The following is a 72,089-nucleotide window of genomic DNA, read 5'->3' as shown; positions in this document are numbered from 1 at the left end:
CTACCTCATTGATGAGGTGGTGAAGTTGACTGGAATGACTAGAGGTTCTGTACCTTTCAAATATCTAGGGGTTAATGTTTCTCCTAAGAGATTGTCTGTACAGGATTGTACCTGTCTGGTGGATAGGATTGTGGATAGAATTAGAGGGCTTGGGGCAAGGAAGCTGTCGTATGCTGGTAGGGTGGTGCTTATACAATCTGTCCTCAGTAGTCTACACAGCTATTGGTCTCGTATTTTCATCATCCCAAAGACTGTTACTAATAAAATTGAGGCCATCTGTCGGGCATTTCTATGGCATGGCACTGACAATAAGGAGAGTCCTTCTCTTGTTTCTTGGCAGGCTATTTGTAGACCTAGGAAGTAGGGGGGATTAGGTCTGAAACATCAGTATGCTTGGAATGTTGCGTTGATGGGGAAATATGTATGGTGGATTGCTAGTAAAGCTGATATCCTATGGGTTAGGTGGGTGCATGCTGTCTATATAAAGCAAAAGAGTTGGGTGGATTTTGAACCTAGCATCAATTCTAGTTGGTCTTGGCGCAAGATTTGCCAGGTAAAGAACATACTAAAAAGTCTTATATTTGACAGTAGGGGGGAGCCTTTAAACAATCCCTATTCTTGTATTAAAGGGTATTTCCTGCTGGTCCCTGATGTGGAGCAAGTCAGCTGGTTCCCTTGGATGTTGACCAGGTGTATTGTTCCCAGGCATGGTTTCTGTGTTTGGCTGGTAGCTCACAAACGTCTGTTGACTCAGGATCGTCTGGTTAGAATGCAAATCACTCATCAGAACAGGTGCTTTTTCTGTGGAGCTAAGGAAGAAGATCATGACCATTTGTTCTTTCAGTGTGTTTATAGTCTTCAATGTTTGGGTCTGGTGTCTGCTTGGTGTAAAACCCAGATTCCAGAGAATGAGTGGATATCTTGGTGGGTCAAGTGGCGACAGCGTTCTGCAAGCAGGAAGCAGATTCTTGCTCTGATCATTTCTTGCCTGGTGTACCGTCTTTGGCAAATGAGAAACAAGTGTAGACTGGAAGGCGTATTGCACAGGCCTGAGTTTTTGGTGCAGGGTGTTAAACAGGAAGTCAGAGTTAGGCTGGGGCATTATAAGTTTAAATGTACCAATGTTAGTGTATTAAGGTGGATGACTGAAATTAGTACTTGTTAAGGCTAGCTTTATGTTTGGCTGCCTTGCAATGTGTCTTGTATTGGGTCACTTTTATATTCTAATGAGAATACTTACATTTTCCCAAAAAAAAAAAGGCTCAAATTGACGTTGCAGCTTCAATTTCAATGGAGATTACAGGACATTACGAAGAATCGGTGATAATATTCTTTGTTGAAACGGGTAATCTCCTTTTTTTCGCTATTATCCCGATTTTGTGAATATGTGAGGTTATTTTGTGAATATAAGAGTGAATTTTGTAAACCGAGAAGTTATTTCGTGAATGTATGCTATAATATCCTGAATTTGATCAAAATTTATCAATTTCGTCCTACTTATTATAGTGTTCCTGCTGATGTTGCAGGTCTAACTCCTGATACTCCAGCGACTCCTAATAAGAGTGCTATTGCAACAGGTATTCTGTTTTGTCCCTATTTTATGAATTTGAGACGTTATTTTGGTCTGGTTTTGTGAATCTGAGAAGTTTATTTGCGAATCTAGGAGCTAATTTTGTGCATCTGAGAGGTTATTTTGAAAAATATAGACTAATATCCCGAAACTTGGTTTGTGACAGAGGAACTTAGATGCTAATATTGTGAAACTTGATTTGTGAATCTCCTATGTTGCTCTTTTAGGCAAAACTTACTAATTGAACCGAAGAAACATCAATCTTTTATGAATTTGAGATGTTATTTTTTTGAGATTGTTTTGCTATTCTCCTTATTTTGTGAATCAGATAGCTTATTTTGTGAATATAAGAGCTGATTATGTGAATTTAATAGGTTATTTAGTGAATATAGACTATAAGATTATGAAGTTTGGTTTGTGGCAGAGATTGTTTAACATTGTCTATTTTGTGAATCAGAGTGCTTATTTTGTAAATATAAGAGCTAATTATTTGAATCTAGTAGGTTATTTATTGAAATATAGACTATAAGATCCTGAAACTTGGTTTGTGGCAGAGATTATGAACCTTATATGCTAATATTGTGGAACTTTATTTGTTAATCTCCTATCTTGCACTTTTGGCTTATTTTGTGAATCTACAATTTTCAGTTGTTGATTCCAATGTTAATTGCGGTGAAGCATCTACCTCTACTGTTTTAACAAGCCCTACAGTACCAACTATTTCCACACCTACTACTCTTATAACTTACACACCGAGTGGCAGCCAACGATGGATAAATAGGATTGATGAAAAGTTTACACCAGCGATTGGGAAAACATTTATTGACTTAGACTCAGCGATGCTGTTTTATGAAACCTACGCTGTTGCTTGTGGGTTTAAATCAAGGAAATCTTCAAGCAAAAGGTTTCGTGATGATATTATCAGAACAAAGTGCATGGTTTGCAATCGGGAAGGCTGTAATAAGAAGAAAAGACGACCTACCCTAACTCGGTGTTGCGAGAAAAGGCGGATGAATCCGTTGCATCGAAATAACGAGAAATAGGTGGTACAAAGAGCAAACCGAAAAAACCATTTGCTAAACGTAGGGTGAAAAAAGGTGGAGGAGAGGCAGAGAGTTCCAACAAAGGGTCAACCACAAGAATAACAAAGATTAGAAGGTGGGGCTGTCCAAAGAATGATAAAGTTCAAGTTCCATGAGAACAAGTACATGGTTGACGTGTTTATTGAGGGTCACAATCACCCGCTTGATGTTGTGAAAAATAAGGAATTTGAGAAACTTTCTTTGAAAATATCAATGAATTTCATATGCAAATGATTGTCAAGCAATTCAAAAGCAAATGTTGGTCCTAGCTTAACACACCAACTATGCACTCAACAATTGGGTGGTTTTCAAAATGTCGGGGCAACAATCAAGCAATTCAAAAATTTTCAGAGGGAAATGAAGTGTCTAATGAACAGTCATGATGGGGAAATGTTCAAATCACGCTTAGACACCCTAGCTGAAACAAAAGGGCTCCACTTTGTTTATGAAAAAGATTCCAAGAACGCATTGACAAGGATTTTCTGGACGGATTGTGACATGCAAAGAGCGTATGCTCTGTTTGGGGATGGAGTTTCATACGACCCAACTTATGGTACAAACAAGTACAACATGACGTTCACGCCTTTCACGGGCATTGACCATCATAAAAGGTCAATCACATTTGCATGTGCGCTTATAGAACATGAAAACGAGGAGTCATTCATGTGGGTATTTGACCGATTTCGGCGGCTATGGGTGGGAAGGAGCCTAACTACATCATCACCGACGAAGACCCGGGAATAATTAAAGCAGTTCCAGGTATGTTTCTGAAACTAACTACAAAATTTATATAGTCTGAATCCGAGGATAAGACATGAGATTCACAAAATAACCCCAGCATTTACAAAATAAGCTATAGGATTCACAAAATAAGCTATATGATTTATAGTCCGAATCGGAGGATAAGACTTGAGATTTACATAATAGTGCATCGTATGACTTTGTTATGTGAAACTGCGTGAATTTAGTTATTATAAAATGATGGTGACGGTCGATAATTTGATTTTGTTCATTGCAGCTAAGTTCAAAACAAATGAAACATCGGTTTTGCATGTGGCACATCATGAAGAAATTACCGACAAGGTTGGGAGTAAAATTTGTAGAGATACCGACTTTTTAACCCGTCTGAACGGTGTTGTATGGGACGATGACCTGGAGCCCGGGGAATTTGAAGAGAAGTGGCTTAAAGTCATGAACGATTTCTCCTTGGAAGACAATACGTGGTTGAATGGGAAGCTCACGATAGACACACATGGATACCCGCTTATTTCGTAAATGTGCCAATGGGCGGTTTTACTACGAACTACACAAAGGTCGAGAGAGTGCTAATAGTTTCTTTATCGGTTTGAAAACAAATACGGGACATTAACCGAGTTCTTGGTGCGCTATGAAAGCGCCACTGACCACCAAAAGCACTGTGAAGCTCCGTGAAGAGGAGAATGCGAATTCAATCCCGAAACACTATATGGGTCAAAATGGGAGACACAAGCGGTGAGAAGCTATACCCATGCGATGTTCTATGAGTTCCAAAACCAGGTGAAGCTTTCAATAAATACCTGCAGTTTGGTTGGATACACTCCGCCGAGATCCCGTGACAAACTTTGAAGTGTCGTTAGTTGAGGATGCAAAGAAAGGACTAAAATTTGCGGTTGAGTGCGGTAGAAGCACGAATGATGTAAGGTGCACATGTAAACTGTTTGAAAGGAGAGGTATTTTATGCAGTCACATCATTTGGGTTTGTTCGGGAAAGTTTAAGGACATACCTGATAAATATATTTTGCAAAGGTGGAGCAAGAATGCACTCAAAAGTGACGTTTATGATTGGAATGGGAATCTGTTAGAGAAATACAACAATACCAAGACAAAACAGATTGGAATGTACGTGGTGTGGTCCGAGATTCGATTAATCTGTTGGTATGCTCAAAAGGAAAGAAGAGTCGGATGTGAGAGAGTTTGCCAAGTTAATCAAGGAATTCAGGACAAAACTAGAGGGAAACACTCAACCGTTGACAAAACAACAACAGATTGAGCTTCTACTTTGGGCCGCAAGGTTCGGAAGAAACCAACATCTTACCGCCTAATGTGTCTAGGAACAAAGGCTGTGGTAAACGGTTGGTGAGCAAGAAAAATAAGGCAATCAAGAAGGCGGAAAAAGCAAATAGGTTGTGTGTTAACTGTAAGCGCAAGGGTAACCACGACAAAAGGAATTGTCCATATGATTTTGCAGACCTTCCTCCAGTGAATCAGGTTTGTATTCATCTACGCAACTACATCTGATATTAATTTGTGAATCCCAGGTCTTAATTATCTGGTTATCTTATTTTGAGAATCCCAGAGGTTGCTTTGTGAATCCCAGGTCTTAATTTGTGAATCCTGGGTCTTATTATGTGAATCACATATCTTTATTTGTGAATCACAGAAATGAGACTGATTGTATGTAAGAACCTAATATAATTCCTCACTTTGTAACATAAATGACAACAGTTGGCTTATATAAGATGAATGTGATTCACGCCGTGTCACCCAATTTTGCATGATCCTCACTTTTATTATTGTACATCTAATGTTTGTAAACATCTTTCTAATTCCAGCTTTGTCTTTTACGTAGGGAGAGCTAGCGGACGAAGAAGTAGAAGAGGAAGGGGATGAGGATGAAGAATGAAGGAAAGAGTCTTCTTAAGCCTTGAGAAATAGATATGATGATTGAAGAAGACACTGACAATTTTGAAAGGAGCAGTCTTTTAGTTTGGCAACATATTATTGGTTTCCAAAAATATGGACATCTTATTTATTTATCTTATTTTTGTGAATCTGAGAGGTTCTTTTGTGAATGTAATAGGTTGTTTTATGAATCTTAAATCTTAATATGTACAAAAGACCTGGAAATCTTATTTGTTGGTATTAATTTGTGAATCCTGGGTCTAATTTTCGCGATTATTAGGAAGATTCGTAATCTTATTAGAAAGGAACGGTCGACTGGCTAAACGGTCTTATTTTGTGAATGACACAATTTAAATATTATATACAATGGATAAGTGTGAATTATAGACGTTATTTCATGAATCTTACCGTGTGAATGACAATATATAAATCCGAGGTCTAATATTGTGAATCGACTTGTTTTGTGAATCCATCTTTTGTGAATATCGTCTTTTTTGAATCTCAGACATTCTTTTGTAAATCTCAGGTCTCATTTTGTCGACTTGTTTTGTGAATCCATCTTTTTGTGAATATCGTCTTTTTTTTGAATCTCAGACATTCTTTTGTGAATCTCAGGTCTCATTTTGCGAATCAGACGCTTTATAAATCATCCACGTCAAATTTCACAAATTCAAGCGACTAATCAATTCCATTGATTAAAATCAACTATTACAAAAGGAGATCTACTGAATAAGCAGATTAGCACCCAACTAAATGACTAATAACATATTCACTAGAAGACTTGATAGATCCTGCATATACCATCTAATACTATACTAACATAATACTTGATTGTATCCACCACAAGTTAAATTCCACGCATAAGGGAATTTAACTCACAGCAAAAGAATAAATGCTGCCCCGTTTCTACTACACGCTCACAAAGACAATCATGAAGAATAAATTCCCAACCAGAGAAGCATACACTGAAGAACGATCTCCCTGCTTCACATCATATCACCACCATAGACAAGCACATCTTGCTACTTATACTCCTATATCAAAAAACACGTGAAATATTTCAAAATATATACACGGACAAGCATGGCTCGCTACTATTCAAAATATCGCGGATACTATGAATGAATGGGGATTTGATATGCAAAAGTTATTAAAGAACCGGGCCTGTACCGTTCTAGTATTTGCATCCCATGAAAGTAGTTGCATCATTACAGACTTTCGAAATTCTGGCATTCTCTGCAATTGTAAGAAATTATAGTTGAAATTAATGAACAACACAGTTTCAAATACAGATTTCATGTACGTATACTGTTCAACTTGTTTCTTACCTGATAATTGTCTGGATTCTGCCAATCACCGAGCTCACAGTCCAACATACTCAAATACCTCAACACGTGAGCTCCACAATCAAAACTGAATGTAGTATAGTGTTCAACTGTTTAGTAACCAATATTTAATTTCCGTAAAGCGGACACATTAGGGAATAACTTACTTATTTGATTGTTGAGGAACTTTGAGAGTTATAACCCTGTGAGAGTGCAGAAACCGCATGGGATAATATGACGGGGAACTACTTGCCAAAATAGGAGATAATTTGGCCACCTGAAAATGTTTCGAGTTAATACTGATTGTACACTAAAAATGTTTTATATACTCTGATTCACAAACTGTCAAGGGTTAGATTAGGCAAATAATTAATACCGTGTCTATGGTTGTATTATGTACATCATAAGACTGTACTTTCGCGCTTGAGTTGAGGATGTAATTCGTTTTACTCTCCATATCGCATATACAAGCCCACCAATGTTTGTCTTTGATCAGCGGTATAAAAACCTGATATAATAAAGATTAGTCTCCAATTTACAGCCCTACATGTCCACCACAAAAAAAAAAAAAAAAAAAAAACAAAAAATATTGTTGAAGGACCAGACCTTTCGGATTGTGGCACCATTCCCCGGTTTGTATGTCCCACTGATGTATTGATTCCAAATACAAGGGTTTTTCTTCTTTGTACAGTTCTACATACCACAAAAGGTGATTTTACAAACCATATCAATTTGGGATAATCAAGATACTTGAATATTAAAACAAGTTCAAAGCTAACCACGATGACAGTCGATGGCAAGTACAGAAGATCTGGTCAATGAAGTGTCGTCTTAATCCCAAACATATCAATCACCTAAAAAAATAATATTAGGAATGAAACAAAAGATTACAGATAATACAATGAAATGAACGCTGATAGTAGTCTACTTACTTGATCCATAACCCACTGACGCGGTCTAAGCGTAGATAAACCCGCTCGTGTGACTTCCATCCACTCAAGACACACCATAGCCTCGCTCGTAGTAAGGCACATTAAGAAACATTACTAGAATTATCCAAATAAAAATAAAAATTAAAGTAAAGGGGCAAGGGAAAAGCACAAAAAAATAAAAGTAAAGGGGAAAAATACTTACTGTGTGACTGCATCTCTTCCTTTGCGGTGCCAAATAAACTTCACAAGGTCGTCTTCAGAATAAGGTAGACGCCGGTAGCCCCTGACAAATATTAATAAGATGACTTAAGATCGTGATTCACAAATCAAGATCTTTGATTCACATAATAAGACCCACGATTCAGAAATTAAGAACAACAGATAAAACCAATAATAACATCTAAGATTCACAAAACATGATTAATAAGGGAATGGGTCATACATAGGCACACAATTCCACTCTTCTGCACTTCGTTCGACAGTAGCTTTCAACATGTTGTCACCGGAGGTCATAATTCGAAGGCATAACTTCAATGCATAGCGTTTGGTTGACTTACCTACAAATGCAAAACAAAAAGTCCTTATAATTATTCCAAAGTTCACGAAGGCGGCCCCTGTGTTTCAGGAAATTAACTCCGTGTCCGACAAATCTAACTCTCGGGTTCACAAGGTTAAGTAAAGGTATCTTACGAAGTTATAATTAAAGGACAATCGGTTTTGTTCCCTTTGTAATGCTCCAACAGGTGAAACAAATAGACGCCGGTATCCATTTCACCAGACTTCAAAATTGAAGGAGGGACAAACAACTCAGGCATCATGTCGCCCCACTGCTGCGAATCTTGGTGAAACCCAATTGATGAGCTGTCTTTCTCGCACAGACACAACCTAAATTAGCACTTAATTATGTGGATGTGTTACATGCTTGTCAAACACTTTGATCGTGAATTCACGGAAAAAAAAAGTAAATTCACACTTTGCATAACCAGAAATGGAGGAAAATACGCACCATAGGTTGCACATAATCAGAATAGTTAACATCTACTCCATTCATAGGGTGTATATTTGTCAATTTATTCCATCGAAGGTCGAAACAAAAGAAGAACGATGGGCATGATGTAGACATGATTGGAGTGCAAATCTGAAAACAAGACAAGATGAAATGAAAAGAAGAACATAAAGATGAAAATAGGTTTCACAAAACATAATAACACCAAACCAAAACTTACTAATTGAATCAAGAAACATCAATATTTTCCAGACAACCCGGGGGAACTAACACCGTCATTGGAGTATGGAACAAATAAACGAACAGGAGAATCCGGTGATTTCTACTTCTCATTCTTGTTTAGGATCTCACACCAAATATTTACTGACTTGAGAACATACTCGATCACCTTCAGGTATAGTCCTCAACATGCTCCTTGTCAATCTCTCAGTGTTACTTTGAAAAAGAATATCACTGCACGCAACAATCAAAACAATCAGATTCGCAAAACAAGCCGTCAGATTCGCAAAACAGTCTATTGGATTCACAATATAAGCCCTACGATTTATAAATTGTCCGATTCACAAAATGAGACCTGAGATTTACAAAACAAGGTCATAGTCAAATACCTTTGTTCTCTTTGTTGAGCAAAGCCCGAAATCCAACAAGTATTTTCTCCTCCCTATTAAAAGGAGTAATAACACGATGTTTCTTTGGAGATACGGAGATCGATAGGCAAAGAACTGGAATTATCTCTCTTCTAGGACGCACAATAGCGGGAGTATTGACATCAACATTATTGACATCAACATTATTGACATCAACATGATCGTAAAGCGATGGTACCGATAATGTAGGAAATCTGGTTCCCTCATCCTCTTCCCTCGACATCGATCTATTCTTTCCTCACCTTGTATGCTTTCCTCACCTGGTCCCTCTTCTTCTCGCTACGGCATGGACCGGTGGTTTCATCACGACAAACGGTTTCCATGACGACGACGAATGTACGGGTGAGTGACCAATGGTTTTTCAGGCAATTGCTCGATTCTTCCACACACGATTTCGGAGATGGTGGACGGACGATGGAATCATTGGAGTATCAGGTAAATCAATAACAATTGGGGTTTCGGCTAGTTCGACAACTGGTGTTGGTGTTGGTGGGGACCGAGGATCAATAGATCTGTCTTCTTCGAAGACAAAAAATGATCGTCGTCGCTAGTAGCCTCCACCGTGGGCAATCGATGGGGTTGGCAATCTTGGTTTACGACGTTTCCGAATGGGTTTGCTTGTCTTTGTGGGATCCGGTGGACGAATCGGTACAAAAGTGTCATCCATAATTTCCAATGCCGCACGTAAATCAGCGTCGGACCATCCACCCATCCTGTCCACATCGTCATTAACAACGTGATCATTCTCCACAACATTCGCTGCAATGGATAACGTGTTTCCAACGATATTATTGACCACGGTGTCCAAATTCAGTTCACCGTCCTCATCCTTCTTAGCATCCTCATTATTACCCATCTCTATATTTTCCTCCTTATTCCCATCATCGGCATTTTCTTCATCCCCAACATTCTCATCAAACTCATCCTGTTGGGATGAAATATACCCGTCTGCAATACCATTAACGGCTGCCACCATAGTAGAAACCGCTGCTGAGGAAGGTAGCTTGAATAGCAAGAGATCTGTAGCTAGCGAAAGCTGCAGCCGCTACCTTTGCGGCTTCAGCAAGTTTGTGAACAATCTCACACTTACTGTCACTAAGGCCATCAGTTTCCTTGTCACCACAATGTGGAATATCAGACCCTATATCTGGTTTGCCTTCTTCGTGGTATTGGATGGTTGATTTGGACTGAACATGCTCAATCTTTGTGACCGGTGGCTGAGGTGCGGGTGCGAGTGTGTGGTAGCTCATGACAAGGGGAGGCTCCACAGAACCTTGACCGAAACCTTTATTTGCCTTCAACTCCTGTTTAATTCTTTTTGCAATTTTTTCTTTCGTCCAATTACAACAAGTTGGAAACTTTCTTACGACCAATCTTGATTTGTAGACGAAACGGTCCAAGTAAATGAACACGAGCACCATAATGGGTCCACCAAAAAAATTATCTCCTTTCAAGCGTTTGACATCTCTCCACTCCTCCTTTTGCCAAGACTCAACTTGGTCAGCCAACTTCTGTTTGATGAAATTGCACCAATTGAATTCGGAATCGATGAAGTATCACCTAAACTTTTTAAAATCCTCAAACTTGCGCGATTCCCTTGCACACCACCCAACAGAGACGAGAATATGTAAACGATGAAATTTCGTTTAAAGTCATCTCCACCATCTTTTTGCATGGATAATTTGTTCAAGACGTGGTGATCATCGATATATTTGTGTGGATATTGCTTTCGGAAGTTTTCCAACGTAGCTAAATAAGCAGGACACTTATCCACATGTGACGCTTCCTCAACAGGTCTTGAACCCATTGGAATGCTCATGCAAAGATGGATGTCCTCCTCTAATACAGGGAGTTTTTTGTCAAATAACCATCCCTTTCTTTGGGTTGTAATTTGACACTAGCCAATAAGCAAGGTCCCCGGGAACTTTGTCTGTTTCAATCATTAACAGACCGCCAAAGCCCATGTCTTTTATAGCTTGAATCTGCTGATCGCTCGGTGGATTTTTCGTATCTTCGAGAAAGTTGTACAACCCTTTTGGCGACATTCGAGTCCTCACCGTAGGCGGTCCCTCCGTACGCACCCTCTTTTTTCTTTGGCGTGAAGCGCTTGCTTGCACAACCACTTTGTGATGGTCGCTTCATCTTGTAGCCTGTTTCACAATAATCATCTTTAGCGTCACAAAATAAGCTGAAAGGATACACAACAAATAAGAACTAAGATTTATATAGTCTATTTTAGGGGGATATGACCTGAGATTCACAAAATAACTCTCCAGTTTCACGAAATAACCTCAAGGATTCTTTTCAATAAAGCATAAGATTTATATAGTCTGAATGTGTGGAGCAGACCTGAGATTCACAAAATAACACCCCAGTTTCACAAATTAACCTCTATGATTCACAAAATAAGGCATAAAATTTATATAGTCTGAATCCAGGGATAAGACCTGAGATGCACAAAATAAACCCCCAGTTTCACAAAATAAGCTATAGGATTCAAAAATAAGCTAACAGTAGGGGCCGGGTGTCCTAAAACGGGACGGGAAAGGGTTTAGGGTTGGATTAGGCGAATCCGCTACCGCGGATCCGCTACCGCGGATCCGCCTAATCCAACCCTAAACCATTTCCCTTGTACATAGTCATTCGACCAACGACAAGACCAAAAGACACCCTAGGAGGGGACGGGTGAACCCTTTTTTGGGGACGGGGTTAACAGTAGGGGCCGGTTGTCCTAAAACGGGACGGAAAAGGGTTTAGGGTTGGATTAGGCGGATCCGCGAATCCGCCTAATCCAACCCTAAACCCTTTCCCTTGTACATAGTCATTCGACCAACGACAAGACCAAAAGACACCCTAGGAGGGGACGGGTGAACCCTTTTTGGGGGACGGGGTTAACGATAGGGGGCCGGGTGTCCTAAACGGGACGGGAAAGGGTTTAGGGTTGGATTAGGCGGATCGCTACCGCGGATCCGCCTAATCCAACCCTAAACCCTTTCCCTTGTACATAGTCATTTGACCAACGACAAGACCAAAAGACACCCTAGGAGGGGACGGGTGAACCCTTTTTGGGGGACGGGGTTAACAGTAGGGGCCGGGTGTCCTAAAACGGGACGGGAAAGGGTTTAGGGTTGGGTTAGGCGGATCCGCTACCGCGGATCCGCCTAATCCAACCCTAAACCCTTTCCCTTGTACATAGTCATTCGACCAACGCCAAGACCAAAAGACACCCTAGGAGGGGACGGGTGAACCCTTTGTGGGGGACGGGGTTAACAGTAGGGGGCCGGGTGTCCTAAACGGGACGGGAAAGGGTTTAGGGTTGGATTAGGCGGATCCGCTACCGCGGATCCGCCTAATCCAACCCTAAACCCTTTCCCTTGTACATAGTCATTCGACCAACGCCAAGACCAAAAGACACCCTAGGAGGGGACGGGTGAACCCTTTTTGGGGACGGGGTTAACGAGAGGGGGCCGGAAATGTCAACGGGGCATGAAGTTATTTTTGAAGTTATTATTGAAATTGTCATTCGAAGTTATTATGAAACAATAGGGAACGCAAGGATTCACAAAAAACAAAGAACACAAAGCAAACTTCATTAATAAAACATAGTAGTCATACATTATATTTATAAACTATCGACAATAGAACACGGCAAACAAGATAGCAACGTTCAATGCCGAAAATTACAAAGATAGTATTTTAGGAAAAGGGATACAAATGTAGGCTATAGGTCCATAATAGAAGGTAAATCAATAGAACATGCATCTATACAATTGCGTAATAAGTTGACAGCAATAGCAATTGCAAAGTGGCTCGTTCAAGAGACATCATGGAGGTAAAGAACGTAAGTTCTCATAAATTGTAGCGCGATCAATAGCATTCAGAAGGTTCATGGAACTTGGATGGTTATATTGGTGAAAATGAAGGATGAATTTAGCTGACATATTATCATCAAAGCAAACATTTGCACGTTTGGAATATTAGGTTAGCACCCCTATGAATAATTACAATACCCTCCACATGGTTGATTTCAAGAGAAAGCCAATATGCGGCGGTTACAGGGAGCATTGGGATGAATAAGAAATAATCGAGACCAATTCCGACACACAATAGCCATATTTGCCTTGTCTTCAAAGGCATCAAGTTTAGAAAATATATTATGCATAACTCCTTGAATATTGAAAACAGAATGTTGTGAGTGATAGCGAGGGGAAGATAATTTAACTTCGCCAAATCGGCTTCCTTAAAAGACAAACTGATTGCGTTTTTTTTTTGGACATAAGTGCACGAAATGACGATTCGTCTTCTTCAAAAGCATTCACGACACACCCTTTGCACCAAGACTCCATAATTCACTAAAAATAATAATAGAAACGCATAGTAGGTGAGTAACTAAATGAATAAGTTTCACAATGGCAGATCTAGGTTTCACAACAACTACTCCAAGATTCACAAAATCAAGTATAGGATTCACGTAATTATGAATCAACATTACAAAGATCGAGAGACAGTAACAGAATCTCATCAAGTGCATGCCAGCTAAATTATTATGAAAGTTGTATTCGAAGTTATTATGAAAGATAGATGCTCGAGGATTGACAAAATAAAAGGAAAATAAACTTGATTAATAGAACATAGTATTCATACATTATGTTGATACAACATCCGAAATAGAAAACTACTGATTACATATTTATACAAGGGTGCCTTAGCAAGTATACAAAAGTAAGATTAAATACTAACGGTGATAGACCTAAGTACACCGACCGACAACTAAACATAATAGGTTCATTTGAAATATAATTTAGTAGCTACATTCCCTATCACGCAAGGGTACAACTTTAAGTCCTACAACTGTGTTCATAAGGTATTCTTGTCCTCATATTCACTGCACTGCTTGTACAATTCCTTGTGTTGTATTATAAGGGCATTGTAGGCAAGCTTTCTTTAGATGTACAAGAAAGCAAATATATCAAAGATGAAGATGAGGACGATGAAGATAATCGATCCCTCCAAAACAAGTCTTTCTCATGGCATATATGTTCTGCCATATCCCACCATTTGGTGTTGCTCATTTAGCCAGGAAACCGTCACAACTAGAAGGCCGGGCTAAATGAGCAACACAAATGTTGGGATATGGCAGAAAATATAGGTCGTGAGAAAGGCTTGTTTGTAGGGATCGATCTTCATCGTTATCATCTTCATCTATGATACATATTCTTTCTACTAGGACATGGAAAGAAAGGTAACCTAAAATTCCGTTTTAATACAACCCAAGGAATTGTATAGATGAGGCAGAGTTTGAGCATAGTAATACCTTAAGAACACATTTGTAAGACTTAAAAGTGTACCCTTGCGTGATAGGGAATGTAGCTACTAAATTATATTTCAAATTACCAGTACTAGTCCCTACAGTTAGCAAGCTGTCCGGCAAGAGAGCATATCCATTTAATGAGCTCAAACTCTGCCTCTTCAAAGATATCGACTACCCGACCCGTACACCAAGTGTCCATAGTTGGCAATGTATACGCAGACAGGAGCAATTGACCTAGGCATATAAATAACTAAAACAGTTCAGACAAAAATAAATGAAAATAACTAAAACATAATAAGTAATACATTTCATACACATACACAAAATGTCATGTTTCGTATAAGTACATTCCAGATAAGTAGGATTAAAAGCCATATCAAAACAAGGTAAAGCATTCAGATGAAGTTTTACAAATGACCAACTATGGACAAAGTGGTCTATAGGTTTCGCAAGATAAGGTCTATGCTTCAGACAAGCATTCACATAAACTCATCATAAAAAGACTACAATCATGAGGCAGGTTTAACTTCCTGCATTATAATGAGAATGATTCGCAAAATATTCCACCAGATTCATAAAATATTCCACCAGATTCACAAAAACGACTACAAAATTCACAAAATTAACTCAGGTTTAACAACAACACATCAGTCCAATATTCACAATATCACCTCCAAGTTTCATGATACAAAAACACATAACTATATCGACATTGCAGAATCAACAGAGCACCACAACAGCAACAACAAAAAAGCACAATATTAACAAAAACGAAACATATTAAGCAATGAACAATGAGAAAAACCTAATAAACAAAAATTGACGAAGTAAGTATTGAAGAGAGCGAACAGGACATACAAATAGTAGATCGAAAATGCTCTGAAATTGATTTTGTTGCGTTAAGACGATCGGATAATTCTTCGAGGATGATTAAAACTCGCATTATAATTGAAAATGATTTAGTAATACATTATCGAAAAAAATAGTAGATTGAAAAGCGTCTGAAAATAGTAGATCTACAATAATTGATCGAAAATGAAGAAAAATAGTGATACGAATGAGAATATCACATACATAGATCCGAAAAAGGACGACCGAACAGAGATGATGATGATGATGACGATCGCGATCAAAATATCAGATGATGAACTGCGTGTGATTGGCGATGATGAACGAAGTTAATCGAAAAACGGTAGTTGAGTGTTGAGAGTGGAGTAAATGCGTGAAAGAAGAGAGACGAGGAGAGAGAGAGTAGAGAGAGAGAGTAAAATGTCGTAAATGAAGTTGTTGGCTGGCATTTGCTTTGAGTGTATGATTAAATAGGGACACGTGGCAAAGATCTCAAAAGTGCGTCTATAGTTATTAGATCCGACGGTTTAGAAGGTGTCCGGCCGCCTCACCCTAAGAAGGGTGCCTCACATGATTCAATCTCTCTCTCTCTCTCTCTCTCTCTCTATATATATATATATATATATATATATATATATATATATATATATATATATATATATATATAGGAATGAGATCATGTGAGGATACACTATCTTTTTGAGGATTGAGGATTGCGTTACAATATCAGAGGTTCTTCAATACAATATCACAGGTTATTCGATAAAATATCACACAAAAAAACACCTTGTGCAAAAAAAATTTTATTTTTTCAAAAAAAAAAAAAATTTATTTGACAAAGGTCCGATTTTTCGTGATATTTTATTGAAGAACTTGTGATATTGTATTCACAAATCCTCAATCCTCAAATATTTAGGAGTTCTCACCGGATCTTGACTATATATATATATATATATATATATATATATATATATATATATATATATATATATATATATGCATGCTCTATGGTCCATACTCCATATGGAACTTGCTTGTATCATTGTACTTCCTCCATTCAACTCCACTCTACCACCTTTCCATTTTCATCCATTCAACTCCACTCTACCACTTACTAAAAAAAGAAAGTAAAATGACCATATTATCCTTATAACAACATTTTATTTACAAATAATGCCACTAAATGGCCCACTTACTTTTACCCACAAAACACACCCTAAACTAATCCTAGCCCAATTAACACTACCTAATCCATCTTAAATGATTAACCCTTCCCTCCAAATTTTAATGACCCAACCCAATAATCTTCTAAATATACCCAAAAATCCATTCAAATTTTTGTGAAGGCAAATGGACTGGATCACATTCCGTCTTCTTCAACAACCCAAACCCAATATCATCCTCTGAAATTCCGTCCATATCATCCTCAAACCCTAAAGACCCATCACATTCTCTCAAACCTTCTACACGATTCTAAAAACCTAATCTCTCCCTTCTCTCTCTACATCCGCCTCCTTCAATTCATTTCTCTGAAACCCTAGATCTGCCATCCGTCTCCTTCACATCTTTACTTCATCACTTCACCTTTGTCTTCTCATCTTTATATCTTTACTTCATCACTTCACCTTTGTCTTCTCATCTTTATATCTTTAAATCCGTCCTATCATGAAACCTCCTCATCCAAACTGTGGTAATGAGTGTATCCCTTGTGTTTTTTATCGTTATCGTGTTGGTTTACAAGACGATGAACGCGATGATCACTATGATGAAGGCGATGATGACTTTAATGATGAATCTGCTCCTGAATCGCCTCCTCCAACCCATATCGTACCTGATTCCCTAGATCCTGATGATTTGGGGACTGAAGTTGAAGAGACGGAGTTCGGTGATGGTGGCGTTTGCATTCCAAAGTCGCCTAAAACGCCTGAGAACGTCGCTCCTTCAAAGGAGCCTGAAACGCCCGAGAAAACCACTTTAATCGAAGTGGGTGGTGGATCTGGGGAGCCTGAAAGTCCATGCACAAAGTACGCAAACCGGTATTTGAAGCGGATGGCGGACAAGCGTCCTAAAACGCCTGAGAAAATAACCGAGTATGTTGAAAAAGCGGTGGTTGATTATCCGTCACCAATGACTGTGAAATTCAATGCGTTTGTTGATAGACAGTTGTCTAAGCGATAATTATCTTCGAGGTGTTGGTATATTTTCTATCTCCTAAACTTTTTTTTGTATTTTTTTTTATTTATTCGTATATTATTTCAACTATTTATTGAACTGCTGGGTTAACTGCTGTTAGGATTTTTTGTTAGGATTTTTTGTATGATTTGTTGTTAAAATTTGTTCTATGGCTCATGCATTTTTTCTGAATTCAAATCTTCTGAATAAACGGATAAATTGAACTATTAAAATTGAAAAATTGTAATTGATGTATTGTCTGTTTGGTTTGTTTGTATAAACTGAAAATAAAACTGTTATAATGTTGGTATGCATCAATAGAAAGTTTGTCTGACTGTCTGTTATGAACTGAAAAATTTGTGAGGATTCAAGGCTTAATGTCTGTCTGAAATCTTGTTTTGTCTGTCTTAAATTATGTAATTTTTGTTTTTCTGAACTGAAATTTTTACTGTTATAATTTCTACTGTTATAAGTTTGTCTGACTGTCTGTTATGAACTGAAAAATTGAACCAATTTTTGTTTGTTTGACTTAATGTGTTGAATTTTTGTTTTAATTTCTGAGGATTCAAGGCTTAATGTCTGTCTGAAATCTTGTTTTAATTTCTGAGGATTCAAGGCTTAATGTGTTGAATTTTTTCTGTTTGGATGCAAGGTTTACTGTCATTAACCTCGATGATGGTCCTTCCTGGACTGAGGGGTATCATCACTGTTATAGTTGCTCTATGATGATTATACCTTAATGGTTTGAGAGCTATACATGGTTTTTGGTGGAGTCTAGTTAAGTGGCCTATAATGTTTAGTTGTTCAGCCACCACATTATAAATGAATGAATGGGTGTGTGTGTGTCTAACCATCTAAGTAGGAGTACTTTGAGAGCTCAATGATTACTCTACCTTCATAGTTTGAGGGCTGATATAGTACTCCTGTTGAATGGAGAAGACATGGTCTACCTTCATTGTTTCTGTGTAGGAGGCTTTACAATTTCAAACTACTCAATGATGAGGCCACATTGGCCTGAGAGTTGTTTAAACCAGACAAGCTCTATGATGATTATACCTTAATGGTTTGAGAGCTATACATGGTTTTTGGTAGAGTTGAATGGAGGAAGTATATGTACGTTTTATTGCCCATAACTTACAAGTTTTTTTGCCACCACATGTTATATTAATGAAAGGGTGTGTGTGCTCAATCATGGTAACTGCAGTATGACTATACCTTATTGGTTTGAGAGATTAATTTGGATGTCAATATTGTTTTTTGCTTGTTGAGCATGGTCTACCTTCATTTTGTAAAGTGTAGGAGGCAAGAATACTTGGGACAACTCAATGATGAGGGCAAACGTAGCCTGAGAGTTAGTCTATGCATTTTGTAACTGTCTGAACTGTTAAAATTGGACTAAAACTGTTAAAATTTGTCTGTCTGAACTGTTAAATTTGGACTGAAACTGTTAAAATTTGTCTGTCTGAACTGTTAAATTTGGATTGAAACTGTTAAAATTTGTCTGTCTAAACTATTAAAATTGGACTGAAACTGTTAAAATTTGTCTGTCTGGACTGTAAAATTTGGACTGAAACGGTTAAAAATGGTCTGACAATGAATATTTATGAAACTGATGTTCATTTGAAACTGAAATTGCCTTAATTCTTAACTTCAACTTCAAATATATCTGAATGCATAAAACTTAAAATAATCTGAACTGAAACTGATGTTCATTTGAAACTGAAATTGCATATTCAACTTTACATTCATCATTAGGCTACAATTTAATGTTCATTTGAAACTGTTGTTCCAATTGAACATTAAACTGAACATTACATAACCTTTATTTAAAAAGGCATTACATTCCATTTAACTGATCTACTATAGCTTCAACATTATATCCTAGTTCAGTCATTATGTATTCTAAACCTTCAGTTTTACCTAAACCCTGCATATGTTCAATGCATTGCCTTACTAAAACTTCATTGACTATTAGATTCCTTGGCAACATGCCAATAACAGCTAGATGACCCTTCCCCATATGAGGGAGTGAAAAATTGTTATGACCCTTACACTTCATCATCTCTATCATAACTGCTTGTAATGATAAGAAAATGTTGTTGAGTTTGCTTGGACTGTAATCGATAAATGCTTGCATTACTTCATTCACTAGGTCGTCCACTGTCTTTGCTGCCTTCTTTTTTTGTAATGATTGTAGTGCCTTGAAATACCCAAGGTCATTAACGTTTAGGTCTGGTGAGTTAGGGGGCTGAAATACTAACTCAATATTAAATCCATCTGAATTTTCTGCTGCCATAAAATCAGGATCATCATTCTTGATGTGTGGTCTAGCATTGTCTTGTTGTATGTAAATATGCTTGCTAAGACCTTCTGGCCAAACACTCTTAATTGCTGGAATTACTTGATGAATTAGACAATCCTTGATTACTTGTTTTGTGATGGACTCAATAGGCTTAGTCTCTAATGTACCCCTTGGCCTATTTTCGCTTGACCTCTTGGAACTTGATTAGTAAATGGAAACATGCCTATTTTACCATCAAATATGCATTCACCATCTTCACCATAAATAGGTCTCATTGATTGCACACATGAACATCACTTTTGTGATGTACCTCTTTGATTGACAGCATCTATGAGGCAGCTCCTCCCCCTCAACTACGTACACTGTTTCATTGTCTTCCGTAATATAGAACCACTTCTCATCCATGTGTATTACGTTGCTCATTTCATTAAAAATTATTTCAGTCACTGGAACATTATTGAGATCTAAGAACTCTTCAAGAACTTGTTTAACAACCAATGACTTTAATGAATAAAGTAGCCTTTGATCCTTGTGTAACTCACTGAGTTTAGGATGTAATGGGCTTGAATGACGTTTAATTAAACCTTCTTTCACCCATGAATGGACCGTTCCAACTGAAACTCCACAATTTTCAGAAACTCTGATCATTGTGTCCCTTAGTGATTTATCAAGTGATTTTATATGTTCAATGTTTGGTAAAATCCTTTTTCTATTTTTGTTGCCTATCCTACCACTCTTGACATCTAATTTTTCACCTACTAACCTTGGTTTTTTTGCAAGTCTCCATATGTTTGATATGGTCCTTACACTTACATTGAATCTGTTTGCTGCCTCTTTGATTGCACCACGATCAAGCTGCCCGTCATTTGATTTTTGAAGCAAGTAGATGTCGACTTCAGTTCTCGTTTCTTCAGACATGCACTTGAACCCCATTGATGCTCTGAAGATAATTTAGGAAACTTGTGTAATTTAATGGTAGTGATGGACTGTAATTAATTTTAGAAAGTTTTTTTTTGTTGTGTTGCTAATGAATGAGGGAATATGTAATTTAATGTGAGGATGATTGTAATTTATGCACAAAAATAATCTAGTTGGTGGGTTCCAACAGCTTGACTGGACAGATTTTGGTGGGAAATAAAGTGTTTGGTTGGGTTTTTGAAGTTTTGTAATTTTGGTGGGAAAATTAATGTTTGTTTAACACACTAATACTTGACAAATTCTGATTCCATAAAGTAAATGGCACAAGTCCATTTGTACTTCTATTCATTTTTTAATAAACCGTTAAAACTTGTGCTTTTTGCCAATAGGTAGAGTGGAGTTGAATGGAGGAAGTATATGTGTGTGTATAATTACCACGTTTATAATGGTTGCTATGCCTATTGTTTTGGTAAAAATTTACCGACTATTGATTTAATTTAGTGAGTGATAGTGATTAATCTATGGCCAACGACGGAATGAATGCAACGAATTTAACGTAGAATAAACAACAAAATAAGAGCGTGACACGAGAAATTTTTGGTGACGCGGAAAACCCGATGTGGGAACAACCGCGGGGGGAGTCGGAATCCCACCAATTTGGCACTATAATCGAGATAGAATTTGTGAGTAAGGAAATACAAGAATTATTTTTCTAGCGGAATATTGCAAAGTATAGACGGAGTGTTGAGTAGTAAAGTGTTGAGAGTGCTTGAGTGTTGGATGCCTTTTTGTGTTGCTCATCTCTTGCTTTTATAGCCGCTGAATCTAGGTAGAGAGTCTAAGAACTTATCTCCTATTTCTGCTCCTGGATTTTGGGTCAACTCCCATAAGAATAGGAATTGGTTATTAACCAAGCCCAATAATTCCTTTTGCACGTGTGTTTTGCAACTTCCAAGTTGTATTTGTTTTATTTTTGATCTAATGGTCCCCACCTTTTCCAACTCACCAATCCTTTGAATGCCTTGATTTCTTTGACTTATCCCGTGCCCATTATTTCCACAATAAGTGCACATGCTTCTTTCTTGGATGGCTAGGATTTCGCCACATCAGCGACTCCCAACTCCTTATTTCCACCTCTAGGATTTTGCCACGTCGTCTCTTAAAAAATGTGTATTTTTATCCCTAACAATTGCCCCCAATTTTCCTTCTCAGCCTCAAGATGGGAAGTTAGACTTTCAGGCTCTGGATGCTATGTCGTCCGGCATGTTGCTCTGCTTCTGCTTTATTTGCAGTACTGTTGCCGCTGCTGCTTGACTTCTCACCCTCTTCCAGGATCTGCTAAGCCTAAGGCCACTTTGGAAATGATTCTGACGCAAAGGAGGAAAAGGGGCCACTGGGCTCCTCTTAAGCCTGCTGAGAAGAGAAAGGCAGATTCTGGTTCCGCATCTCGATCTAGTGCCAGAAATAGGGTTGCTACTGCTTCGGCCATAGTCTACTTCTATTGAGATTACTTTACTTGAAACCATGCCCCCAATCTGTGGGTCTGCTCCACCATTTGGGTGTGTTTTCGCTTCGGAAATGTACATTTCGGATATACTCGGCATCTTGTTCTTTTTTTCTTTGAGTTTCCTGGAGCTTTTGGTAAGTTGATTCTCGAGAGATTTAAGTTTCTATGATGTTGAGGGTTGCACTATTGATCTTTGAGATTCGCCTCTCACAAGGCTTTGATATGAAGCTTCTCTAGCCTTCAAGTGCGAGTCTTTGGAATCGGAAGCGAAGAGAGAAAGCGCTGAGAATTTCGTGGGTCCGAACTGGATGTGCTATCTGGTCTAGAGGGGGAAGGTGCACCTGTTGACGCGCCAGATGCCGAGGAAGAAGTGACTTCTGCTGCTCCTGATATTCGAACTACTGCCTCTGAGTTTGTTCCTGTTTCTGGGTCTAACTCTGCATCTGGATCCCACATTGCTGGTGAATAATGGATCCAGCTCATGGATGCTAGGTCCAGCCTCCTCCTTACTCTACTGTTCTGCGTCTGGTCGGTATATGTGCTTCTGGTGCTGAGAACCTCTGTCAAAACTTGTTTACGCAGTTTATATGCAACTGGTACCTGAGAAATGTTAGTAATGCAACCTAGGTGTATGCGGTGACTTTCTAATGCATGATCTAGCGATCTAACCAATGTAGACACGTTATGAACTTATATGTCGGGAATGCAATGTTTATCAATGTGTCGTGAGAATGATCACGTTTGAGCGTGTGTTGCGAGTGTCGCAGGTGTTCTATCGTTTGCTTTGTATCTTTCCGTTTCTGGCGTACTTTTGATTTGTGCATGCACGTTTTATGCTGTATGTTTGGCCATCGCTGTTTGATTGCTGGCTAAGGGGTCTAGTACGCCCACTCGTCCAGAGGAGCCAGGCTTGCGTGGGTTCTAATGCATCGCGGGAGGCTGGTTGTCCCGGTTGTACGTGCTTAGCCACGGACACACGCCTTCTGTAATGAATATAGACTCTGTCAGATTAGTTTGCATTTTATTCACTTGGCCATTTGAAAGAAATAAAAAGGGATTCTATACTTAAAACATTCAAAGTGGTCTTGTAACTTAAAATTTATTAGAATTAAAATACAAATAAGGTTGTTTCAGAACCAGAAATGTTGAATTCAGAAATAACATTTAGAACCAGAAAAATATTCAGAGTCAGAAAATATTCAGAGCCAGAAAAATATTTAGAGCCAGAAAATATTTAAAGCAATATCTAGAACCCGGAGTCATTTGTATCCGGTAGGTGAGTACCCGATTCTTGACCATCTTTGGTGCCTTAAGTGAAATACTTTTTCAAGTGGGTGATATTCCAGGATCTAGGAACCATTTGCCCTTCCATAGTCATGAGTCGGTAGGCTCCATTTCCAACTGTGCTTTCTACTTGGTATGGCCCCTCCCAGTTGTAGGCGAATTTTCCTGCTTGCTGGTTCTTGGTATTCTGGAAGACTTTCTTCAGGACCAGATCTCCTACATGCAGGGTTCTTTTACATTCTTGTTATAGCTTCTAGCCACAGTCTGCCGGTAGGAAGCCATCCTGATCTGGGCGCTGGTTCTGAGTTCGTCTATCGTGTCCAAACTGCTTGTCATTTCCACCTGATTCCGATCTTCTGTTATACACCCATATCTGTGGGTTGGGACCCTAACTTCGGATAGAATGACTGCTTCTACTCCAAACACCAGGTTGAAGGGAGTTTGTCCCGTTGCAACCTTGGGTGTGGTTCTGTCAGCCCAGAGAACCAGGGGTAGCTCTTCTGCCCATTTGCCCCCAATCTCCTCTAGCTTCTTTTTCAAGTTTTCGACGATAATCTTATTGCTGGACTCAGCTTGTTCGTTGGACTGGGGGTTCCTAGGAGTAGATTTCTGCAACGAGATATTCCACCTGGGTTTCTGTAACCTAGGAGGATGATTCTGCTTCTATCCATTTGGAGAAGTAGTCCGTCATGGCGAGCATATAGACTTTGTTTCCTAGTGCTCTGGGTAATGGTCCCATGATGTCCATTCCCCACTTCATGAAGGGCCATGGTGAGATAACCTGATGTAGAGGCTCTGCTGGCTGGTAGCTAACGTGGGCGTGCCTCTGACAAGCGTCACATCTTTTTGCGAATTCCATGGCATCTTTGCGCATTGTGGGCCAGAAGTATCCCTGCCTCAGTGCCTTGTTGGACAGGCTCCTGCCCCCTGCATGGTTTCCACATTCTCCACTGTGAAGAGCATGCAAAACAGCCTGAGACTCTTCCCGATCCAGGCATCTAAGGTAGGGTCCAGCGAGGGATTTCCTGAATAGAACACCATCAATTAGTATGAATCTGGATGCTCTCATTCTGAAGCTCCTTACCTCCTTTTTATCTACTGGCAGGATATCATTCTGCAGCCAGTCTAGGTATGGTTTCCTCCAGTCTGGAGTATTTTCTTCACTGCTGGTGCTGCACACCATTTCTGCTTCCTGTTGGGATTTTAGTGTTGCTGGCTCCAGCAAGTGGACAATTGGTACTGTGGAGATGGCTTCTGTATTGAACGTTGCCCCCAGGCTGGCTAGAGCGTTTGCTTCTGCATTCTGATTTCTCAGAATTTCCTTGATGTTGAATGTAGTAAACCTGAGGATCAACTCTTTTGCTACGTCCAGATACGCCATCATCCTGGAGTCCCTGGCTTCATAGGAGTCATTTACATGGTTAACTATTAGTTTAGAATCACTACAAACCTTGAGATGTCAGATCCAGAGTCAGCCTCAGACGCAGGACCATTTAGCCATCTTTCCTGACAATTTTGGTTTCCTCATTATAGTCTTAAGAGGGTAATTAGTTATTACGGAAATGATATGAGTCTCAAAATAAGGACGTAATTTATAGGATGCCATAACGAGTGAAAGGACGAGTTTTTCAAGCGATGTGTACCTGGTCTCTGCAGGAAGCAGAGACTTACTGACGCAGTATAATGGATGCTGTGACCCCTCCTGCTCTCGTACTAGTACTGCACTTACTGCTGCTTCTGTGACTGACAGATATAGGAATAACGGTTCTCCTGGCTCTAGCTTTGTTAGGAGTGACGGGGTGCTGAGATAATGTTTCAATTTCTTGAATTCTTTTCTCATGTTCCTTTGTCCACTCAAATATTTGAATCTTCTCTTGGGGGTAGGTCTGTGTCGTCCTTCCCTTCTGTGCTTCCAAACACCTTATTCTCGCTTCTACTGTAGGGTCCTGGTCTTTCGTTCCTCTTTTCTACCGGGGCTTTTCTGGATACTGGTTCTGAATCGTAAATGCCTCTTATGGGTGCAGAGTCTTCCTCCAGCCTCATGACAACAATCGCCTTTGATTGTACCTCCTCAAAGGTAGTGCATGGATGCACGGTCAGGTCCTTGTATAGCTCTGAATCCTGTTGCAGTCCTCGGCGGAAGGCTTGTATAGTGGTTGTTATATCGCACCTCAGAATTGCCACTTTCTCTTTGTTGAACCTGTTCAAGTAATCACGGGTAGACTCCTCAAACCCTTGCACTATCCGGTAGAGGTCAGTGTCCCTTCTCGGCTTTCGCTTGCGCGAATCGCTGGTTGAATGCATTAACTAGGTCGGCGAAGTTAGCTATACTCTTGTTGGGGGCGGTGCCGACGAACCATCTGCAGGGCTGCTCCAGACAAAGTTGACCCAAATCCTTTGCATATACAAGCTTCCTTCACAGATCCAGTTGCGGTTATCACCATCATTTTTTGCTTGTAGTGGTTGATATGATCGAGTGGATCTGTAGTTCCGTCGTAGAGCGTCATGGCTGGCGGTACACATCCTTTAGGAACACCGACGAGAGCTATGTCGTCCACGAAAGGTGAGTCTGCATAGCTTTCTCGTGCTGCTTTCTCTAGTGGACGTGCTACACCCGGTATCCTGTACATCAGTTCCCTCAGCTCCTGGTACTGCTGCTCCAGTGAACTACCTGCTCCTGCAAGAGGGTTAGAAACAGGCGGGAATGAACCAGCAGGTGTACCTCCTAGCCAAGGCACTCTAGAAAATTGGCCAGACGCTGGGTGACTAGTCACTGGTGTTGCGCTGATTATGGATCCAGGGTGCCATCCTGGTGTCTGCTGTAGGCTTCCGATCCAGGCTCCACTGGTGAACTGGTTGCAGGATAGGGCTGCTGTATTGACGACAGGTCCTGATTGCCATCCTGATGTCTGGTGTGCGGGGGTACCTGCAAAAGGTGGATAGTTAGATCCTGACGGGGTGTTAAACAAAGCATTACCTGATGTCTGTGTTGGAATATGTGTCCTCCGACAATAATGCGATCACAACTGTTGATCATGATGATCACATGTTTAAGTCTCATTTTAAAAGAATACAATTGGTCCACACATATCGGTAATGATTGGCTGACTAGAGTTTGACATTACTGTCGTGCGACGGTGGTGATCAGTTGATCCCCTAGGTCATACCTAAAGGATATTACTCTTAATTGACCATTTAATTGATCGTATAACGCTACGAATTAATTAAATTACTTGAAAATTGACGGACGATTTTGGAAGTAAAATTTACGTATCTCATTATAATCTGATTAAATAAGATACGGTCTAAGTGATCGAATTGTTTTATTACTTGGATGAAATTATTGTTTAAGGAAACAATTGAAATTGAATGAAATATTATAAATACAAGATGTTGTGATTTATAAATTGGTAAATTATTTTGGTACAAGTAATTGTGAATTACTAAGTCAATTTTGTATATGACGTATTTTTATTAATACGTTGATTTTTAATATGTTAAAAATACATAACATTTCTACATGACATGTAACATGTGACAAATTGACAAATTGACAAAGATAAAATTGAATCCATTTTATCCTCAAATGGACCGAAATAATGGGTGTAATTAACAATTCATATTATGTTAATTAAGTTAATGGAAAGCATAATGATGTTAGCCTAATACTAGCCATGCATACCTACACAATCTTGTAAAGAACACATTGTGCATGCATTGGCCACTTTTCCCCCACCCTACCCGGTTTTGGACAAAAGAGGAGCCAAGGGTTTTCTCTTATTTTCTCCAATATACACTACATGCAATATCTAGTGTAATTACAATTCATTCTAACATCACAATAATATTTTTAGAGAGATAAAAATATTCTCTTCCTCCTTCTTCCTCCTCTTGACCGAAATATTGAGAGGACCAAAAACATTTGGGTCAATTTTATTTAAAAAGATTAATGTTATTCTAGTATTGATAATATTAATTTTATTAAGGGTATATCTTGGGTATCATTCCTTGGGAGGGATTCTACATTTGAGTCCTTGTTCATCCATTGAGGAAAGCACAAGAACAAAAGAGAAGGAGATCTCTTTTGTGCCCTATTGATCCGAAAATCACAATGTAAGATGATGATTTCTTCTTTAAATTGTTTATTGTTTGCATGCATAAGATCACCAATTAATTTATGATTAAATTAACTTAAAACATATAAGAATATGTTAAGTATATAGATCTACTTTTCCTTCAATCGGTATCAAGAGCCTTGGTTGTTTGCATGCAAATCGGTTAAAAGTTTTTCCGAGTTATACGATTAACATACAAAACTTGTTTAATTTGTGTTATTATGATATATCACGAAAATCATTATGCATGTTAAAGTTTCTGGTCCTAAAATGTTTTTAGGATATTTTGGTTAATTTATGGATTTTTATTGTTCATATTACATAATAATGGCATTAAAAATATGATTTTATGAATAAAATGTCATTTTCGGACTAAAATTAGCTAAACTTCGAATTTTCCAGTGATTTTTGGATATGTTGTCACATATATTATTTTGAGATGACCTGTAAAGTTTCATAATTTTTGGACTTCTTATGCTCGAAAAATGGATTTTTCATTATTAAAATCGGATTTAGATGAAAAATAGGTTAATATGAGATAAATTTCGAATCTGGTCATAGAAATTTAGTATGTTGTCACATGAAATTTTACAAGATGTGTGTAAAATAATAGGCTATATTGAAGTCTTTATGCATGATTTATGATTTTTTGAAGAAAAATAGCATAAATAGTGACTTAATTAGTGAAATATTAATAAAACATACTCCATGACTAAGGAAAAACGTCACATATTGCATTTTATTATCTTTTTCAGATCTAAAATTGAAAAGTTGATGAATATAATTTTTCTCATGTTTTTATGATTATTTTGTTAACACCGATAAACCGCAACATTATTTTTCCGGATAAATTTCGAAATTTTTAACCTAAGTTTTTGAATATTATGAGTGTCATGGTATTTTTCCAGAATGTTCATGAGTTTAAATTTCAAATTTTGAATTTATTTGAAATTTTGTGATTTATTTGAAGTTTATAGCTTTTTATTGTAATTTTAGGTCCATTAATGAACAATTTTTTAGATATATGAGTTAATTATGGTCAAGTAATTAGTGAAGACTAATTTTGAGTCCTAAGAGGTTAGGGTAATTAACTTATGCATAAATATGAATTTATGTAATTTTTGTGACTATAAAATGTTGAATCACGCAAATCCGTAAAAACCAAGTTATATACGATATTGGCTACTTAAAGGCGATTTAGCATAAAATTTGGCATGTTCATACATATTATAATGCTGCATTTTATTTATGATTGTCATAATTTTATTTTATGTAATTTTTGAATTATGTATTTTTACTTAGTATGGCCTTAGTTTTTAATTGGTATTACCCGAAATGTATGGGAATATCGATTCGGTTGTAATTTATTTTGATCTCGTATCACCGTTTTGTAATTTAATAGATTTATTTCATTTTAGTTACAAATGTATTGATGGGGCATATTCTGCACCCGCTGACCGAGTCAACATATTGACCAAGGTCAAAGCCAAAAGACAACAAGTCAAAGGAAAAGCGACCTAACCGACGAAGCCGGTCGGCCTGTCACTTGGGTCTCGGCTCGGCAGCTAGCCGGCCGAGAAGCATATCCGCGTACTCACATCCAGTCCCCTCGGCATGGAGTCAACCAGGCCTGCCGGCCTGTCATGGGTCCCTCGGCCGAGGGCAAGACAGTCTTTCCACCTGCTATGCCACTTGGCCACTTGGCCACTACGTGACAAAAGGTGAAAGTCTATAAATACTCCACATCTCTCATTGAGAAACTAACTGAAAATCTGGTATAAACTCTCTTATCTCTCTACAATATACTTTGCCAAGTTAACATACAAATTATCTCTCTAAGTTTACTGACTTGAGCGTCGGAGTGAGTACGCTCGGCCCCAAACCGAGCCCTCAGTTTGTTCATCTTTACAGGAAAGAGTGAAAGGAAGAGACCAACAACGACATCATTCTACAAGCTTAAGTGGTCACAATCCTGCTCCGGAATTACACCCGGAACAATTGGCGCCGTCTGTGGGAAATAGATACTAAAAGCTAGTCACCTACATTAAAAAAAAAAAAAAAACCATTCAGCAAGCTAAGAAGATGTCAAAGCAACAAGAAACTTTGAGTGATGGAACTGCATTCTTCCAGGATGACACGTTCCGTAATTCTGAGATCGGGCAGTCCCCCACCGGCCAAGTCACCGTCATGGGGCATGTGGTCGATGCGACCAAATTGAAGCTATTCCTGGACCTGATGGGTAGTACGCCGATTACCCATGTCACGACGACGGTGACGGCAGCGCATCCACAGGTGACCAGGGCCCATAAAGTGACTCCGAACAACTTGACCGGAGCGATACAAGGAGCTGGGCATGCTAGGGACGCCCGGCGAGCCGTGGTGCCGATGGCGGACCGAGTCCTTCCCCACTCGCGGGAGGACAGGCGTCGCGCAAGGCAACAACGAGGCCAGCCCCGAAGGAATGAAAGAAGTCCGACTCACCAAAGTCGGACAATGACAAGAAGCCCTTCCCGCCAGAGGGAGAGAAGCCGGACTAAGGTTGCGAGGAGCCAATCGCCGCGTGTCATTCGACACGTGGTCAGACAACCCCTCAGTACCTATGTCCTCGAGATCCCTGTGCCGACTAAGCTCAAGCTGCCGCCCTTATCATACAAAGGGGATAGCGACCCGACCGACCATGCCGAGGCTTTCGAGTCGTACATGTCGGTATGGGAGCAGCCTGATGAGGTGTGGTGCCGAGTCTTCCCAACGACCCTGCATGGGATGGCTCAGAGTTGGTACAAGGGGCTACCTAATGGCTCGGTATCTTGTTATGCCGACCGAGAGACAATTTCATAGCCCAAGATATGCTTGCAACAAGAGAAGGGCCGTGGAAACATCAGATCTCCTAACTATCCGACAGGGGGAGGACGAGTCCCTCCGAAGCTACGTGAAAAGATTCGACGTTAAGGTTCAGCAGATCCGTGAGCTGAACACCGAACTGGCGGCGTTCGCGCTGATGAAAGGCCTCCCGAAAGGCGAGTTCAAAAATGAGCTGATCAAGTGCGAAGACCTCAACCAAGACTCCGCCAGAAAGATGGCCGACCGAGCCGTAAAGGTGGAAGACTATCACAAAACCTGGGTAGGCCACAGTGAAGCTGGGCACCCAGAGAGGAAGAGCCGCCGGGACAACATAGATGAAGGTCGCCGTGACGCGAATAGGTCACGGCCTGAGAGATCTAATAGGAAACTTGACACTCGGCGGGCGCCGGGGAGTTCGGGACCATACTACCAGAAGCGGTACAGTAGTCTCACCCCCCTGGTCGCCTCTCCAGCCGAGGTCTTTACCCTAAGCAAGAATGATGGACAGAAGTGGGCAAGGCCCCCCAAGGCGAGGGGGGACGGTGACACAAGACAGTTTTGCGAGTACCACGGCTACACCGGCCATAAAACTGACAACTGTCGACATCTAAGGAACGCCATTGAAGAGCTAATCCGAAAGGGGGGCCTCAACAAGTATGTAGCTGGAGGCCCAGGAACAAGCGCCGACGGGGCGAATAGAAAATCAGTTTTCCAACGGATGGGAGTAAAACAGGTTGTCATCGGGGGAAACGAGAACGGTGGGTCAGCTAATGGGCCCAAACGGCACCTAAATGAGTTATACCAAGCCATCAACTTTGTGCCTAAAGCAGCGATCCCCGCTTCCACCATCCCCGATATAACCATTGGAAAGAAGGACTACGAGGGAGTCGTCGCCCCGGACAGCGACCCGCTTGTAGTCCACCTGGATATAGCCAACCACTTGGTCAAAAGGTGCCTGATTGACACAGGCGCCTACACGAACATCATGTTCAGGGAGTGCTTTCTTAATCTCGGTCTAAGATTGGAGACCGAGCCCTCGCATTAACCCGCTATACGACTTCTCGGGGCGGCACTGGTACCCCCGGGGTCAATCGGGATGCCGGTGATGTTCGGCCAAGCGGATGCGGCTAAAAATGTTTTATCTGAGTTCGTGGTTATCGATGGTTCCTCTGCCTACAATGTTCTCATAGGCCGGGTCACTTTGAGCGAGGCCGATGTAGTGATGTCCATCCGGGCCCTGACATTGATGTACGTCTCGGACCGGGGAGAAGCACAAAAGCTCGTCTCAAAGGACGAGAGAGATGAAATAGTCAATATCCAAATGTCTGCCAGGGGGTACAACATGCAATCCCTTAAAGTGGCGAAGAAATCGGAGAAAGGGAAGAGCCCATCCTTGCAGTAGGAGGGCAATCCGATGAATACTAATGTCGGCATGGTCGAAGGAGCCGAGACCGAGGAAGTGGAAATTGACCCAGAGCGCACCGTAACTGTCGGTGTCGACCTGGAGCCAAAATTCAGAGCTGATCTTCTAGACCTACTGAGGAAGAACAAAGATGTCTTCGCATACTCAGCTGCCGAGATGCCAGGCGTGAGCCGGGAGGTGATCGTTCACAAGCTGAACGTACTCTCCACCGCTCGGCCGGTCAAGCAGAAGATGAGAAACTCCTCGGCCGAGAAGGATGAGGCCATCAAAGCTGAAATAGACAAATTATTAGCAACGGGCTTTATCATGCCTTGTACTTACCCTGAGTGGCTAGCAAATGTTGTAATGGTGAGGAAATCGTCAGGGGCGTGGAGGATGTGTGTTGATTTTACCAATCTTAATAAAGCGTGCCCTAAATATTGCTATCCCTTGCCTCGAATAGATAGTTTAATTAACGCCACGGCAAGCTACACTATGCTAAGCCTGCTGGACGCCTTCTCAGGGTATCATCAGGTATTTATGGCCGAGGAAGATATGCCTAAGTGCGCATTCATCACCAGTCATGGCACATTCATGTATAAAATGATGCCGTTCGGTTTGAAGAACGCTGGCGCAACTTACACTAGGTTGGTGGACAAAGTGTTCCAAAATCAAAAAGGGCGAAACATCGAGGCTTACGTCGACGATGCTATTGTAAAAAGCAAGTCTGACAGCGAGCACTTAGCCGATTTAGGCGAAACATTTTGTTCACTAAGGAAATATAAAATGAAGCTTAACCCGAAGAAATGTAACTTCGGTGTCCGGGCCGGCAAGTTCCTCGGCGTGCTTGTCAGCGCCAGGGGAATTGATGCCAATCCGGAGAAGGTCAAAGCAATACTAGACCTACTGGAGCCGAGAAATCGAAAAGAGGTTATGACGCTGACCGGAAGGATGGCGGCTCTCGCCCGCTTCATCTCTCGGTCGGCCGACAAGAGCACTCCGTTCTTTAAAGTGCTGAAGGGGAATAAAGACTTTAGCTCGGGGGAGGAACAGAGCACGGCTTTCAGGCAACTGAAAGCCCACCTTCTGACACTGCCGACCCTGTCTAGGCCGACGCTGGGGGAGACGCTATATCTATACTTAGCAGTTGCCTCGGCCACGGTCAGTGCCGTAATCGCCAGGGAAGAAAATAAGCAGCAATACCCAATTTACTTTATCAGCCATACACTGTTGGCCGCCGAAAGAAATTACCCACTAATCGAAAAGGTAGCCCTCGCCGTCGTCGTTGCCGCGAGGAAGCTGAAACCCTACTTCGACGCACATCCCGTGACGGTCTTAACCGACCAGCCATTGGAGAAAGCATTAGAAAAATTCGAAAAATACGGCAGACTTATCAAATGGGCAGTAGAGCTCTCCGGCTTTGGCATTCAGTACAAGCCGAGGCCTTCGATAAAGGGGCAAGCGCTTGCAGACTTCCTGGCCGAGTGCACGTATCAAGAAGAATCACATCCCAGCGTGTGGGAAGTGTATACCGACGGGTCCTCCACGGCGAACAGCTCAGGAGCCGGCATCCTTATCATCAGCCCTAACGGAGACGAGTTTGAGTACGCCTTGAAGTTTACCTTCTCGGCCTCAAATAACGAATCCGAATATGAGGCGGTGATAACTGGAGTCGAGTTAGCTAGAGCTGCCGGGGCGGAGCATATTGTGGTGAAAACAGACTCGCTCTTAGTGACTAATCAAATCCGAGGAGAGTATGAGACTCGAGACGATGGGATGGTAAGGTACCTGGAGAGGGTAAAAGCTGACACCTCAAAATTGAAATCTTTCCAAATACAGTGCATCCCTGTGTCTGAGAACAACCGAGCCGACGCTCTCTCAAAACTTGCCGTTCAAGCATAAAAATGTCGGTCGAACCGTGCTTTGGTGGATATCGAAATGCTAAAAGCATCACCGAGACCGTCGGCATGTTGGGCGACATCGAAGCCGAGACGACGTGGATGACTCCGATAATGAAATACAAGCCGACAAAAGAGTTCTTTGGAGGACCGCAATCTGTCTCGAGAAGATAAGAAGGATCGCTGCAAGGTACTTAGTGTTCGAAGGAGAATTGTACTGAAGGTCCGTAATAAGACCACTCTGAAATGTATCGGCCCGGCCGACACAGAGCTTATCTTGACAGAGATTCACGAAGGCATCTGCGGACATCACATGGGGGCGAGAACGCTAGCCCACAAAGCTCTCAGAGCCGGCTACTTCGGCCTACTATCTTTGAAAGATTCCAGGGCAAAAACCAAGAAGTGCAAGAATTGTCAGATGCATGCTCCGGTAATACATGCACCTTCTCGAGACCTGCAACCAGTACTTAGTCCCCTACCATTTGCACAGTGGGGGATGGATTTATTAGGACCATTTCCGACGGCCTCCGAAGGAAGGAAGTACCTGATTGTCGCCGTTGATTACTTCACCAAATGGGTCGAGGCGTCGCGGTACGCCAAGACCACGGCGGCCGTAAGAAAGGTGATTTGGGAGAACATCATAACTCGTTTTGGGTTACCCCAAGTCATTGTATTTGACCACGGCCGAGAGTTTTGGAGCGACATGGTGATGAATTTGTTGGAAGAGCTCGGTATCAAATTTGCATACTCCTCCGTCCGCCACCCTCGAGCAACGGGCGGCGGAGGCGGCTAATAAAACAATACCGAACGGGTTGAAAAAGAAGGTTGAAGATCTAAAGGGAAGATGGGTGATGAACTACCGGCGTCTTGTGGTCCCTTCGAACCACGGAGAAAGAAGCAACATGGTACAGTCCATTCCACCTAGTCTATGGGTCCGAGGTCGTCCGCAATTGAAGCGGCGGTGCGAGCATTCGAACGCAAACCTTTAACCGATCGAAAATGAAGAAGGCCTGAGAGTCTCCCTAGACCTGGTCGAAGAAAGTCGAGATACGACACGGCTCAACTTAGCAGTATATCAAAACCGAATGAGAAGAGCCTACAACCGTAGGGTCCACAAAAGGGATTTGAGAGTAGGAGATCTAGTCCTGAGAAAGTCGGCCGCAACCAACAAAGGAAACATCCATGGTAAGATGACGGCCAATCGGGAGAGACCCTACTGGGGTGGTTGAAGAAATGAGGCCGGGGACATACCGGCTGACAGACATGGAGGGTGTGCCTCTAATGAGCCATTGGAACACAGACAACCTTAGGAAGTATTTCGTATAGCGGCGGAGGTGTCCGAGACCGTTGTGGGCACCCCAACGCGTGATTATATCTTATGAAGAGTGATCCAAGTTTTCCATCGAAATGCTTGTCCCCTCCGTAGTCGTACCAAAGTAGACGCCACGGCCAAAGCCGGGCAGTCACTACAAATGATGTTGATACTCGCGAAAGCGACCAACATGCTTAAGAACGTATAAGTACAGTTGAGAACGCAAATCTGACTGCCTCGGCCAATCCGGGAGTGGCAGAGGAAGCGATCAATATGTCTATAGATACGAATGCGTCGTGCGTAACCTCGATTGCCTCGGCCAAAGCCGGGAGTGACGGGGAAAAACGACCGATATGCTAACATGTTTACAACAGCAGTTGGGAAGCGCAAATCTGACCGCCTCGGCGAGGCCGAGAGTGGAGGAGGAAGCGACCGACATGCCAACATGTTGCTAAGCAAATTGGGAAACGTGAATCTTGCTACCTCGGCCTGTTCAGGTGTAGCAGAGGGCACGACCAATATGCTAAAAACGTTGAAGTACAGTTGAGATACGCAATCTAGCTGCCTCGGCCAAGCCGAAGGTAAAACGAAAAAGCGCTCAATATGTTTAAAAACGTAAGAAGACAACTGAATGGAGGATGAGATCAAAGCCTCGGCCAAGCCGAAGGCAAATAAACAAACTTCATTAAAAATGTTTACAAGTGAGACAAAATAAAGTCGACGGCCGTCCCCATAGGGATAGCCTAAGCTCAACCTACCAAAGTTTAACAAAAAAAAGAAGGAACAACAAAAATTACAACATTCAGACATGAAGCGCCAAAAGGATGGCAGGGAGGAAAGGCTCAAAAGTTGGCCCCCGAACAGCTGAAGCTGTCCGAAAGACCAGGTGAATCGGTGACGACCGCCTTTGTCTCCCTATGCTTATTCTTTGCTCGCCACCGCAGCAGCGAGAGCAAGCATCACCAACGGTGGGCGGCCCAGAGGACGACTTGGCAGCTTCACTTGCCTTTGCCCTCTCAGCCTCCTCTCTAGCCTCCTTCACCTTAGCATCATGGGCCGTCTTGGCCGCAGCTTTCTGAGCAGCCTTCGCCACCTTCGCCTCGGCCGCGGCCTTGGCCTCCGCAGCAGCCGCCTTCTCATCCAGAAGCCTGTCAAAATCTTGCCACGGAAAGGTGCCTTCAGGAAGGAGCTCCTTAATCGCATCCCTTGTAGCATCTTCAGCTTGGTCCCGGTACCGGGCACACATTTCAGGGATGATGATGGTTTTCAGCATCTCAATATCCTTCTCCCTCTGAGCAAGGATAGCCTTTGTGCCCTTATGTTCCTTCGCCTCGGCCGAATGCAGGGTCTTCCATCTTTCCCTCTGTTCAACCATGGCCTTATAACCGCCCTCAAATTTGTTTCTCTCCTCCCGCAGCTTAGCGGCATCAGCCAACGCAGACTCAACCTTAGCTCTCTCGGCCAGGACCACCTTCTCAGCGTCCTCCTTAAGCTTTCGCTCAGCTAGGAAGTCCTTCATGCTGGCCAGGAAGTCCTTCTTCGTCTTCTCGGCCTCCTCCCTAGAAGCGGCAAGCTCAAGCCTAAGCCGTTCGAGCGCAGGGGCAGATTGAGCCACGAGCTTTTCTTGCTCGATAAGATGAGTGCCGGCAACTTCAGCCCACTTCACCAGCCTTTTGGCCAACCTTATGCCGTCCGCCCTGAGCTGAACGAAGGAAGCCTTCTCGGACGAGGAGTCAGCGGCGAAATTTTTGTCGCCCATCTGCACAGGCTGCTTCTCCAATTGCCGTTCGGTGAGAACAACAGCTGGCGATGGCTGATCTATAAAAAACCCAGACAAAGCGTCCATGTCAACATTCATCGACATATCAGAAAGCCTGTCATCAGGAATACATAAGGAACCTGCTAAATTCGAGCCATGAGTTAGATCCGTACCAGTCCTGGCCTTCTTGGATTGAGGGCGGGACGACCCCTCCTCTTTCCCCGCCTCGGTAGCAGCAGCAGCAGCAGGCGTTGTTTCTTTCCTCTTATTTGAAGGAGGAGGACCCTCCAGAACGGTGACGTCCTCGTCAACATTGACGACCACCTTATCCTTTTGGACTACGGGGATTGGAGATCGAGTTGGAGTTGACGTCGTAGCCGCCGAAGACATTGCTTTTGGTTTTCGGCGTGACACGTTACCACCAATCTCTGCCTGAGTCGCCCCCATATCCATTGCTTTCAACGCCTGCTCCATGAGTTCGTGCGGGGCCTGCCTGCGATCACGCGACGCGGCCTTAGGGTGCAGTTCAACAACTCTCCTGTCCTGGTCAAGTCCCAACTTGCGTAGGATGGAGACAGAGAGATCCCGGCCAAATCGATCTGCAAGAAAAAAAACAAGAGTTAAGCAAAAGAAGTAAACCGAGGCTCAAATACAGAAGCATAAAAAGCAAAGGTGGGCCTCATACCGACCCCACTCACCCTGGCTGAGGGCCGGTATGAGGCCGACGTGACAAAGCGGCTCGTCTTGAAGGACGATCTGCGTCGGAGGCATCCATCCCTTCGGCGTGCCATCCCTCTCAGCCTCGAACATGCTCATTGCCCGCACTTCGTCGTCCTTAAGATAGACCTTCTTGGCGTCCATCTTAATCTTATTACGGGAGACATATCTTTCATGCTCCCCCGACTCTCACAAACAGCGCAAATTGACGCGGTGGCTGGAAGGACCGGGGCAGGGGATAGTCCTCCGGAACCTCGACGTATACCCACCGCCCCTTCCAGTCTTTGCAGGATGTCAGCTTGGAGACGGTCACATAACCCGGCTCGGTCTGCACGCTGTACCACCCCGTGCCGCCTTAGGTAGACAGCCGAAGATGGTGGTGCCGGCGGAAAAGGTTCACCGTTGGGGCCTCCCCCTTAAAAAGACAAAACCATACGAAGCCAATAATCGTCCTAATGGCCAACGGATGCAGTTGCGCCACGGCGACATTCATGGCTTTGATTATGGCCGCGACGTGTTCATTAAGAGGAAAACGGAGCCCATACTCCAGATGTCTAATATACACGCCGATACAACCTTCGGGAGGGCAACAGACTGCCTGATCACCCACAGGGACAATAATTCTATACCCCCTGCCGAAGTTGTAGTGATCTTCAAAAAGTTCAGGCCCGGAGACAGAAGCGAACTTGTTCGTCCAAACGCGATCAGGTTTAATCGAGCAGGCTTCGCCGTGCCACAAGTAATTCGGCCTCTCCGAATCAGATTGGGTCTTTTCATCATCATCATCATCATCAAAATCCTCGAGATATTTCTCGTCGATTTCAGGAGAAGGCGATTTGCGACCCCCGAACCCTACCGGGGTGACAACCAGTGGCTCCTGTTCATCGGGACGCGACGGTTCGCCCCCCGGGGCTGAGGTACTAGGCGGAGCATCAGCAGCAGACATGGTGGCAACAAATACTTAACAAATAAAAGTTGGGGAAGAATTTGTTTGTTTACCTTGAAAGAAAGTGTTACGCCGAGTAACGCTTCGAAAATTAGAGAGAGAAAATGCTTCGAAAACTAGAGAGAGGAAATTTTTTTAAGAAAAAGAAGTTTGCAGGTCAAAATGAGGGGCATACTGCTCTATTTATAGAGCAAAGCCCATTCAGTGGACCAATCAGAGCAAAGCCCATGAAGCGTCCACCAATCAACACCAGGCCACGTGTCAAGCATGCAGCCACGGAATGTCAATCGACATACAGTGACCCATCTTCTTCGACACGCTTCTTGGTATGTACTTGCCAACGGCCAGCTGATCAACCAAGCTTGGCCGCACCGGCCGGGGGCAATCAAAAGCACACGGCACTCCCAACCTTGGTCTCAGCCAGCGCCATTTTCTTTTCCACATTCGATGTCCATTACACAACCATGTGGAGGGGGGATATGGTACGGCCTGAACAGGACCAAGCCGAGGAAGAAGTTCGACATGAGCAGAATACGCTCAACACGCATCGAAGGTCCATACCACGACATAGACTACGCTGGGGGCAAATTGATGGGGCATATTCTGCACCCGCTGACCGAGTCAACATATTGACCAAGGTCAAAGCCAAAAGACAACAAGTCAAAGGAAAAGCGACCTAACCAACGAAGCCCGGCGTCTGTCACTGGGTCTCGGCTCGGCAGCTAGCGGACGAGAAGCATATCCGCGTACTCACATCCAGTCCCCTCGGCATGGAGTCAACCAGGCTGCCGCCTGTCATGGGTCCCTCGGCCGAGGGCAAAGAGATCTTTCCACCGCTATGCCACTTGGCCACTTGGCCACTACGTGACAAAAGGTGAAAGTCTATAAATACTCCACATCTCTCATTGAGAAACTAACTGAAAATATGGTATAAACTCCCTTATCTCTCTACAATATACTTTGCCAAGTTAACATACAACTTATCTCTCTAAGTTTACTGACTTGAGCGTCGGAGTGAGTACGCTCGGCCCCAAACCGAGCCCTCAGTTTGTTCATCTTTACAGGAAAGAGTGAAAGGAAGAGACCAACAACGACATCATTCTACAAGCTTAAGTGGTCACAATCCTGCTCCGGAATTACACCCGGAACATGTATAATAGGAAATTATGTAATTTATTATGTAATTTTATTTATTTCGGAGTTCCCAAAGACGGATTTCTTCAAGATGGCGATACATAAAGACGGTGTTACCTCGAGATGCGTGCCACAACCGAAGTTCAAGGGACCAATGGAGTTGGTTTCCGAATATGTAATAGTTAATTAGATTTTCTATTTTAGGAAGGCCATACTAGGATTTATTTTTATGCTTTGCATTTTACTTATATGTCACATGCATCGCTAAATCGCCATAACTAAAACATGCATCATCTTTCATCGAGTTTATCGACCGTGTCAATTACAATTATCGTAGTTCACCGCTTTAGTTCACTTAAAACGTGATAGATAATAAATTGACATGACCTCTCGCTAAAACAATTAATTGAGACATAGCCTTACCAAAGAGTAGAAACCATGAAAACCTATTTCGTGAGGGAGTGCACTCGGCCACACCGGGGTACAAACCTTGTTACGTAGGGGAAGTGGGTGATAAATGTCTATCCACCGAATTCATGTTGATGAGGGATTTATCGGCCACACCGTGCCCAAGTCAATGTGGGTTTGGATCATGGACACATTTATTCGAAATTTGGATTGAACTCAACAAAAGTTTTTCGATAAGGGTTTTATCGGCCACACCGTCCCCTTGTTGAATGTGTTTTGGGCTAAAGATAAATGTTAATGTAATATTATCGACCAAGAGTTCTAAAAGTAGAATCGATTAAAGCGTTAATCCACCGAGTTATATTGATAAGGGTTTTATCGGCCACACCGTGCCCAAGTTAATATGAATTTGGGTCTTGGAATCATTTATAATAGTTGGGTAGAGGTCACTATATAAATGTTCATATCTTGTTAATTATTTACAAGTATGATTTAAAAAGACAAATGTTAATATTTCCTTTTCCTCCATACTTGTAGTTCATTACAATGAATCCATCAAATGCGACCGCACCGATAACTATTGAGTCTTACCACAATGTTTTTGACGACGTTTGCTCCAACAATGGTTTCGACACTACTAGAGAACTTCATTTTGGGATAGGTTCAGATGGAAACCTTAACTTCATCACTTCTTCTAAACCACCTACTACTTCTAGATCTTGTGTGAGCCCGTCTCAGGAAGACTACCTCATACAATCTATAGGGTCTTTGTCTCTGGAAGATAAAGATGTCAAAACTAGTGGGAGCTCAAGCAATCAAGTTCTTGCTTCAAAGGGCAAAAAGTTCAAGAAGAAGGGAAAGAAAATCAAAAACTTCAAGCAAGTTAATGATGAGTGCCATTATTTGTAACACCCCCATATTCAGAGGAGCCTTAACTAGGCCTTCCTTAGCATATAAGGGCGTTACCATCTCGGTTGCCCGAGGATAGTAATAATCAAATGTCGATAAGAGAACTATTATGTTATATTAAAAGTGATTTAAACAACAAATGATATAAAAGGTACAACTCAAAGACTACTCGCTACTGCTATCAAATCTCGTGAAGACTCATCCCTGTCCAGACTCCAGCTATCAACAACATCAGCACCCTGCTAAGACCGACTGCTCACCATAAGGAATCACGGCAGACACATAACAAACAAACAACCACACAAGGTCAGTACTGAGATGAGATACGACAACAGCAACTACAATTACCAACACAATACAATGCTATCAATCTCAAACACAACCACAATAACCCAACCAACTATGTCACTGACTGTCCACTGGACCAGCCCTGCCAGTGGGGGACCGCAGCCGTTCCCACCAAATCCCCGCTCCTCATAATGAGCGATAACCCTGTCCATTAATGTGCACATCCCCTTCCGTGGCGGGTTCCACGAAGGGCGAAACGAGGGCGTGAAGCCACTCCCGCAAGTGACCCCACTCAGCCGAGGACACGCCTCGAGAACCAGAGACAAACAACCACAATCACAATCACAGCCGTCACAATACAACTACGATACTAAACAACCACAATCAGCCACAACGACCGACATACTAAACAATCTACAGAAACTGAGTAGGCGAACCTACCTTTAAGCAACTGCAACCAATCCATGTCGACAAACAACATATCCAGCGACCAAGCAAAGCCTATAACCACAATACAATTATCTATTACTAACAAGAAAACCCTAACAGTAAAGAACAAGGACACGGATGATGATTATGACATACCTATAGGGAGAAAACTCAGCAAAAGACCGCTACCCGACTCAAGTGACGCTCTCCTAAGGTACAAGGATCTTAAAAAGGCTTCCATGAAGGTTTTGAGGTGAAGGAAAGGGAAAGAGGCGACTGAAGGATAGGAGGAAAGTGGCGGAAGTGATATGCGGATTTAACAAAACGCGATATAAAACCCTCGCTGAAAACTCGGTACTCGATCGAGTACCCAACATACTCGATCGAGTAACCTAGCTACTCGATCGAGTAGCCTCTACTCTGTCGAGTACCACTCTTAACACGCAACCCAAGATGATTTTGGCACTCACTTCTAAGGCTATTCCCGCTCCCAAGGTCAGTCAACGCTGGTCAAAGGGTCTCAAAAAGGGCGGGTATTACAGTCTTCCCCCCTTAAAAGAACTTCGTCCCCGAAGTTCAACTCACCTATCTCACGCACACGACACGGAAAAACACGACATTACCAAACTTCCTACTCAAACCATTGCTCCCTGGAAATACCATCCCCCCCATGTCATCATCATCACCGTCTACGCTCTTTACCTATCGACTCTTACAACTATCATACAAACATTATCACCGTTGATTGTCACTCTACATGTATGCATCAATTCTTACAAATTATTATATATCAAACATCGACCTTGCCATACGAGCCCACACAAACGACCATCGCTCATTATGTGATAACAACTACCAACCCGAAACGTATCTCGTATCAACTTCATGCTGCACAACTAACACCACGTGTTACTCACTAATTCGTTCTATTACGACACATCGCACCACAACTAGCTCTTTATGATGGTCCTTTAAAACATACTATCACATTCATTTTAACGAACTAAAGTAACCACCTAGACTTCATATAAGCAATGTGACCAACGTAGTAACAAAGATTAGTAATTAAACAACAAAGCCTTGTAAACGAGTAACAACATAACTTCAAAACCGACCTTTTTATTTTGCGACATTACTCTTCCCCTCTAAAAAGGAACTTCGTCCTCGAAGTTCACCACCCAAATTTCAACGCATATTACTTATTATTTGATTCATGACATGAGTTAAAAACATATTATTTATTGTGGACATTACTCGCTAAGCATAAACTCGTTAAATTATAAATCATACATAACTCACCGGGATAACTAGTCGCCATCGACAAAGCACGTTAACATTGTACGCACAACGTATGAAGAAATGTAACTTCAATGAGTGAATGGTAATATGGCATATGTAAGTTTAAAACAATCAAGAAATCGTCGCCACTTCACTCATTGTTACAAACACGCATATAAAACCGAAACTTGACTTCCAACATATGAAATTAATGGTTCAAAGGTGTTACTACGCACTAATAACCACATTAAACATCAAACTTTGCAATTATAAAACAATTGAACATTTTTAATCTTCGAAAACCTCCTGTAACAGTGCTACTCGATCGAGTATGTAGAGGTACTCGATCGAGTACCACGCTACTCGATCGAGTGTCCTGGCTACTCGATCGAGTAGCCCACAGGTCAGAATGCTTTACTTCATACATGCCTGCAGCTACTCGATAGAGTACGGGGTACTCTGTCGAGTACCTACAGGCCAAAGTGCCTATGAAGCTCGTCATAAACCGACATACATGTACATAAACGTCATATAAATCGAGTCGGGATGACTCCTCGACTCCCAACATCCTGCAATAAGGTGAAAGTATCAAATCCGGCCTTATGGCCAACAATACAAGTTCATAAATCAAGTCTCAACGAAAGCAAATACTAACGTCTGACACACTACCAACATCAACTACTATAAACAAGGATAAAAACAAGGAGTATCATCCCTCCTGCTGCTGCTGCTGCTGCTCAACCATCACCTCATCACCTCCACCACCGCCAGAAGTACCTGCTCCCGATGACCCAATCCCCGCATCTATTCCTGCTCCTGGGCCCACGTACCATGGGGTCAAGCCACCGTAGGCAAAGGACTGAGGTGTCCCCCACGTCGACTAATCCACCCCGTAGGAATGGAAAACCCCTGTGTAGTCCCCAACTCCACTCCACCACACCGGATGCGGTCCCTCGGTCCCTATCCCCTGAGCGTATGCCATCTCGTGCATGTTCCGGAGTGTCAAGGTAGATGACACTCTCTCCGCCAAGTAGCTGGATCGCATCTCCGGGGTGTCGAGGTAAGGGTAGCACGGAAAAGGATGCTGCTGCTGCTGTGGTGCCACCGGCCGTGGCCTAGTCTCCGAGGTCCTCTCCCTCACTCGACGGGGTCCTCTCCCCAACCTAGGTCTCTCCTCGCCACAATCGACGCATTCTCGCCCTTCTTCGGCTCTGGCATCACCTCGAGAATCGTGTCGTCGATGAGGTAGGTCTGTAGATGGCGGGGTCTATCATCATCCTCCTCCTCCTCCTCCTCATCATCATCGGAGTCCACTGTCACTACCGCCGGCTCTAAGGGCTCCGTGGGTGGGAGGTGCTCAGGAGCTGGAATCTTCATCCAACTCACGCCCCACACCCTCCAAGCTAAGCTACCGTCAGCCAAAGTCCTCAACCATTTCCGGTCGAGATAGTAGTCACGATCCATGGTGGGCACCGGGGTAACTAGAGGCATGTACTCCGAAGAAGCCTCGAATGAGGTTAGCTTTTCAGCTAACCGAGTGGCGATGGCGCCACAACTCAAGTATCGGGAAGAGGTAGTGGCCATCAAGGTAAGGGCAGCACAAACCATCGAAGGAGCATTAAAGACCACTTTCCTGGTCCGCTCCGGGTTCAAGTAAGACATCAGAAGTAACACCTCATGGTTGTTCGACCATCGATATCCCGGTCGATCACAAAGGAGGTTCGAGAGAGAACGGAGAAAGATCCTCAATGTGACATCTTTGAACGTCATTAATCAAAGCATGTTACTCGAGGTAGGAGCGGTTTCCCGGTCGACAAGGCATTAGGCGGCATACACCGCACTTAGCAGGGATATCGGTGATGGAGTCCTTGGGAGGCTTGGCCAACCCAAGGTGAGAAGCAAATTGGTCCATAGAAAGCAAGAAACTAGTGTTCATCAACCGAAACTCAACGGTCTGGCCAGCGGGGTCATAGATAAAAGAGCTCATAAACTCCAAGGTAAGAAAAGGATAAGAGTGTTTCCTCAGCCTATACAAACCCATAAGGCCCAAGGTCTCAAAAATGTGACGGACATCCGTCTCTATCTCCAAATCCTCCAACAAAGTAGTGTCTATACACCTTGTAGGTCTCATTTTGTGTTTTTGTAAAGCTACAAAACGCTCTCTCGCTGAAATCAACAAAAACAACGAAGGGTACTGAACTGCGGGTACCACAGTCCACTCCCTTCCCCATCTCGAGTGGATTACCCCTCCCCGTTTACTTTGACGGGTTCCTATGTTCGATCTCGGCATCTGTTTCGGCATATGTTCAAACAAACTTGTATAAACATGCAAACATTTACTTCACGTAATTCGGACTTTACACATTCAGCTAGGCATACAAATTTCACCCACAAATTTGACATGTGAAGCACATAATTCATGCTATTAACCTTGAATATTAAGCTATGTACACACTGTAATACTCCGTATTTTATATCGCTAATTGAGTCGAGTTAATTATTTAGTCATATTGATATCGTAAGATCGAGTTATTCGTAAACTTGTTGAGACGGGTTTAACTGAACGAAGTCATGTTAGCTAGTCCATTTACCAACCACGCTGACCCATGACACTTACCCATTTACCCAGGCACGATTACCCATGACCCATTTACCGTCTAACCTAATTCCTTAACCTAATTTTACCCTAGCTCTACAAAACGCTCCTCTCTCACCCGCCTCCCTCACTTCGACGGCACACATTTTCACAATCACACAAATCGAGAGGGTGAGATTGAACGTGGGTGGTGACGGCGCAGCAGGGAAGAGCATAGGGTGGTTGTCGACGCTTTGAGGCGGCCTTAGTGGTGGTTTACGTGGCAAATTAGGTAAGCAGTCACCCTTTCTTTTCTGTTTCTTGTCGTTTGTCGGGTTGTAGTTGTTGTCACCGTGTGTCATAGGGAGGTGATAATGGTGGTGGGTGTCAGGGTAATTGTATTGGGTGGTTTGAGTCGCCCCTATTGGTGGTGGTTAGGGAGGTTTTAGGCGGTGGAAATGGCGGTGAGAGGCGTCATCGACAGGGACAACCAAACGGGTTTAAACAGGGGTTTTCAGGCGGGTTTAGACGATTAGAATTGGGGTGGTGCCACCGTGGACTCGGGGGAGGTCGAAACGGTGGCGTCACGGCGTCTGCGTGCGTTGTTTGTCGGCGAGCGGAGTGGTGGTGGTAGCATAGGATGATGTTGACGACGGTGGTGGTTATGGGGTTGCAAAGGGAGGCTGTTGGTGGCGGCAACCCCTGATAGGCGGCGTGTCAGGGCTGTTAGCAGCCCTGGTTTGACTCGCCGGCGGCAGTCGACCAGGTTGGGGTCAGTTGTCGGCGGTTGGGTCGAACTGGGGAACGGGCCTGGTGGTTGTCGTGGTGGTTCAGGCGGCGCGTGAGGGGTTTGGGCGAGTGTGAAGTCACGGGTTGTGGGAGTCGGGTTGTTAGGGTTCAATGTTTGTTTCGGTTTCTTTTCTTAATCGTATAATTCGTTTAATCTTTTATTTATCGTATTAGTTATTTAATTTAATTCCCGAGTCTTTTAAATAATTAGAGACGGGTTTTGAGTCGGGTTGGTTAAAATGGAAAACTGCTATATCGGGGAAGTTTCCATTTAAGGAAACTTTCCATGTTAGGAAGTTTCTATTTTTAGTAACCTTCTTTTTTGGGAACGGGAATGGTTAAGTAATCATTTATCATTTATTTATCTTTCAGAGGGCGAATTTGTTGTGGAATATTACTGAGCACCCGACTATTTGACTGCAGTACTGAGGTAGGGGAATACACTGATTGAGTTCTTACGATTATAAAGAGTTGGCATGTTCGGTGATTATATGACATATATGATTATCTTATTTATCTTGTTGAGCATTATTGTTTCATACGTTTCATACATTGCATTTGCATCGGAGTTGGAGTTGGAGGAGATGAGATTATTGCGATTAAGGCCCAGGCGGGTTCTGCAGGACTTGCCCTGGTGTCCTCAGCTACGAGCTGGTATATCGACGACGGTCGATTGATATAGTCTGCCGGGGATCGGTATGGCTGGGCGTTCCGGGGATGTGTGTGATGGAGTTGAGAATGGAGGATTATAGCATTGCATTCTTTATTTATATCGTATTACCTACTCAACCTCGCGGTTGACCCTGTGTATTCATGTACGCCTGTGATGATCCATTTACTGGGGAGCAGATTGACAGGTTGTTGAGACATTTGGAGCTGGCAGGGGAGAGAGCATGGATCACCTGACTTAGAGCTAGCCCACTTTTATTTCCGTTTAGCTATCAGACTTTATTTCCAGTTTTGAGACATGTTCCATTTCAGTTGTAAACATTTATAAACTTTTAATTTAAAGTACTGTTTATCTTTCCCTTTTTTATCTACTGCCTCGGGTTTCCGAGATGGTAACACTCTTCTTTATCTGAGGAGTTCTAGTCCAGGCCCTTAAATAAATGGGGGTGTTACAAAGTGGTATCAGAGCGAACGATCCTCCGGCCTAAACCAATGAATCCAATGAACATAGGAAGAGTCTAAATAAAAGGAACCCCCGGGATAGAACTGTTAGGAGCACACTAAAGGTAAGGGATGAGTTAGGGGCCCCCTCACACCGAACCTTTGGCCCTCTCAGTTTGACCCGGGAACCCTGAGTGTATATGAGAGAAAGGGTAGAAAAGTTGCATGATGTTGAGCATGAATTCATATATCGTTGCCTAAGTGTTAACTGATTGATGTACTAATTGTTGCATAAAAGAGTTGATGGGAGGTTGTGGCATAATGCTTTGCATGTTTTAAAGTTGATTCATACTTATATCTCTATAAAGTTTGTGTTAGAAGGCTATGTCTAGTGATATGCGGTTATATGATCCCTAAACCATGCTAGGTAGACAAGTAGGGTAAGAAGTGATAGAATTGGCTAGAGTTGCCAAAGTGATTTTGTGTTGCAGCTAATTCCTAAAATTTTCTTATAGTCATGCCTCCAAGAAGGGACACAGCTGTAAACATCACCCAGGCAGAGTTAGATCAGCTACGGGCTGAGAATGAGGCCCTAAAGGCCAAAATAATTGATCCTACTAAGATGAGTACCACAGTGGCGAGGCATAATCCTACCATCTTCACTGGGGAAGGGGAACCTCACTTCCTGGGTGAGTGGTGTCGGGAATTCACCAACCTTTTTGAGCTGATTGCTTGTTCGGAGGAGCTGCAAGTGGACCAGGCTGCCCACTATCTTAGGGCCACGGCTGGAGAATGGTGGATCAGGAACAAGGCGGAGATCCGACATGTTGCTAGGGACATCGAGGAGGGTTATGTGTCTTGGTTAGAAATCCAAGCGATACTGACGGACCAGTTCATGCCAGAGTTCAGGAAAGCTAAGCTCAAGGAGGATTTTGATACATTTCAGATGACAGAGGACATGACAGTGGACACTTATCACAGGAAATTCCGACAATTGGCCTCATACATCGACGAATTTGCTAGGGAGGAGACCATGCTGGCTATGAGGTTTGAGAGGGGACTGACGGTGGATATCAAGAAGAGGCTCACGGCAGCTCCACCTTCCACCGTTCAGGACATCTACCTGAGGGCTGGTGCTGCTGAGAGGCTCTCCGAGCAGATCAAGGAGGATAAGAAAGGAAAAGCTGAGAAGAGGAAGCCGGAAACTGTCAGTGATAATACTGGGGCCAAGAAACAGAATTCAGGCAAGTTCGGTGGATACTCCACCAATAGTGCTCCTGGGGGGATGAGGAATCAAAGCGGAGGCAGTTACAGAGGTGCTAGTATTGGAGGTAATGCGCTCAGGGTCACCTGTTATGGCTGTGGAAAGTTGGAACACAAGAAGTGGGAATGCAGAAGTTCTGGAGGAAACCAAGCTGGGGGTTTCCGGACACCTACATCTGGATACAACGGATCTCGTACAGCGGGATCAGGGTACAACAACTACCGTGCTCCTAACACTGGCTATGGAGGAGGTGCTCGATCTGGGGCAAGTAACAGTTATCAAGGAATCTACAACAATTATCAGAACCGTAGCCAGCAAAACCAGCTCAGCGGGGGTGGTAACTTCCAGAGAAACCAGAACGAGGGGAGCAAGCAACCCACTACCGCTTCATCGAGTCAGTCTGTAGCTAAGACCAGTGGCAAGCTCTTTGCCATGGGAAAGGAAGCAGCAAAGGAGGATGCCCATGTCGTGACTGGTACATTTCTTGTCAATTCTAAACCCACATTCGTGTTATTCGATTCTGGTGCCACACATTCATTCATATCTAGGGAGCATGTTAGAGCCTTAAACCTTACTGCATATGATAGAGTCGTTGATTCTGTTATAGTACCCTCGGGAGAGTCTGTGTCTTGTGATAGGATCTATACGAGTGTACCTATTCAGATTGGGAGGTTGTCTTTCACTGTGACCTTATGGAGTTTCCATTGGGTGGTTTCGAGGAGATTCTAGGGATGGATTGGTTGGGAAAGTACAAAGCTTTCATTGACTGTTACCAAAAGAAAATATCACTGAGAGGACCTAAGGGAGTTAGAGTAACCTACAAGGGATACATGGTCAAACCCAAAGTCAAATTTATTTCTGTAAATACCCTAAAATCGAGTCTGAGGAAGGGAGACCAGTTGATATTGTGTCAGATGTGGGATAGAGAGTCTGAGACCCCCAGGATTTCTGAGATACCTGTGGTGAGAGACTTTGAGGGGGTATTCCCGGAAGAGATTCCTGGGCTACCACCTAGGCGTGACGTTGACTTTTCCATTGATCTAAAGCCGCGAGCTGGACCTATATCTAAGCCACCATATCGTATGGGACCGAAAGAGATGGAAGAATTGAAGAAGCAATTGGATGAATTGGCTGAGAAGGGATATATTCGACCCAGTGTTTCACCTTGGGGAGCACCTGTGCTATTTGTCAAGAAAAAGGATGGAAGTTTGAAATTTGTGTGTGGATTACCGAGAGTTGAATAATGTGACTATCAAGAACCGTTATCCATTGCCAAGGATCGATGATTTGTTTGACCAATTGAGTGGAGCTGGAGTATTCTCGAAGATTGATCTAAGGTCGGGTTATCACCAATTGAGGATAAAGAACGAGGATATTCCTAAGACTGCATTCAGGACCAGAGATGGACACTATGAGTTCGTGGTCATGCCCTTCGGATTGACCAATGCGCCAGCTGTGTTTATGGACCTAATGAATCGGGTGTTCAGTCCTTATCTGGACAAGTTCGTGGTTGTGTTTATCGATGACATACTGGTTTACTCCAAAAATGAGGAAGAGCACAAGGAGCATCTAAGGATAGTGCGAGAACCTTGGCGAGAGAATCGGTTGTATGCCAAATTGAGTAAGTGCGAGTTCGGTTGAAGAAAGTTGCCTTTTCGGGGCATGTGATTTCCAAGAAAGGGGTGTCGGTGGATCCTAGCAAGATCGAATTTGTGACTAGATGGCGAGCCCAAAGAATGTGGGCGAAATTCGAAGTTTCTTGGGACTAGCTGGATACTACAGGAGGTTTGTCAAAGATTTTTCGAAGATAGCAAAACCATTGACATCACTAATGAGGAAAGAGAACAGGTTTGTCTGGGATGAGGGTTGTGAGAAGGCTTTCTTGACCCTCAAAGAGCGCCTAACCTCAGCTCCTATCCTTGCCTTGCCAGATGGGAATGATAACTTCGAAGTGTATACTGATGCTTCCAAGAAGGGGTTGGGGTGTGTGTTGATGCAGAACGGGAAGGTAATCGCTTACGCTTCTCGACAATTGAAGACCTATGAGGAGAACTACCCTACCCATGATCTAGAGTTGGGAGCCGTGGTGTTTGCTCTCAAGTTGTGGCGACATTATCTCTATGGAGTGACTTTCAAGGTATTTTCTGATCATAAGAGTCTGAAGTATATCTATACTCAGAAGGAGCTGAACATGAGACAGAGGAGGTGGATCGAGTTGATTGGTGACTATGACATGGACCTACTCTATCATGAAGGGAAGGCGAATGTCGTAGCTGATGCTTTGAGTCGGAAGTCTATCCATGCCCTGATCAGTGCCAGATCCAGGGTGAGGATGTTGGGTGAGCTAAGAAAGATGGGGATTTACATGATCCGACGAGGCGAGACTATTGGAGATATGACAGTTGAGCCAGAGTTGTACGAGGAGATTCGAGAGTTACAGAAAGAGGATGCTAGAGTTCAGAAATGGCGCAGTGCAGTGGAACAGGCAGGTACAGAACCCTACTCTAAATTCAGTATTCATTCAGATGGGAGCTTGAGGTTTGGACAGAGGTGGTGTGTGCCAGCTAATGAGGAACTGAAGAGGAAAATTCTTACTGAGGCACATGCTACTCCTTATTCTGTACATCCTGGAGGGGATAAGTAATACAAGGACCTCAAGAAGACATTTTGGTGGCCTAATATGAAGAAGGAAGTTTCTGAGTTCGTGTCTCGATGTTTGACATGCCAGAGAGTGAAGGGTGAACACAAGAGACCGCAGGGGAAGGTTCAGCCGCTAGATGTGCCAGAGGGGAAGTGGGAGAGTATATCCATGGACTTCATCGTCGTGTTGCCTCGGACTCAGAGAGGTAACAACATGATTTGGGTGATCGTCGACAGGTTAACCAAATCAGCTCACTTTATTCCCATGAAAGATACTTGGAGTAAGGCTGAGTTGGCTAAGGCTTATGTTCAGTACGTGGTAAAGTTGCATGGTGTGCCTAAAGATATCGTTTCCGACAGAGATTCCAGGTTTCTATCCAAGTTCTGGCAGGAATTACAGTCTTTGATGGGTACTCAACTGAAGATGAGCACCGCTTTTCATCCTGCTACTGACGGCCAGACAGAGAGGACTATTCAGACCCTCGAGGATATGTTGAGAGCTTGTGTTCTAGAGTTTGGCGGATCTTGGGAAGACAGACTGGGGTTGATCGAGTTTTCTTACAACAACAGTTATCACGCTAGCATTGGGATGGCTCCATTTGAGGCACTTTATGGTAGGAAATGCAGGAGTCCTGTGTGTTGGGATGATCGATCGGACGCTGTCGTTTTGGGGCCAGAGATGATTCAGGAGATGGTTGAACAGGTACAGATTATTAGGCAAAAGATGAGAGCTTCCCAGGACAGACAGAAGAGCTATGCTGACACTAGGAGAAGTGACATTTCTTTTGAGGTGGGAGAGAAGGTACTACTCAAAGTGTCGCCGATGAAGGGAGTTATGAGGTTCGGGAAGCGAGGAAAGCTGAGTCAGAAATTCATCGGACCTTATGAGATTTTGGACAGAGTTGGAGAGGTGGCATACCGTTTAGCTTTGCCACCAGCGTTAGCCAGAGTTCACAATGTCTTTCATGTTTCCCAGTTGCGGAGGTACTTGAGCGATCCATCACATGTGTTGAGTCCTGAGGTGATCGAGGTGGATGAGCAGTTGTCCTATCTGGAGACACCTAAGGAGATTTTGGACAGGAAAGTGAGGAAGACCAGGAATGGAGAGACAGCTTTGGTGAAAGTCTTGTGGACTAACCACAATGTTGAGGAAGCTACATGGGAGACTGAGGCTTCCATGAGGGAAAGCTATCCACACCTGTTTGCATGAGGTAAGTTCCGGGACGTAACTTTCTTTTTAGGAGGGTAGAATGTAACATTTTGTTTTATGGGCCTAAATCCATGAGTTATCTACATTAGAAATTCTGTTTTGGTACCCACGGTGATGCTTGGAGGTTTGATAGATGAGAGAACTTCGGGACGAAGTTCATTTTAAGGGGGGAAGACTGTAATACTCCGTATTTTATATCGCTAATTGAGTCGAGTTAATTGTTTAGTCGTATTGATATTGTAAGATCGAGTTATTCGTAAACTTGTTGAGACGGGTTTAACTGAACGAAGTCACGTTAGCTAGTCCATTTACCAACCACGCTGACCCATGACACTTACCCATTTACCCAGGCACGATTACCCATGACCCATTTACCGTCTAACCTAATTCCTTAACCTAATTTTACCCTAGCTCTACAAAACACTCCTCTCTCACCCGCCTCCCTCACTTCGACGGCACACATTTTCACAATCACACAAATCGAGAGGGTGAGGTTGAACGTGGGTGGTGACGGCGCAGCAGGGAAGAGCATAGGGTGGTTGTCGACGCTTTGAGGCGGCCTTAGTGGTGGTTTACGTGGCAGTTTAGGTAAGCAGTCACCCTTTCTTTTCTTTTTTTGTCGTTTGTCGGGTTGTAGTTGTTGTCACCGTGTGTCACAGGGAGGTGATAATGGTGGTGGGTGTCGGGGTAATTGTATTGGGTGGTTTGAGTCGCCCCTATTGGTGGTGGTTAGGGAGGTTTTAGGCGGTGGAAATGGCGGTGAGAGGCGTCATCGACAGGGACAACCAAACGGGTTTAAACAGGGGTTTTCAGGCGGGTTTAGACGATTAGAATTGGGGTGGTGCCACCGTGGACTCGAGGGAGGTCGAAACGGCGGCGCCACGACGTCTGTGTGCATTGTTTGTCGGCGAGCAGAGTGGTGGTGGTAGCATAGGATGATGTTGACGATGGTGGTGGTTATGGGGTTGCAAAGGGAGGCTGTTGGTGGCGGCAACCCCTGATAGGCGGTGTGTCAGGGCTGTTGGCAGCCCTGGTTCGACTTGCCGGCGGTAGTCGACCAGGTTGGGGTCGGTTGTCGGCGGTTGGGTCGAACTGGGGAACGGGCCTGGTGGTTGTCATGGTGGTTCAGGCGGCGCGTGAGGGGTTTGGGCGAGTGTGAAGTCACGGGTTGTGGGAGTCGGGTTGTTAGGGTTCAATGTTTGTTTCGGTTTCTTTTCTTAATCGTATAATTCGTTTAATCTTTTATTTATCGTATTAGTTATTTAATTTAATTCCCGAGTCTTTTAAATAATTAGAGACGGGTTTTGAGTCGGGTTGGTTAAAATGGAAAACTGCTATATCGGGAAAGTTTCCATTTAAGGAAACTTTCCATGTTAGGAAGTTTCTATTTTTAGTAACCTTCTTTTTTGGGAACGGGAATGGTTAAGTAATCATTTATCATTTATTTATCTTTCAGAGGGCGAATTTGTTGTGGAATATTACTGAGCACCCGACTATTTGACTGCAGTGCTGAGGTAGGGGAATACACTGATTGAGTTCTTACGATTATAAGGAGTTGGCATGTTCGGTGATTATATGACATATATGATTATCTTATTTATCTTGTTGAGCATTATTGTTTCATACGTTTCATACATTACATTTGCATCGGAGTTGGAGTTGGAGGAGATGAGATTATTGCGATCAAGGCCCAGGCAGGTTCTGCAGGACTTGCCCTGGTGTCCTCGGCCATTTAGCTGGTATATCGACGACGGTCGATTGATATAGTCTGTCGGGGATCGGTATGGCTGGGCGTTCCGGGGATGTGTGTGATGGAGTTGAGAATGGAGGATTATAGCATTGCATTCTTTATTTATATCGTATTACCTACTCAACCTCGCGGTTGACCCTGTGTATTCATGTACGCCTGTGATGATCCATTTACTGGGGAGCAGATTGTGAGTTGTTGAGACATTTGGAGTGGCGGGGAGAGAGCATGGATCACCCGACTTAGAGCTAGCCCACTTTTATTTCCGTTTAGCTATCAGACTTTATTTCCAGTTTTGAGATATGTTCCATTTCAGTTGTAAACATTTATAAACTTTTAATTTAAAGTACTGTTTATCTTTCCCTTTGTTATCTACTGCCTCGGGTTTCCGAGATGGTAACACCCTTCTTTATCTGAGGAGTCCTAGTCCAGTCCCTTAAATAAATGGGGGTGTTACACACACATTCACCAACAGTTTCCCAAATTTGACATACAAGCTCAGTTTACCATTACTCATAAGCCACGGTTGTGAAAAATTTATCATGGTGATTACACATGCTCAACAAATTCGAATATCCTAGCATGATTCTAAAGGTTGTTCCAAATACACTTCTAATCACATGTGAGGCATTCTTACTAGTTCATGGAAAATAATAACTTAGAACATATCATTATCACCCTTCAATATTATGAACAACAACTCAATTAAATTTTTCAGACGGTCTTTACAGCTGTAACAATTTTAGCATATTTTTCATCAATTATCTTCACTACAAACATATTGAAGTTCAACTTACACTTAGACAGTCATACACAACACCAAATTCCAATTATAAATCACGAATTTCCATTTGAGGCACTTTTAAGACGGAGTTTTAAGGCAACTTTCTAAGGTGAAAATCATCAAATCCATCCTTCAACATGATATAAACAATGTATAATACCCAATCCCACCATCTAATCAATGTGAATCAATCAAAAATCAATTTCAATTTTGTAAACCCTAGAAATTTCGACCCCCAAATTGCAAGTTTCTAATCCATATTACAGCAATTAATCATCAACAATCAAGAAAGAAGACATGTGAATCATATTCCAGCAGTTAATGGCAACAAATGGATCATATGAATCGAAATTTTCAAGTTATGTAATCATCCTCCACAAGTTTAAAGCATAAAAACATGTAAATAGAGTAGAAATCATACCTTGATCAAGTAGTGAAGTAAAGGAACGAAATTATACAGAGAAAATAACCCCAAATTAACCACCACCAACACTAGATATGAGAGATTTTTGAGGGTTTGAGAGGAAATAGGCTTAGGTTTTTGAATTATAGAGGAAGAATGAGAAGAAATAGAAAGGAGGAGGGTTTTTAAGAAACCCGTAGGATTCTCTGTACAGTAACCTACTCGATCGAGTGTCTAGGGTACTCGATCGAGTACCACCCTACTCGATCGAGTAGGAGCCATTTCGTCGAGTATCTGCAGAAAATCATTCCACATCCCGACGTCATAGCTTCCTAACTAGATCGAGTGAGGTCTACTCGGTCTAGTAAACACTCGCACTCGGTCAAGTATAGTTAAGTACTCGGTCGGAAGTACAAAGTAAATCGAAAATACCTGCAAAACAACACCACGTGTCGAGTCCAAACTAAGTTCGGAGTTCGGCACAAATTACCACGCGCATTCCCGCATTGCTATTATTACTCAAGCATTAAGCATCATCTCGACAAATAAGGTGTATGTCACATTACGCTACACAATTACCCAACTCGGTTTACCTGCTACTGAGTCCCTCCTAAACATAAGTATGTCATTATATAACACTTAAACTTGCCTTAACATATCGCTACCAAACTCGCGTTCACAATAACATGAAACATGTAATTAACATTAATTCATTCTTTCATATAACATATAATTGTATACTCTTCATAACAAATCAATCTATCCATGTTCTCCAATGCAATTATAAACAATTCATTTTACACAAATCAATTGTCACGCAGCGGAAAAGTTTCAACTACTAACAAAGCATATATACATTACCACATGCTATGATTCAAATTATAACACAACAATTCTATAACCTTCATCATCGTACTCACGGCAGGGTTTATAGACTCGTACATGACTATCGTCACCATCAACTTACAGCAACACCAACATGTTCATCCTTCAATTATAACACACCCATTCACATTCCCAAGCATTTCTATCGAATAGACTTTTGTCACGTATCTCAAAATCATCATACAAACTCACTAATCATGCCCACACTTCACTAAACACGGCCCAAATACAGCTATTACATCCTTATTAACGCTAACTAAGGCTCAACTACAGGTAGCTCCGACACAATTAGCATACACGTCACACATATACACACGGACTCCACATTCCCGTACCCTGTGAATGGCTTAAGCATCATGGGGCCAAGATTTTGAAATGAGGGCGCCTACTCACCCAAAACCTAGCATCAGCTGGGGCTCCCATTACACATACACCAGGTTCATTTTATTAGACTCCCTACGTTCATTATGTTCATTTGTTACAGGTTCCAAAATCGTCGCTCTGATACCACTTTGTAACACCCCCATATTCAGAGGAGCCTTAACTAGGCCTTCCTTAGCATATAAGGGCGTTACCATCTCGGTTGCCCGAGGATAGTAATAATCAAATGTCGATAAGAGAACTATTATGTTATATTACAAGTGATTTAAACAACAAACGATATAAAAGGTACAACTCAAAGACTACTCGCTACTGCTATCAAATCTCGTGAAGACTCATCCCTGTCCAGACTCCAGCTATCAACAACATCAGCACCTGCTAAGACCGACTGCTCACCATAAGGGATCACGGCAGACACATAACAAACAAACAACCATACAAGGTCAGTACTGAGATGAGATACGACAACAGCAACTACAATTACCAACACAATACAATGCTATCAATCTCAAACACAACCACAATAACCCAACCAACTCTGTCACTGACTGTCCACTGGACCAGCTCTGCCAGTGGGGGACCGCAGCCGTTCCCACCAAATCCCCGCTCCTCATAATGAGCGATAACCCTGTCCATTAATGTGCACATCCCCTTCCGTGGCGGGTTCCACGAAGGGCGAAACGAGGGCGTGAAGCCACTCCCGCAAGTGACCCCACTCAGCCGAGGAAACGCCTCGAGAACTAGAGACAAACAACCACAATCACAATCACAGCCGTCACAATACAACTACGATACTAAACAACCACAATCAGCCACAACGACCGACATACTAGACAATCTACAGAAACTGAGTAGGCGAACCTACCTTTAAGCAACTGCAACCAATCCATGTCGACAAACAACATATCCAGCGACCAAGCAAAGCCTATAACCACAATACAATTATCTATTACTAACAAGCAAACCCTAACAGTAAAGAACAAGGACACGGATGATGATTATGACATACCTATAGGGAGAAAACTCAGCAAAAGACCGCTACCCGACTCAAGTGACGCTCTCCTAAGGCACAAGGATCTTCAAAAGGTTTCCATGGAGGTTTTGAGGTGAAGGGAAGGGAAAGAGGCGACTGAAGGATAGGAGGAAAGTGGCGGAAGTGATATGCGGATTTAACAAAACACGATATAAAACCCTCGCTGAAAACTCGGTACTCGATCGAGTACCCAACATACTCGATCGAGTGGCCCCCTACTCGATCGAGTAACATAGCTACTCGATCGAGTAGCCTCTACTCTGTCGAGTACCACTCTTAACACGCAACCCAAGATGATTTTGGCACTCACTTCTAAGGCTATTCCCGCTCCCAAGGTCAGTCAACGCTGGTCAAAGGGTCTCAAAAAGGGCGGGTATTACATTATTGCTATGGCATGGGACATTGGCTTAGGAATTGTCCCGTATATTTGCGAAATATAAGGGAAGGAATCATCGTTCCAAAAGGTAAAATTCCTAAAGAAATTTATGTTATTGATAAAAATTACACTTCCACTACGACATGGGTACTAGATACCGGTTGTGGTTCTCACCTTTGTAATCATTTACAGGGTTTAAGAGACGTGAAGAGGCTTAGCAAAGGAGATGTGGATCTACGCCTTGGAAATGGAGCTCGAGTAGCGGCCGAATCCAAAGGAACTTATGTTTTAGCTTTGCCTAATGGATTTGAGTTGTATTTACATAATTGTTTTTATCTACACTCTCTAAAAACTTTATTTCAATCGCCATGCTAGACATGGACGGTTTTTGTTTTGTCATTAAGAACAATCGTTGTACTATTTCAAGGAATGATTTGGTTATAGGCCAAGCTACTTCCATAAATGGCATTTACATTTTAGAGACCTCAAATCCGACTAATGATATCTATAACATTCAATCAAAGAAACTCAAATCAAGTGACCCAAGTGAAGCGTTCATTTGGCATTGTCGATTAGGTCACATAAACGAGAATCGCATCAAAAGATTAATTTCGACTAATGTGATTACACCATTTGATTATCATTCATATGGTACATGCGAATATTGCCTACTTGGCAAAATGACTCGTAATCCTTTTAGAGGTAAAGGGACACGAGCTAGTGAACTATTGGGACTCATACACACCGATGTATGTGGACCAATGAGTATCACCGCTCGTGGTAATTATGACTACTTTATAACCTTCACCGATGACTTGAGTAGATATGGGTATATCTATTTAATGAAGTATAAGAAAGAAGCGTTTGCGAAATTCAAGGAATTTCAAAACGAAGTAGAGAACCAATTGAACAAAAGGATTAAGGCACTACGATCCGATCGTGGTGGAGAATACCTTAGCCTTGAATTTGATTCACACTTTAAAGGTCGTGGTATTATATCACAACTTACTCCACCCGGAACACCACAACTCAATGGTGTTGCTGAAAGGAGAAATCGAACCCTACTTGATATGGTTCGATCCATGATGAGTCAAACCGAGTTACCAAACTCGTTTTGGGGATTTGCGATTCAAACCGCAATAAGATCTTTGAACAATTCTCCCACTAAAGCCACCGAAAAGACTCCATATGAGATGTGGACGGGAAAAGTTCCTAATATATCCTACATGAAAATTTGGGGATGTGATGCTTACGTCAAGATAAAGAACGACAACAAGCTTGCCCCAAGATCCGAAAAATGCATCTTTGTAGGTTATCCCTTAACCTCACGAGGTTACTACTTCTACAAACCTCAAGAAAACAAAGTGTTTGTGTCTTGCGAGGCTATCTTCTTAGAAAATCAGTTTATTTCTAAGAGACAGAGTGGGAGAAATTTTGAACTTGATGAAGTTCAAGAGCCACAAACCGAGGTAGAGACGCAAGAAGATGTTCCTTCGTCATCTAACGCGGTTGTCCCTCCTTCACTTAGAAGAACGGGCCGAGTTATACGCCATCCCGATCGATATGTGGGACTTATCGAAGAAGATGGAACACTCGATGTATTGCTTATAGAAAGTGACGAGCCCGCCACCTACAAGACTGCAATCTCTAGTCCAAATTCCTCCTTATGGCTTGAAGCCATGAAGTCCGAAATGGATTCTATGCATGAAAACCAAGTTTGGGACTTGGTAGATTTGCCTAAAGGGGCAAGACCCCTTCAATGCAAATGGATATTCAAAGTCAAGAATGGCATAGAAGGACATGACGATGTCTACAAAGCTAGGCTAGTGGCAAAAGGATTTACCCAAGTCCAAGGTCTCCATTATGATGAGACCTTCGCCCCCGTAGCCATGCTAAGATCCATACAGATTTTGTTAGCGATCGCCGCATTTCATGATTATGAAATATGGCAAATAGATGTCAAAACCGCTTTTCTAAATGGGCATTTAGAAGAGGAGGTGTACATGATACAACCCGAAGGTTTTGTTGATTCTAAAAATCCTAACAAAGTGTGCAAGCTTAAAAGATCCATTTATGGTCTTAAGCAAGCATCTAGAAGTTGGAATCATCGATTCAATCATGTTATAAAGGAAAATGGTTTCACTCGAAGTGTTGAGGAACCATGTTTATACATGAAATTTAGTGGGAGCAATGTTGTGTTCCTAATCTTGTATGTCGATGACATACTACTCATTGGAAATGATATTCCAATGTTGTCTTCTGTTAAGAAGTGGTTAGGTAACCACTTCCAAATGAAGGATTTAGGAGAAGCACAACGCATATTAGGTATCCGGATCCATAGAGATAGATCCAAGAGGATATTGGCACTAAGTCAAGAATCTTATGTTGATAAAATTCTTGACGGTTCAAAGCATGGACAAATCTAAAAGGGGTTTGGTACCTATGGTAACTGGGACTATATTGAGCAAGACTCAATCTCCCTCCGAACCCCATGATGTTGAACGCATGAAGATGATCCCTTACGCTTCCGCTGTTGGATCAATCATGTACGCCATGATATGCACACGCATACGATGTCTCGTATGCCTTGAGCATGACGAGTAGATATCAAGGAAATCCGGGTGAGAGTCACTGGATTCTTTGTCAAGAACATCCTTAAGTACTTGAGAAGGACTAAGGATTCTATCTTAGTGTTTGGAGGAGACACCGAACTCCGTGTTAATGGATACACGGACTCAAGTTTTCAAACAGATAGAGATGACATGAAATCACAAGCTGGTTTCGTTTTCATGCTCAATGGTGGTGCCGTTAGCTGGAGAAGCTTCAAGGAAGCTGTGACCGCGGATTCAACAACGGAGGCTGAGTACATTGCAGCATCAGAAGCTGCCAAGGAAGCTGTGTGGATCAGGCAATTCACGGAAGGTCTAAAAGTAGTACCTACCGCCAATGATCCCATCACTCTCTATTGTGATAATAGTGGGACGATCTTCCAAGCTAAGGAGCCAAAGTCTAGTAATAGATCTAGACATGTACTTAGAAAATATCATGTAATTAGAGATTTCATTGAAAGAAAGGAAATTGCGATTTGTAAGGTTGGGACGGATGACAACATAGCCGATCCGCTCACCAAGCCTTTATCGCAGGCTAAGCATGATGGACATGTTGCGTCCATGGGACTTAAACGTGTACCAAGTTTTTGTTAGATTTTGAAATGAAATAAAAGTGTTGTTTTTGTTCATGTTCACAATCACATTTGTCTTTTATCTTTAATTTATACATTGTTACATCCAAACGGGTTGTAGAGACAGTTGAACCCCAATAAAGTGAACACGGATTAACATAGTATTTGCCCATAGTCACTTGTGTGAGGTGACGTCTCGAAGTGACAAGAGTGTGATGCGATTGATGGCAAATTCAAGTGCCATAGAGTCATGTGAGATGACTAATCGATCACATAGGCAGACTGTTAGGAAAATTTTGTCGGGCCTTATGACCGCTTATAGAGTTCTGGCAAATTTATATAGCCTGGTCGTGGCGAGAGCTACTATAGTATTCTAATGAGTCGATTCTTTTGACTAAAGACTATTCGCCTAAGATGGCACAATTTCAGATTAACTTTGATTTGTGTTACTACGACCTTCGTAAATGGGGTCAAATGGGCATATTTTGGGTTATGATGGATGTGGCTAGTCGAAGGGAATGAGTGCGATAGGAATTGTCCACCCCTAGTCAGGGTTATAAAAATATCTCAGGGCCACTTGAGGAGTAATGAACTGGAAATGCGTGGCCACGCTCGGAATGTATCCATGGTGGATTAATCCGGTCAATCAGTTATTCTCCAGATCAAGGAAACCACTTTCGATATGATCACTTGCAAGTACGACCTGAAAGACACCTTGCATTGAGTGGGAGATAGTAATAGGATAAGAGAATTGGTGACGCACACTTGTCGAGGACAAGTGGGAGATTGTTGGAATATGTGTCCTCCGACAATAATGCGATCACAACTGTTGATCATGATGATCACATGTTTAAGTCTCATTTTAAAAGAATACAATTGGGAAGTATATTTTTACTGTCAACTGGTCCACACATATCGGTAATGATTGGCTAACTAGAGTTTGACATTACTGTCGTGCGACGGTGGTGATCAGTTGATCCCCTAGGTCATACCTAAAGGATATTACTCTTAATTGATCATTTAATTGATCGTATAACGTTACGAATTAATTAACTTACTTGAAAATTGACGGACGATTTGGGAAGTAAAATTTACGTATCTCATTATAATCTGATTAAATAAGATACGGTCTAAGTGAACGAATTGTTTTATTACTTGGATGAAATTATTGTTTAAGGAAACAATTGAAATTGAATGAATTATTATAAATACAAGATGTTGTGATTTATAAATTGGTAAATTATTTTGGTACAAGTAATTGTGAATTACTAAGTCAATTTTGTATATGACGTATTTTTATTAATACGTTGATTTTTAATATGTTAAAAATACATAACATTTCTACATGACATGTAACATGTGACAAATTGACAAAGATAAAATGGAATCCATTTTATCCTCAAATGGACCGAAATAATGGGTGTAATTAACAATTCATATTATGTTAATTAAGTTAATGGAAAGCATAATGATGTTAGCCTAATACTAGCCATGCATACCTACACAATCTTGTAAAGAACACATTGTGCACGCATTGGCCACTTTCCCCCCACCCTACCCGGTTTTGGACAAAAGAGGAGCCAAGGGTTTTCTCTTATTTTCTCCAATATACACTACATGCAATATCTAGTGTAATTACAATTCATTCTAACATCACAATAATATTTTTAGAGAGATAAAAATATTCTCTTCCCCCTTCTTCCTCCTCTTGACCGAAATATTGAGAGGACCAAAAACATTTGGGTCAATTTTATTTAAAAAGATTAATGTTATTCTAGTATTGATAATATTAATTTTATTAAGGGTATATCTTGAGTATCATTCCTTGGGAGGGATTCTACATTTGAGTCCTTGTTCATCCATTGAGAAAAGCACAAGAACAAAAGAGAAGGAGATCTCTTTTGTGCCCTATTGATCCGAAAATCACAATGTAAGATGATGATTTCTTCTTTAAATTGTTTATTGTTTGCATGCATAACATCACCAATTAATTTATGATTAAATTAACTTATAACATATAAGAATATGTTAAGTATATAGATCTACTTTTCCTTCAATCGGTATCAAGAGCCTTGGTTGTTTGCATGCAAATCGGTTAAAAGTTTTTCCGAGTTATACGATTAACATACAAAACTTGTTTAATTTGTGTTATTATGATATATCACGAAAATCATTATGCATGTTAAAGTTTCTGGTCCTAAAATGTTTTTAGGATATTTTGGTTAATTTATGGATTTTTATTGTTCATATTACATAATAACTAGTATTGGTGCCCGGCTTCGCCCGGGCTACCTCTACTTACCATTAAATTTTTTTTCATTAAATAAAATTACGTAAAGTTGCATAACCCATAAATTTATTATTAATATATTTTTTATAACATATCCTAAAATTACGATGAAATAAATTTTGAGACAAATTCACTACTCTCGCTATTAATATTTTACTCTTATTAATTAAACAATAATAATAACATTTCATTACTTGCCCGTAATCATTGTTACTTTCACTACTCCCGCCGTAATTATTGTTACTATCACTACTGCCGCATTAATATTGATAATTTCACTACTCCCGTCGTAATTATTGTTACTTTCACTATTGGCGCATTAATATTGATTATTTCACCACTCCCGTTGTTGTTTCTACCACTCTCACTGATCTCGTTGATAATATTGTTACTTTTACTATTCAAATGAGTGATTACTATCATATAACTATATCTAATGTTACTACAATTCTTTTCTTTACTGACGAAATTACTTTTACTACTTAGGCATGCAATTTTAAGAGGATTATATATTTATATAAATATATTACATATATGCATTAAATCATATCGAAAGAATTATGCAATATTATATATTATGGAATCTAACTTGAATTATTTATAACCTACTTATTATATTTTTGTATGTTAAATAATTAACATCTCTATACATCTAATAAACTATAAAGTTTAATAAAATTGCATAGATTTTAAATTTAATATATAGTTTTATGATGATAATAACTAATACCATAAATGTGCATGTTTATAGTAATTAATTATTTTATTTTAAGGAAATTGACCATCTTAATTAATTATTTTATTTTAAGGAAATTGGCCATGTTTAGGAAAATTACCAAGCTTCTATATAATTTAATTTTAACTCAAACTATATAATATTTGCATTGAGATCCCTTAATCGGGTCCATCACACGGTGCTATTGATTTAAAACTATATAGTATAATTAATTTGTATAACTTTCTTTAATTACATTGAAGTCCTTTGGTTTCTGGATTTAATATATAGTATTGATGGCATTAAAAATATGATTTTATGAATAAAATGTCATTTTCTGGACGCAGCTTCACCTCTGCTGGGGCTGCTTTCCCTGCTGGATCTGGGCTGGCTGGGCGCGCCTGCTTCTTTGGGTACCTGCGGCGGTTTCAGAGGCAGAGGCAGAAGCATGGTTCTAGGTGACATGCTGATGGGAACCATCTGGCTTGATGCTGGAGGAGCGTTCACTAATCCTGCAGACGCAGGAGAAGGTCCTGCTCCAGAGGAAAGGGCTGATATGCTCTGGCTGCTAATGGATTCTGGCTGGTTCCAGACTTTGTGACGGCTGGTTCGGTTTTGCGAGGTTTGGCTATAGAAAATGATCACTATGCCCCACGGTGGGCGCCAAATTGTTTTGGTAAAAATTTACCGACTATTGATTTAATTTAGTGAGTGATAGTGATTAATCTATGGCCAACGACGGAATGAATGCAACGAATTTAACGTAGAATAAACAATAAAATAAGAGCGTGACACGAGAAATTTTTGGTGACGTGGAAAACCCGATGTGGGAACAACCGCGGGAGGAGTCGGAATCCCACCAATTTGGCACTATAATCGAGATAGAATTTGTGAGTAAGGAAATACAAGAATTATTTTTTTAGCGGAATATTGCAAAGTATAGACGGAGTGTTGAGTAGTAAAGTGTTGAGAGTGCTTGAGTGTTGGATGCCTTTTTGTGTTGCTCATCTCTTGCTTTTATAGCCGCTGAATCTAGGTAGATAGTCTAAGAACTTATCTCCTATTTCTGCTCCTGGATTTTGGGTCAACTCCCATAAGAATAGGAATTGGTTATTGACCAAGCCCAATAATTCCTTTTGCACGTGTGTTTTGCAACTTCCAAGTTGTGTTTGTTTTATTTTTGATCTAATGGTCCCCACCTTTTCCAACTCACCAATCCTTTTAATGCCTTGATTTCTTTGACTTATTCCGTGCCCATTATTTCCACAATAAGTGCACATGCTTCTTTCTTGGATGGCTAGGATTTCGCCACATCAGCGACTCCCAACTCTTTAGATCCACCTCTAGGATTTTGCCACGTCGTCTCTTAAAAAATGTGTATTTTTATCCCTAACACCTATGACCCGTGGCACCCTCTTCATTTCCTAAAACTAAACGGGACTTTTACATTTCTAATTCATAGCTTCTCCTTTCACAAACCGTCCAAATAATTTTTAATAACAAATGTCAATACATAAAATTGAGCATTTATTGTGCATTACTATTAATTACGGAGTACTACGGAGTACAATGAGTCCCTCATTTGATTATATTCTTCCCCCTCATCCTTTATCCTAGATATACAAAGAAGTCACTGTCAACCCAGTTCTTAATTTGCTTTTGCAACAGGAGCTGATGGCCAGGCCACTGATCTTTGAAGGGGAGCCATGTAATACTACGGATTTTTATGATCAAAGTACTCGACCGAGTAGAGCCTACTCGGCCGAGTAGTGTCAAGAGTGTAGTCTGTTTGGGTTCTGCCGAGGAATACTCGGCCGAGTATAGCGAATACTCGACCGAGTAGAGGATACTCAGCCGAGTATACACTTTACTCGGCCGATTATCCGGTCTGGCGAGTAATATTTCAGCGGTTTGATGCGGGAGTGTTTAGGGTTATTTAATATCGAAAGTCAGTTTCTAAACGTCATTTTACAACCCTAATCATTTTACGATTACTCTAATCACTCCCTGATCCTCCACTATGTGTGCAATCGTCTTGGTCCTTGCGTTCAATCTTTCATTCTACTGTTGGTAAGTCCTTATTTCCCATGTCATTTATGTATTTTGAGGGTTTACTGTATATATGGGATTGGTGAAAAGGGGGATTGTGCAATGTGTGATCGTGCTATGTGGTTATTGTATAGGAGAAGACTTCGTAGAGGAGCCTTTCTGATTGTTCGGTTTCCGTATTGCTGTTGTTGCTAAGGTAGGGTTTCTCCTATTCAGTACTATTAATTGATTAAGATTGTATTATTTCATAATTGTTGTTATCTGCAGATCATCGGAGGATGGGTGTTATGGTGACGATGTTGGTGTGGTTGTGTTGTGACGGTTTTGGTGATGTGACAGCTGTGATGTTGTGTGTGTGATTGTGGTGGAGTCACTTGCGGGAGGGGCTTCACACCCTAGTTCGCCCTCCGTGGAACCCGCCACGGGAGGGGATGTGCACATTAAGGGACAGGGATTGTTAGTCTCTCGTTGATGAGCTGGACTAGGTGAGGATGGGCTGCAGTCACCCACTGGCGGAGTGGATTACCTGTTGCGATGGGTAATATGGCAGGGCTACACATTTCGGTGTGTAGTCGGTTACTACGGAGGATGATTAGCCGGTTGCATTGCTTGTTTGTCTTGTATTGATTGAATGGTACTGACCCCGTTGTTGTTTGTGGTATCTACTGTTATCCATTCGGGGATGGTGATCAGGTTTGACAGGTATTGCTTTTGATGAGCTTGGGCGGTCATGGGGGAGTCGTCTTCACCAGTTCTAGCATCACAGTCTTGAGTCTTAGTTATGATTTTGTAGTTGTCAGACATTGGATTTATTTTATTGGTTTGGTTTTAGACTTGGTTGATGTAAACATTTATACTTTATGGTACTTTTAATAAATGTGCTCAGTTCAGACGCTTTTGATATATACTAACTTCGGGTAACCGAGATGGTAACACACTTTCATGGTAGGGTGGTCCTGGTAAGACACCTTGGTATGAGGGGGTGTTACAAGCCAGGGACAGCCTAGCCATGGTCGTACATTGCCAAGCCATGGCCTAGGATTGCGAGGCACTGGCCAAGAGTCACAACAAGCTACAATCAGGCTAACAACAATCACAACAACAATGAGCTTGGGCGGTCATGGGGGAGTCGTCTTCACCAGTTCTAGCATCACAGTCTTGAGTCTTAGTTATGATTTTGTAGTTGTCAGACATTGGATTTATTTTATTGGTTTGGTTTTAGACTTGGTTGATGTAAACATTTATACTTTATGGTACTTTTAATAAATGTGCTCAGTTCAGACGCTTTTGATATATACTAACCTCGGGCAACCGAGATGGCAACACACTTTCATGTTAGGGTGATCCTGGTAAGGCGCCTTGGTATGAGGGGGTGTTACAAGCCAGGGACAGCCTAGCCATGGTCGTATATTGCCAATCCATGGCCTAGGATTGCGAGGCACTGGCCAAGAGTCACAACAAGCTACAATCAGGCTAACAACAATCACAACAATAATGTTCAGGCCACCTCAACTATCAGTCCAACTTCACCAGACCAAAAGTACAAGTCTTAGGTCAACCACAAGCTGCTACCTTGGCCAGCTGAATCCTTATTCAACTAGGTCCAAATTAATCCTAGGAAGCCAGGCCTGACTTCCAATGCATTTCACAGAAAATCAAGCTGAAAGCAAGTTGCAGGAAGGGTAAATTGCATAAAGTAGAATTGCCATTTCTGGCCAAACAATGGAAAAACTCCTAGCAAGGATCTTTTGGCTTGTTTCAACACTTTCCAGATAACACCTTGAACATCAGTTGGTGCCTGAATCAAGGTCATTTGACCTCACACTCCCAACCAAAGAAATTCAGCAATTAAAGAGCAACCTGTCACTATCATGACTGCAACTCTTTTGTTTTATGTTCAGCTTTGCTTTATCTCATTTTGTATCCGTTTGTAACATATTTTTATTGCTTTTGTTTATTTCCTAAATACAATCATGGCCCTTAGATGGAGATATCTAGGGTTTTATTGTACTGAACTTCACCAGGAAGGCCTATATAAGGACCCTTCCTCAATCTGTATTACTCAGACTTGATTAATGAAAAACCTTGAGAATTCTCTCAAAAGTTACAAATCTTATTAACTTAGCTGTGTCTTAGTTATAAGTCAGACTTAATATCTTCTTGTGCTTGCTTAGAAGGTTATTAAGGATTTATGGTGTGTCTTAGAACAGGTCTGAGCTTGTTTGAATTGTTTTGACTCACATTGTATGTTTAAATTAGATTGGCTCCATGCTTGCTTGAGATGAACTAGTTTAAACTCCCAAATTAACAGATTAGCTTCCTGTGCTTGCTTGGAAAATAGGTTGTTGATTATATCCCATTTTTATTTACAAAAATCAAACACAAACAGTCACACAATCCTGCTGAGAAAATTGTCTAAAATTTCATTGATTTCAGTATGGTTTTCAATTTATTAAAATTACTTAGAGTGCTTGTAAAATCTTGAATTTTAGTACAGTTTTAGTTCACCATATTAACTAAATTGTAACCAAGTTTCATTATTTGTTAAGGTCATTTGCTATTTTTAAAAAATTCATGAAGATTATTGCATTCTCTGAAAATTCCCTTTGTGTTTTTTTAGGGTTCGTCAATTTGTGTGAGCCCTTGCATATTACACTGCAAATTCTGGTTATTAGAGCCTAGGTTATAATATAATCCCATCTTGTGTTAGTCCTAAGTGAGAGAAACATCATTCCCTAACTACATCCAAAAATAAAAAAACAACCCAATGAGTGAGGAAAGGCTACTAAGGATTGAAACAAAAATGGATCAGTTGACCAACTTGGTTAATGTGACCCTGGAAGCTGTGAACACTATCATGGCAAACATTCCCACTCCAGAAAGAGGAAGGCCACCACCCTACCGAGGAAGAGGCAGGGGTAGGGGTTTCTTTGGAGCAGGAAGAGGTCAACCACAACATGAGAATGACGAAGAGGTCAACTCAGAGTCAGAAAAGTCTATTGATATATCACCTTTATATACACTTTTATAACTCCTTTTGTGTTGGTCTTGATACAGTTTCTGTGCCAAATATGTCATTTATATGCTTTTTATATTAGAATGTCGATAATGCCGCTACTTTGTGTTTAAATGCACGAATGACGCATCTACGAGGTTAAACAAGTAGAGTTGAGCACTGCGGATATGGCATAGCAGGATACACAAGGCATGGCACGTAAAATTAGAGGAATAAGAAGTGAAGATTAGACGAAGATAAGTTGAGAAGGGCAGAATCCTCGATCGAGTGCATGTAGGCTCGATCGAGTGAAGTGTCCTCGATCGAGTATGTTAAAGCTCGATCGAGGATCTTCTTTACTGAGCCCTTTTCCGAATTTTACTAAAACACGTCATATTTGTATTATATATTCTAAACTCGTGAGAATGATTAGGTTACGCTTTTATAACTTTCTGAACTCGGGAATACTCTAAGTTTTAGTTGGCTAAGCATACTTTGAGATATAGAATCGTTCCTCATTAATTTTGTTAAGGTACTTTAATATTTCTTCATTATTAATTGTTAATCTAGTTCATGTTATTGTTTCTTTGTTCTTATTATATGTCTTCAATTATGTCTTCATCAATTATTGTTGTTGTTAATCTTATTACCATGAGTAGCTAAACCTTTCATCTAAGGTAAATGGGATCTAGGTTGATTAGAAGGGGGTTAATGAATTAATTATTAGTAATATCGTATAATTATCGTTTGATTATTGTTCTTATTCTAGTTATTTGATTTAAGACTTGAATTGATAATTAGTGTAGCGAATTAATACTTTCACCGACTAGGTTAGAATTAATATAGGCTGCGATAATCAGATAGGTAAAGTTTAATTATAGCGATTGCATGTTAAACTGAATCTAAAGGGCATAATAGAATTAAGGGTTATTTAATATGAATACTCCAAACTATTGGGCTGCTTCTCATAATACTTCAAACTATAATTTAACTACCAATACACTGAACTATTACAATCTTTATCTTCTAATAGAATTGCATGTTTTTTTAACCTAAAGTAGCAGGTTAAGTCCATCCCTGCCCCTTTCTAATTTTTCTTCATCTTCCTCCAGCTTCATACCTGCAATATTCCCATCTCTCCTTAAATTTTCCCCCATTATCATCTTAATTAATTAACTTCATACTAAAAATCCGAAAAACCCAGAAAAACAACATTTGCATCAAAGACTTTATGTGCTTAATAATGCCCTAACTTAATAGTTTACTCTACAAAACCCATATATTACGCTAATTTGTAGCAAAACTTTATTAATCGACGCACAATATCTGAAACCAAACATATCAATCATAACAATCAATCGATGCTCAACTTAAAAATGGCAGTAACTTAATAGTTTTCTCCTACAAAATTAACAAACATCGAAATTTAAAAAAAAAAAACTCGTTAATTTGAAGCAAAACCTCAGTAAATCGACGAACAATGTACGAAATCAAACAGTAATCAATCAATGCTACCCAAAAACAATATTAACATTATATGCTAACTTAATATTTTGCAGAAAAACCGCAATTAATCGACGAACGATCTACGAAAATACGAAATCAATCGCAATAATCAATCAACGAAGCTCAACAATAATCAATCGATGAGCTCATCAACAAAATAAAGTTAAATAAATAAAAAAATCAGCCGAAAAAACTAAAAATTAAATAATCAAACTTCAATAAAAACAATTTCAACAATTAAAATCAAGCCCACCAAATTAATGGCAACCACACATCGAAAACTCCGTCCTCAATTAAATCTGACCACTTCACCACCCGAAAAAGTGGGTTAAGATGCAGATACCCAGTATCTGTTGATTCTCCAACAAACACCCGATGATTATCGGACTACAACATGCTTAGGAATCGGTACGTTTAATCGACAGTTTTGTATAACTATACATCGGAAAACTCAAAATTATTTCGAAAACAAAACATTTCAAAAACTTTTCAAAAGTACCTGGAGTGTTTAATGCACGACGACGGGGTAGCAATGACAGTAACTAGAGTCAAAATCGACACCGAACCAAAAACCGACTCAAAAATTCAAATCCCGACTCCAACAACGAGTCAAACCGAGTCAAACACAAAAAACAAACATTACAAAACTTGTATGTTAAGTATACCCGGTATACTTGAATGGTCAAGTACTACAATCATGCCATCCAAAACCTAGAATAAAACAAATAATGATTTCAAATGCGTGATAGTGACCAGACAGCTCGAATACCCGCGAAATGGCTCGCGCCTCTTCGAGTAGCCCACGCGGCCACGTCTATCAAAACACACACAACCACTCAATCTTCTATAAATACCCCTCAAATGCCACCATTTGAAGGTACGCGAGTGTCCGCCCCCTCATTTCTCCCTTAAAATTCTAGACTCGACTTCTCAAGTCACAAACCGACATGTATTTTCGATCTACCGATCGGAAATACAAGCCATACACATTGTTTGGTACCGTCATCGTACATTAAACCACTTAACCGACCATCTCGACCAACTACACACTCACTAAACTAAACAAAACACTCTTTACATTGCTAAAGTGGTTTTCCACCGAGTTTTCCGACCTAACAAGTTGTTACACTTCCGTAGATTTCTCGTCTCAAACC

General features: G+C 41.7%; 5 protein-coding genes across 5 annotated transcripts; 3 read left to right on the top strand and 2 right to left on the bottom strand.

Moving 5' to 3' along the window:
- Nucleotides 1-6,217: 6,217 nt before the first annotated feature.
- LOC141609059 (uncharacterized) lies at nucleotides 6,218-7,130 on the bottom strand. The gene is made up of 5 exons (XM_074428313.1): nucleotides 7,015-7,130; nucleotides 6,806-6,915; nucleotides 6,642-6,726; nucleotides 6,484-6,549; nucleotides 6,218-6,347 (listed from the first exon to the last, which is right to left on the bottom strand). The coding sequence occupies exons 1-5, from the start codon at nucleotides 7,093-7,095 to the stop codon at nucleotides 6,336-6,338; spliced, it is 354 nt and encodes a 117-aa protein (XP_074284414.1). The 5' UTR covers nucleotides 7,096-7,130; the 3' UTR covers nucleotides 6,218-6,335.
- A 12,262-nt stretch (nucleotides 7,131-19,392) lies between these two features.
- LOC141586956 (uncharacterized) lies at nucleotides 19,393-20,790 on the bottom strand. Its single transcript, XM_074408365.1, has 2 exons — nucleotides 20,168-20,790; nucleotides 19,393-20,056 (listed from the first exon to the last, which is right to left on the bottom strand). The coding sequence occupies exons 1-2, from the start codon at nucleotides 20,788-20,790 to the stop codon at nucleotides 19,393-19,395; spliced, it is 1,287 nt and encodes a 428-aa protein (XP_074264466.1).
- A 28,681-nt stretch (nucleotides 20,791-49,471) lies between these two features.
- Nucleotides 49,472-49,984, top strand: LOC141586944 (uncharacterized). The gene has a single exon (XM_074408356.1). The coding sequence runs from the start codon at nucleotides 49,472-49,474 to the stop codon at nucleotides 49,982-49,984; it is 513 nt and encodes a 170-aa protein (XP_074264457.1).
- Nucleotides 49,985-50,931: 947 nt separating this feature from the next.
- LOC141586935 (uncharacterized) lies at nucleotides 50,932-51,384 on the top strand. Its single transcript, XM_074408349.1, has one exon. It carries the CDS (start codon nucleotides 50,932-50,934, stop codon nucleotides 51,382-51,384), a length of 453 nt encoding a protein of 150 aa, XP_074264450.1.
- A 36-nt stretch (nucleotides 51,385-51,420) lies between these two features.
- Nucleotides 51,421-52,590, top strand: LOC141586927 (uncharacterized). Its single transcript, XM_074408338.1, has 3 exons — nucleotides 51,421-51,749; nucleotides 52,098-52,182; nucleotides 52,357-52,590. Exons 1-3 carry the CDS (start codon nucleotides 51,421-51,423, stop codon nucleotides 52,588-52,590), a joined length of 648 nt encoding a protein of 215 aa, XP_074264439.1.
- Nucleotides 52,591-72,089: the final 19,499 nt, after the last annotated feature.

The sequence above is a fragment of the Silene latifolia genome, chromosome 1 (genome assembly GCF_048544455.1).
Source record: "Silene latifolia isolate original U9 population chromosome 1, ASM4854445v1, whole genome shotgun sequence".
Classification (NCBI taxonomy): Eukaryota; Viridiplantae; Streptophyta; class Magnoliopsida; order Caryophyllales; family Caryophyllaceae; genus Silene; species Silene latifolia.
Note: the sequence above shows the minus strand (reverse complement) of the source record. Positions and strands in the feature narration are given on the sequence as shown.

Bases quoted from the DNA above. Each gene is read 5' to 3' on its own strand.
- LOC141609059 (XM_074428313.1), bottom strand. From the start codon at position 7,095: ATGGAGAGTAAAACGAATTACATCCTCAACTCAAGCGCGAAAGTACAG. The intron at 6,916-7,014 runs GTATTAATTATT...AAACATTTTCAG, and splicing joins ATAATACAACCATAGACACG to GTGGCCAAATTATCTCCTAT. The intron at 6,550-6,641 runs GTAAGAAACAAG...TTACAATTGCAG, and splicing joins AGAATCCAGACAATTATCAG to AGAATGCCAGAATTTCGAAA.
- LOC141586956 (XM_074408365.1), bottom strand. From the start codon at position 20,790: ATGGGGTTCAAGTGCATGTCTGAAGAAACGAGAACTGAAGTCGACATC. The intron at 20,057-20,167 runs GTACATCACAAA...TTACTAATCAAG, and splicing joins AGATGCTGTCAATCAAAGAG to TTCCAAGAGGTCAAGCGAAA.
- LOC141586944 (XM_074408356.1), top strand. From the start codon at position 49,472: ATGGATTGGTTGGGAAAGTACAAAGCTTTCATTGACTGTTACCAAAAG.
- LOC141586935 (XM_074408349.1), top strand. From the start codon at position 50,932: ATGAGACAGAGGAGGTGGATCGAGTTGATTGGTGACTATGACATGGAC.
- LOC141586927 (XM_074408338.1), top strand. From the start codon at position 51,421: ATGAAGAAGGAAGTTTCTGAGTTCGTGTCTCGATGTTTGACATGCCAG. The intron at 51,750-52,097 runs GTTTCTATCCAA...ACAGATTATTAG, and splicing joins GTTTCCGACAGAGATTCCAG to GCAAAAGATGAGAGCTTCCC. The intron at 52,183-52,356 runs GTACTACTCAAA...CATGTTTCCCAG, and splicing joins CTTTTGAGGTGGGAGAGAAG to TTGCGGAGGTACTTGAGCGA.